At 43.4% G+C, this 72089-nt stretch overlaps 3 protein-coding genes across 3 annotated transcripts; 1 reads left to right on the top strand and 2 right to left on the bottom strand.

The window, feature by feature from the left end:
- Positions 1 to 33417: 33417 nt before the first annotated feature.
- Positions 33418 to 37933, bottom strand: LOC310999740 (cyclin-Y-like protein 1). Its single transcript, XM_083990295.1, has 10 exons — positions 36866 to 37933; positions 36707 to 36781; positions 36566 to 36600; positions 36268 to 36368; positions 35903 to 35938; positions 35355 to 35406; positions 35116 to 35235; positions 34851 to 35017; positions 34263 to 34425; positions 33418 to 34144 (listed from the first exon to the last, which is right to left on the bottom strand). Exons 1-10 carry the CDS (start codon positions 37023 to 37025, stop codon positions 34028 to 34030), a joined length of 1026 nt encoding a protein of 341 aa, XP_083846421.1. The 5' UTR covers positions 37026 to 37933; the 3' UTR covers positions 33418 to 34027.
- A 460-nt stretch (positions 37934 to 38393) lies between these two features.
- Positions 38394 to 39746, top strand: mettl21a (methyltransferase 21A, HSPA lysine). Its single transcript, XM_083985195.1, has 3 exons — positions 38394 to 38554; positions 38632 to 38743; positions 39344 to 39746. The coding sequence occupies exons 1-3, from the start codon at positions 38408 to 38410 to the stop codon at positions 39739 to 39741; spliced, it is 657 nt and encodes a 218-aa protein (XP_083841321.1). The 5' UTR covers positions 38394 to 38407; the 3' UTR covers positions 39742 to 39746.
- Positions 39747 to 39873: 127 nt separating this feature from the next.
- LOC310999163 (cyclic AMP-responsive element-binding protein 1-like) lies at positions 39874 to 45370 on the bottom strand. The gene is made up of 8 exons (XM_083989487.1): positions 45222 to 45370; positions 44141 to 44231; positions 43837 to 43983; positions 43526 to 43626; positions 43183 to 43322; positions 42777 to 42959; positions 42529 to 42682; positions 39874 to 42114 (listed from the first exon to the last, which is right to left on the bottom strand). The coding sequence occupies exons 2-8, from the start codon at positions 44222 to 44224 to the stop codon at positions 41970 to 41972; spliced, it is 954 nt and encodes a 317-aa protein (XP_083845613.1). The 5' UTR covers positions 44225 to 44231; positions 45222 to 45370; the 3' UTR covers positions 39874 to 41969.
- Positions 45371 to 72089: the final 26719 nt, after the last annotated feature.

Below are 72089 nucleotides of genomic sequence, written 5' to 3'. Positions count from 1 at the left end.
CAAACGGCTGGAATTAGCGGGGTAGGGCTAAGACGAAGCCTGCGATTTTGATTCCGATGGAGCTGCGCTGCCAGATCGCGTTTGTTTCACCCGCTTTACTAGTCGGCACAGAAATCAGAGGCATCTTCAAATTCTACACGTCAAAGACCCTCTAAATTAACAGCTCTTAGCCATGACTCCCAGGCTGATGAGGTTCTGTCCTATGGCCCTCCATTTATGAACAGTTTTTACAGTGGATGAGAAAATAACAGAGGGGAGAGTGAAAGCTCTCATCAGGACAGTCATTGTTCTGGTTATAACCCCCAAGGGGCCTTCTTCGCTGTGATTATGGGCACATCATGATTGGCAGAGAGGAAGCACCCATGATCATAGGAAAGCATGTCGAGCAGGCTGTAACTGTATAGTCCACAGGCACACTCTCTTTCGGTGGAGGTATATACATTTGGGAATTCACAAACAGCACAAATCAAGAAATATATGTAGCACATCAATCTGAATTTTTACAGCTTTACGGCGCTGATATAACACACGTCTTTCCCTTTCTACATCTATACATCATGGGAGTATGGATCAGTCTACAAGAACATATATATGAGCTCAGGATGTTTTATTTATGACAGTGAATACAGCCGATCCCAGTGGTCCGACAGTGTGGGCCGGTTGCCAGATTGTAGTAGATTCCTCCTCCGAGCATCAGCAAACTCAGAAATGCTGCAAGTTCCATGTGTGTTTGATGCATCAAATCTACCTGCAAACATGTACACTTCTGTGTGTGTGTACGTGAGGACGCAGCTGTTATACTGTTTGCGCTAACGTGCGATATGATCAATACCAGATGCCGACTGAGAGACACAAAGATCAATGAGCTGTGATCATGAAGTCTAGGCCGCTTATGATCATTAGTCGACTGCTAATGAACTTAGAATGCCGCGTTTGCGAACGAGCTCCCCTCTCTTTGAGTTAATGTCAGAGATAAGAGGACAAAAACAACACATACTGTAAGTGTTAACACAACAGACACGCAGCTTTGAAATGTGTATATATATAGCCTACATATCAACAGTTAGCAAATTTCTGCTTATTCTGCTGATTTGCACACTGTTGTGTAATTTTAATTAAAGGCCCCATGGCATGAAAAATGTGATTTTGGTTATTTTTTCGTGCTTGGGGAGGTCTCTGGGCCACGTATATACTGCCCCATGCATCAAATTGGTCATAAACGGAGAGACACACACCGCCCATTTGTAGGAACATTCTCTTTAAGACGAGCAGATAGCACTTCCTCCTTTCTGTGATGTCACACACAAGGTAACTCCGCCCACCGTGACCAGTTGTTTTTTTTCAATTTGTATGAATGCAGCTTAGGTTTCAGTTACTTGCCTGTGATTGGCCCGACCACATGCCACTCTAAAACAGTCAGCCAATCAGAGGAGAGGTTCTCATTCTCTCTTCTGATTGGCCAAATGACCTGTGCCTGTTAGAACTCCAGAAAGAGGCAACAGAAAGGGGCAGTATTAACGATATTAAGCAGATCACAGGTACTCAAAACCAATGATACATTTTGTTAGGGATATCAGCAGGTAAATAAACCCAGAGAAAAGTGCACAGCATGGGGCCTTTAACTGCAGTGTTATAGCGATTATTTCAAGTGCTTCTACATTCTTGTTTCCAATAGTCTGCAGACAGATCTAGTCTGCAGCATCCTAGCCAACATCTACTAAACTACATGGGCAGAGATCCAGGCCCGGGTATGAAAAGTGAGGGAAGAGCTAGTGCCCAGGGGAAGTGCGCTGAAGCTGGGTCACGGGCCGGCTGGTGGTGGCCTGGGGGGGCCCGCAGGGACGCATCCGGTCACATCGCATATAAATCACCTGTTCAGACATATACACAGAGCATTGTTAAGCTGCAGCGATGGGGACACTCTCCAGAGGACGGTCCAGGTTTCTCCAAGATACAGCGCCACGCAGCACAGCACGCGCGCACTGGTTAGAAGAAGAAGGACGGAGCTCCAGAGAGCTGGAGGGATCTCTAACAGCGGACAGCCAGCCTGTGTGGCAGCTGAAGAGGACATGAGGTCCCTTTGGAGGCTGTAAACTAAAACTAGGTCTGAGTGCAGTTTCATGTCACATGGAGGTGGACATCATCATCATCACAGCCACAAATATCATCACCGTTTTTATTTCCATGCTGGAAAAAATGAACTTTTTTTTCCCTGTAAAGTACTTTTTTCCCCCCTTAACCACATCAACAACTCTCAGTTCAAAGTATAAAGTAATAAAACAGAGCAATAAAGTTTGGACAGTACTTATTCCAGAGGGTCAAATTCTCATAATCAGCATATCCCTGATGAAGATGAGATAATTTCAAAAATAGCCCATTAATTGGATTTATACTCAAGTTGAGGATGTCCTCTTTTCATGTTTTTATTTGTTTCCAACATTTAGACTCAAACTATCCAAATTACCTGGAGATACACTGTTATGTTTTTAATATGTACAGTAAAAGTATTGATGCTGTTACAGATACAGCACATAGAGACGCAGGGACAGACTCATTACTCAGATGAATCTCCTCACTCAGCGCCAGCTAATCACCAGGTATGTCCTGACATACACTCTTGTTAGCGGCGGGGGAAACGGCATTCCTAATGCACACATGGGCCACACACATACGAGCGTGCACACAGGAGACACACTCATACAGAGGTGACACATACACACACAGAGGCGTGGCGGGCAGTAACAGTCCAATCAAAGCCTGATTGATTTTCAGAGCTCTCGGGGGATTCTGTCCAGTCAATAAGGGACTCTGTTAGACAACTGAAGACATGATGGATCTGCCATACGTCTTGGCTTTCAGTGTACGGCTGCCTTCTACTGGACTATGACATAGAAGTGGTCTGTGAGCTGCCTCTAACAGATTTGTTATATCGGAAAGTGTGTGTGTTTTATCATTCTATATAAGAATTAAAGGGATAGTTCAACATTTTGGCAAATTGGCCTATTGCCAGGAATGTTACGAGACAGAGTTGTTTTCGAGGCAAATGCAGAGACTGCTTGCCAAAAAACTGACCATGAGGGGAACGCACAACAGTGGTTTTGCATGAATTTACATCAAAAACAACTCTGTCTTGTAACGTTGCATTATTATCTCATAGCGTGGTGAATGTGCAGGTCACAACTTGTCCACGAGAGTGTTTTGGAGTTGTTGGATTGTGTATTTGAGGAGTGAAACCAAGAAATCCCATTAGCCTCTGTAGTGTAGCTCTGAGCAGCTCGCCGCTCTGCTCCGCCATTCTAAAAATAGCTTGCACTGACAATTAAACATAATGATACTCCTAAAACTACAGGGACTATGGCAATGGGCCAATTTGCCAAAATGTTGAACTATACCTTTAACAACAACAGCCATTTAGCGTCAAATAAACCACAAGAAAGCTAAAAAAAATCAAGGAAAACCACCAACAACATTAACAAGAAGTTAGTTATTTTATAGACATGTGATTCTTTAACCTCCTCCACCAAAGTGAGAGTTGTTTTTTTATTTTAGCCATAAAAGAGTTGGGGGGAGTGCATATACTTGAGAGCGACACTGGATGTTTAATGTAATTAAGTGGAGCTATTTTGAGAGGCACATCCAATTGAGGTTATTTTAACTGACTTCCGTGTTTCTGTTGGAGTACTCAATCATAGAGAAACAGCTAGTGCTGAGGTCAAAGTGCCTGTTGGCTACATGTGGTAATATTCTTGCTCTTGGGGAGAAAGAGAGAGTCACTCCTGCCTGCACAGATGGGATTAACCGTGATTTATTGTTTGCTTGAGCAGAAGTTCCATCCATCTCATGCAAACAAAGCTTCCCAACCTTCTTTACCATGCAGTCAATCACTCATGGAAGTCAGAATCAGAGTTTTAAGAGGGAAGAGTCGTGCTTTCTGTTTTGATACAGCAGAAAAGTGGTTGGCATGAAGAAAAAAAAGAAGGGATGTCTTTATCCTGACACTGGAACGTAATCCCTGGTTTTAATGGAGAGCCATGGCTGCACTGGGGAAAATAGCAGGGAACTCTTCAGCGAATTATGTTAAAAAAAAAAAAAATCATATCGTCGATGTTGTGTTGTTGTTACACACTCATGGCGGGGCTGCTTAGCATATTGTAGGGCTGTAATGAGCTCGCAGAAGTGTTTGGCCAGAGCTGGAGGAGCTAGCCTGCATTTGTGGCTGTTTCCGTCAGCGTGTCAAATCTAATATTCTCTCTCTGTGCATGGGGCTGATAAATTATTAATAGCATGTATTTGAGGAGCTTTCTTAGAACCCACTCCTCGCACGTCACTCAGCCTCTGCTCGTTACTCTTCCTCCTCCTCTGTGCTGATGTCACTCATCAAGACTTCCCCTCTCTCTGTCCTCCCCGGTTGTCTCTCTGTTGTTGACGTGCAGGGCGATAACGTTGCATGTGGACAACCCCGGTGTCTCACTTTGCGTATGAACTGCGTGAGAGCTTTTCCCTCCGCCCCTGCCTCCTTCCCCCCTTCCATCTAAATGGCTCACTCCTCCACTGCGAGCTACAGAAAAGTAGGACAGATGCTTCATTTAACACTTGGGTGTGATCATTACGCACTGTGTATACATTATAAAGCAAAAGAAGCAATAAATCAACACTGCTTCGGTGCAGCCGAGAGGAAAGACCCTGTGTTTTATGTGGCTGAGGAGCATCTTCACACATAAAGCAAGTCCTCAACAGTGACTTTATGTGAATACACAGGAAGAAAGCTGCTCCATATTCAGTTTCCCAATGCCAAACACAACTTTGTGCCTGTCCAGGGGGTGTGCTGGGCTGGCATGCCTGACTTTTTTCCTTCTTACTATTAACCGAGATGCTGTGTGGAAAGCCCCCCTTGTTCCTGACACACTCAGTCAGTCCCAGATAGAAGGAGAAGCGAGCAGCAGCAGATTAAATTATACAGGAGAAACCAGAAATAGCTCCAGAGCCGAGGCCGCGTGGACTCAACGCAAGAACACACACCGATGCGAGTCGCCACAGAGCAAGTCAACTAGATTAGTCCTCCCCGGATCACGGAACTCGGCCGACTACTGTAGATTTGCTCATCGAGCTAGTCCGTGCAGGGTGGGACGAATGAGAAAGGACCACTTGACCTTTAGAGAGCGAAATATCCTTTGAATAAAACTCCAACTTTAAGCCAAACATCGAACACATGCAAGACTTGGAGGCCACTTCTGATTTCAGAGGAGACCTGTTTAGATGGTTATTTAGAAACCTCTGAGGAGAGAAACCATCAGGTGGATCATTCACGTGACTAATGCAGGTACCCACTCTCATGCATGTAAATACTGATTCTCCACAGAATCTTTTTTCCATGATGATGCTGACCTTTTTGCTCATCACTGACCCACATACAAGCTTGCATACAGTACATCCCCGGCAATGCTTTTCTTACCCAAAACATGCAGGAGAGGCAAACCCAGGTCCTGGCCCTCCCTGCCAGAGCAGAGGGCATAGACAGAGACACAGAGGGCATTCTGGAAAAAGAAAAAAAAAAAAGGAAGTGCCACCCCGAGGGCTCTCCAGGCTCACGGCAGAAATCCACAATATTCCCAGAAATTCCCGGCGGTTTCACGTCGTCTCTGGCGACACAGATCCATGCCAGACGTGCGAGGTGCACACGGGGTGGGAAAGGGAATGCTGCTCTCGTTTTGTCTCTCTGATGGCCTTAGTCAGTCTCTCTCATCTGAGCTCCCTCCCTCTCTCGCTTGCTCTACCTCCTCCAGTGCTGCTCCTTCACTCTCTCTCTTGTTCTCTCACTCGCGTCTGCCTTCCTCTCCGTCCTTCTTGAAGTGTGGTAACTTTATTCCATGAAGGAAAGGGGGGAGGTGAATCCTGGCCTTTATTTTTCTCCCTGCCAGAACTCCCCTCTCCTCAAATGATCCTTGTTAGTCCCTCCTTTCTCCTTTTCCCCTTACACACACACACACACATACACACACACACTCCATTCATTGACCCCCCTCCACCCCGTTTGGCTTTCCTTGCATTGCATACCTCACCTCTCTTTCCCTCCACCTCTCTTCTGCAAGCATGCTCGCTCATGTCTGTGCTAATGTCACTTCAATTTTTCATCGGCAACCCCTTCCTGTTTCCAGATCTCCTCTCCTCCTTCAAAATATCTGGAGCGCTCGCCAGCAGCTGCCGGGATGCAGCCGAGTGGTCAGACAAACAGATATTGTATACACAGGTGTACATGGAGGCACATACCTCTCCTGCTGAACACTGGTGTTACCACTTAAGTTTAAAAAAATGTTTATATTGAACGGCAGAGTACGTACAATGCAGCTTTTCAGTCTTTAAGCTGCCTAAAAACTGATAAAGGATCAGTTTGTCATGAGATATGAGCCAATACTGGTAGCACAATGTTAAATCAAGATTCACACATTTCTATTGATTAGAATTACCTGTTATTGTATTGTTGAATATACTTTTTGTATGCATATAAGTCATACAGGTCAATGCTTGCAGATCCTGTGAGCAAACTTAACATGCACACAATGCATGCATGCATTTCTGAGCACATGTGCGAGGGATTACTATATGCATGTGTACATCTATATAAAGTACAGCACTGAATCAACATTATATCAGCAGTGCGGACACATTACATCACTCCACAGTCAGATCCATAAAGGGCTAAGAGCCAATTCATTTTGAGAAAACACCCTCTATTGATCCCTGCTGCACTCCATCACTTCCACTGTAACAGTTACCTCGATCCATAGGCTAACCTGACACATAATCTGTGTGTGTGTGTTTGTATGTGCATGTGTGCCTCTGTGTGAACTCTATTAACATAAAGTAAGCAAGGAGCACAGTGTGGACATGTTATAAAGAAATGCTGGATGTGCAAAGGCACGTCATGTTAGCTCCTGAGCTGGTTTTCCAATGGATTTGGTGCCAGTGTTTGATGCACGACAGTCAGTGTTTCCCTGCAGCCAGCTGGTCTAAACTGGGTTGCTAGCAGCCTCTAGTGGCCTCCAACCAACCCTCAGACACTCTGCAGATGCTAAGCGGTGCTTGTGCTCGTCTGCATACACAGCTTAAGCATGCAGTTTGTTTTTTCCATCTCTGGATGCAGCCAGAATAGCCATTTAAGTGATATTTACTACCTGCAAAAAGCATTGATTTTGGGGCTGCTATTGGGAGGGGTGTGTTTTCTCAGTACAACATTTTTGCACAGTGAGGTCAGGTTCTTATTCCCTTATTCCCAATGCAACATGCCGGAGCTCACTGAAAACACACAGGCAGGCAGACAGGCACACACACACTTACACATTCACTTTGTCCTCCCTCCACAGAATTGTCCTCATGGAAAAAGGGATTTAGACCATCATGGGACAGTAAAACTCTCCATTAAAGCCCAGACTAACGACATTAACAGCCTGCTGTAGCTATTTAAAGGTTGGGGGGAACTTTAATACACAAGTACATGTGCTGACAAATGCACATAGAAAGCGATATTTGATCACCAGCTCCACCAATGCAAACACACCCCCAGACAAGATGTTCAAATATTTTGGTTGTATTAGAGAGAAGAGAAGAGAAGAGAAGAGAAGAGAAGAGAAGAGAAGAGAAGAGAAGAGAAGAGAAGAGAAGAGAAGAGAAGAGAAGAGAAGAGAAGAGAAGAGAAGAGAAGAGAAGAGAAGAGAAGAGAAGAGAAGAAAAAAAGAAAAAGCAGTGGATGGGTTGAAGTGAAGTATTCCACATTGACTCTGCAGTCTCCTCTTCTGTCACTGGAGAATCCATCACATTAAAGCTTTAATGCTAGAATAACAAAGCATCCATCATGCTGAACGCCAGCCCAGAATACACTGAGCCATTCAGTGGAAGTCTGCAATTCTCTGGGCACCGTACCTGCACAGCAACTCGCCACGGCCGGGCCAATATTTCTCAGTGTGAAAGGTAAGCTGGGAGCATGTGATAAATACAACGAGCAATGAATGAGGTTTTCATGCATATGCTGGAGAGGCAATCTAGGGGGAGAGAATAAGGAGCCATTCAGTGGACAGGTTTCCCATCACCCTCCTCTCTTTTGGCTGTCTGCAGTACTGCCTGATGTGAATTTACTGCCCGGGGGGACATTAGTTAAATGAATAGGGAAGCAAGTAAACACCAAATACAGAAGAGATGGGAGGAAACAAGGAGAGGAAGGAGGAATCAGATGCAACAGATGTAAAGAAAAACAGAGAGGATAGGAGACATGAGGGGATGAAAAGGATGAAAGGAAAGGAAACAGAAAGAGATGATTCAAGGGAAGAAACAGAAAGGAAGATAAATTGGAGCGACAAGGAGATAGGATGTGAGGAGACGGTTCTACCCCTCCATAGTACCACAATAGTGTCTCCATAGTAACACACATGGAGAAAGCCTTTACGCATCATCATGCCGCTGCCTCCCTCCCTCTGTTGCCACATCTCTTCCCTATATACAAAAGCCTCAGCCATTCACAGTCAACCACACGCCACGCCGACAACGTTCTCAGCACCATCTCCTGTAGTAACCCGGCCCTATCGTGCGGGAACTGCCGCGTGAGCCCCGTTGCCATGGAAACTGAAACACCTCAGGGCGGTCCTCGGAGGGGGAAGACACAGAGCCTTACCTCTCCACTTTCACCTCCCCAGTCGGTCACGTGACCATGCTCTCGGTGCTGCAGCTGGAGCGACAGCGCAGCAACAGTCTGAATGGTCGTTGTGGTGGTGGTGCGCACTGTGAAAAAGTGACTGAAAAATGCCATTTGGAGACATGGATCTCATTTAATTAGTTGAATCAAACAAGATGAGGGATGCAGCGTACGTCTAAGCGGAGTTCAGCTGCCTGATGGCCTGATACTGCTGCTGAGTGTTGCGGTAACAAGGAAAACAGTCTGTGTGCTGGATGAAATATCAAAGTTGATCATAGATCGGGGGAAAACTGAAGTTTTGATAAGTGCAATAGAACTTTTTTCCCCACAATATTCTAGATTACTGGAAAGGAGAAAGAATAAAGAAGGCTGCAACACTGGTATTAAGATAAATAACTAGGATACGTTGAAATATTCTTGTAAGCTACTGCAAAGGGTCAAATACAGACAAAAAATAGATGTATATGAATGTTCCCAGTGTATAAGAACCAAGGGTAAAGATGTGGGCCATGCCTAAAGGCTACATGTCTATATCTATATCTTAGAGGTGGAGCAAGTGGAGCATCTGTCCCATTTTACAGTACAGGTGCATATATACGTAGGTGGAAGATGTTGCAGATGTCCTCTCTCTATAAAAAGGCTGGGGTCAGTTGGTGAATAAGCCTCCATGTACCACACTGATTTATGGATGGTTTGCATACGAGTGTTTCTGGGGGTGATAACATTTCAAACAAAGGAGAAAAATCGTCTTTTGTGACTGAAAGGAGCAAAAGCTGTGACCGAATGTACATAATAGGTTGTGGTTTCATTGCATGGAGTCGAAGAGTGTGTATGTGCACTAACAAGCTCCACACACATACAAGAGAGTGCGACAGGGGGGGGGGGGGGAGTGTAGTTGGATAGAGCGCGGGTGTAGAGATAAGGAGCTGCGGCAATGGGGTGGGGAGGGGTGGTGGTGGTGGTTGCTGCTGGTGTTGGTGTTGGTGCTGATGGGAGGGTGTTGGGGGGGGCTGGAGGAGACGGGCGGCTGCAGCACTGCATGCCACGGCGTCACCATGAACCAAATTCCCATCATCATCATCATCATCATCATCATCATCACCGGACTTTATAACAGCACACGGCTGCCCGAGCAGTTCTCATACGCAACAGCAGAGCGCTGGCAGTGGAGGGAGAGTTACAGCACTGCAACACTCAAGTTTCCACCGAGATCCATGTCCAGGATTAAAGCTTTAGCCAAAGTTGGGGATTAAAACGTAGAATATAAGGGGCACATGAAAAGCCCCATTACTTTATGGTAATATTCTCACTCAGGGGCCGATCATCTTTAAAGAAAAAACTGCTGAGGGTGCAATGCATTATGCCGTTTGGTCACTGTTTGCAATGCATTACGCCGTTTGGTCACTGTTTCCAGGCGTAGGACCATTACACACACACAAAAAAAGGTGTCTTTGATTGAGAAATGTTTGTGCAGAGAACATTAAAAAAAAATCCAACCCATCACCATTCATCAGAGGATCACCTCAGGCACTGTTTTTGGTGTCCTCACATGTGTGTAAGTGCGCATGTAGGAGTGTGAGAAGAGGAAATAGTGCAATTTAGACATACCGGAGTTGTAACACATGATTGATTATCTGCTAAAGGGAAGCAAAAAGGCAAAGATTGCAGTGCAGGTTTTGCAAAAAAAAAACAAAAAACGTTGGTTTCAAGGGGAAGCAGACCAAAAAAAAAAAAAAAAAAGCCAGAGTGTGCATTGAGCTGATACCATTCAATGAACTCAGATTGGCCTTTCTCGCTCATACACATGTGCAAAAACGACCGTCGGAATATGGCGCAGGGGATGAAAGACTCACAACCCCCTCATCAAAAACCAGCAAATACAGCATGACGTGCAATGGAAGGAGATGAATGGGGGGGTGAAGCGGGAGCTCTTTCTTGGGAATACGCAAACCCCCCCAATAATGGTGCATTACAATTCTGCAGATGTGAAAGCAAGGTGACCCTATGTATCAGGAGAAGGGGAATCATTTTTGCTCCTTGGTGGCTGTTGCAAAAAAAAGTGGCAAAATCCAAATTTTGATCCCACGATCTTTATCTGGAGCAGCTGCCTGGAGATCACTTGGAGATGTAACACTGACCTTGAGTCAGCACTTAGGAGGGACAACCAACCAGCCAGCCTTCCAGAAGCCCATGGTCCATGGACCAGCTCGTTTTCACAGCTACGTCATTTGGTGGTTTAGGGTAAAGCCGACTGTACGCATGTAACGGCTGAGTGGTATGACCGAGAACAAGGCCCATCCTGATGTATATTTCATGCAGGATGAGAATCCCAGATGTTTGATGGCATTTTATTGTCAAAGCAAGTCACCTGGATGGGTTGAAGTGAGGCATGAAAGACGACACGTGCAAGGAAGTCGTCCTGTAAGTCCAACTGAATTGCACCCCCTTTTCCTCCACGAAGCCTTACCTTGTCTCGCTTGGCCCCCCGCAGAGGAAAGAAGCAGGCGAAGAGGAACTTGCCCCAGCTGATGACGGCAGCCAGGCACCAGTTGAGGCGAGCCATGCCTGCGTCTGTCCCGTCTCGTCTGCCAGCCTCTTATCTCCCACCCCCCACTCGTCTCCGGGGTTAGGATCCTGCTACCCCCCCTCTAAAAAGAAGGATGTCAAGCGGGGGGGGGGGAGAAAAAGCAGGAGACCCTCTTGTCCTAGTCCGTGGCGCTGAATTGAACTGAAAAGCTTCCTTCAAGTCAGACGATGCGACGACTGGGGGATTTATTTTCCTTTCAGTGGTTTTTCTTTTTCTTTTTTTTGTGTGCAAATTTTGGCTATACCTGTCTGGATGTGTGTCTGCAATCCCAATTTGTTGGGGGGGGGAACAAGGAGAGGAGGGGAGGAAGGGGTGGCCAGTGAGAAGCTGCTGGAGTCCCACAAACAGACTAGACCCTTGGACGGTCTTGAGGGACCAAGAGCATCGAGAGCCTAAAACTGTCCTCCTGTCTTTCCATCCATCTGTCTCTTCTTCCGTCTCCACAGCTCTGGATGAGTCAGTCTTCAAAGTGTGATGAGCACCGTCGGCTGCATAATGCGAAGAGCCTGTCGCTGATCGACGACACAGTTACACATAACACACGCGCACGCTGGCATGCCCCGCACTCACTGTCTCTCACGCACGCGCGCACACACATTCATGCACAAAAAAAAAGAAGAAAAAGAAAAAGAAAGGAAGGAAAAAAAAGCTGTCCTGGCACATACATCCACCGGTAGAAGAGCCCCCCTCTCTCATCACACGGCTCCCCTCCAAGCTCAGGATCCCCGGTGCTTCACGCTCACACACTCCGCTTACACACACTCCTCTCGCTCTCTTCCTCTCTCTCTCACACTCTCTCTTTCTCGCTCTGTTCCGCTCTCTCTCTCTCTCACACACACACATACACACATACACTGATGCTGCAGCACTTACTCAGCCAGCGCGGGAGGAGGGGAGCAAAAGAGTGAGGAGGAGGAGGAGGAGGAGGAGGAGGATGGGGAGGAGGAGGAGGGGGGAAAGGGAGAAATGATTGGGAACAGAACGGTTGAAAGAGAAAGGGAGAGAGAAAAAAAAGACAGAAAACAGAAGGGGCTTCTATTGAGAACGACTGGTTCAGTGTATTCAATCTGTGTTGATATTTCAGAGTGTCACTGGAGAGAAGACAGGAAAAGAAAGTGTGCATCAAGTAGTGACAGAGAGAGGACTGAAAGAGTGAATGGAGGAGTCAAAATGGACGGATGAGAGACATCAGGAGGGGAATGACAAAAAGGGGGGAAGGCGAATAGGCGAATGGCAGGAGAAAGGAAGAGGCAGGAGGGGAGAATGTGTTGGAGAATATTGAGCAGAGACACACACCAGCCTGCGCAATACACTCACAACACAAAAAAAAAAAAAACACGGACGCACAGCAGCCATCGCGGTGCACGGCTGATACAAGGCAGATGATTGTGGAGTGTGTGGAGAATTGGGTCGAAGGGAGGAGAGGGAGAAAGGATAGAGGATGGCAGGAAAGGAGAGGAGCAGGGTGTTGAATCATTGTGTCTTGGGTGATTATTTCCCCTCTCTCCCTCTCTCTCCTAGATACACACACACACACACACACACACACACACACACACACACACACACACAGAGACGACTGCAGGTGGTGCACAGGCTCGTTCACTGTGCTGCAGTCTCTCTACGCTTCAGTGGGAGCACATTTTCACTGCAGAACGCTTTTCTCTGCTACAACCACCACCACCACCACCGACCCCCCCTTCCCCTCTCCCAACGCACACCACCACACCACCACCACCCCCACCCCCACCCCCCCTCCCACCCTGCGCACAGCCGCCACACCGACACAATCACAACACATCAAAGCAATGAGCGAGGGAGATAAAGTGTAGAGAGGAACGCTGTTCTGTCAACCAAAGCTAGCTTAGCCTGCAAGGGGAGGGGGCATGGGGGGAGGAGGGGTGTGTGGGGGGGTAGTAGGGTACATAACACAAATTGTTGGCCATATGGAAAAGCACTGGCTATAAAAAATACAAATCTTTCCAATGATGACAGAGAACTGCTCCCATCAGACCTACTCTTCATGTTACTGTGTAGTGAAATCTGCTCTGCAGCAGACACACACACACACACACACACACACACACACACACACACACACACACACACACACACACACACACACACACACACACACACACACACACACACACACACACACACAGTAAATCATGCATCCATATACGTTTCTATATGAACAGTATCTTGTCTCCATGACAATGTGTATGATGTAATTTATGAATCTGCTATCTGCTCATATGCAGCGACCACGGAACGAATGAAAACGTGTCATTTAGGGTTTTATGGCATAAACAAATAAAAAGCAGGTTGAAAAAAGAGATGCCTTTGAGCAAGGCACTGCAACACTAGTGACTAGTGATACAGCAGAATGCAAAGAGGAGACATAAACACTATATAATGGTATGTAGCCCAGTTAGTAAGATAACACATGCGTTTGGAGAGTCATAATCTGCCTTTGAGATGGATATCTCATTGCGTATATTCACCACATGGGTGATGGAACAGCGGCGACCCTTGGGGAGGCGACTGAAAGAGCAGCGGCAGGCAAACAACATCAGCTGTTTGCAAACAACAGGCCACGACTGGTCACAGCATCCACTGTGAGCAGCTGTCGGCCAGCGGAAGATGATGGAGGGGGCCGACGGAGACCACAACCACCTGTTATCACATGATGACCCCCCATCTAAAATGCTGGGCCTTAGGAATACTAAGGGGCAATGACACTAGAGCAATTCATGTACGAGAATGTCTTTGAATATCCTAAAAATAATAAGTTTGAACTTGTTGCTTTCATTTATCGATGAGAATATGTGTTTAGCCAGCCGACGGTTTTCGAAGGCACGCGGTGTCGCATTGCATTTCGTTCTACTGAGGTTCCAGTTGGAGGAACAACACAAACATCTCCCTTAACTGCAGCGGTCAATGGACGATGTCACGATGATGCTGATGTAAAATGGCAGCTCTACAGAAAGCAGCTCCTCACTGCCTCACGCCGACGGACCGACGGCCGGCGGATCCTGACAGCCGACAATCCTGAGACGTTTAAGACCTGGCTGCGCCGCATCTCGTCTGCAGGAATGAGAAGAAATGTGCCACCAAAAAAAAAGCAAACGGGCACACGAATGCAAAGCAGGCAGTGTTTTTCCATTAGCGCAACGTTATTGATGATATTTTGTGGACCTGCTCCTTTTCCACTGAACTAGTCCAGATTTATTTTGTAAAGGCTGCGACACATCTATATATATATAAAACCATTTAGATACGAAGCAGGCAGCGTTTTATGTAGAATAAAAAATGAACATATTTTAAGAGGAGATTTTACTTTCCGCAGAGCAGATGAATGAGGACTGTGTTTTTGTCCTGCACAGTATCCTACAGCAGTGTGTGCTGTACATCTCAGTGTGAGACTGGGCATGTGTCCCACTCTCTTGGCAATGCGCTGACCTTTCTCATTAGGCATAAGCAACTTGCATAATCACTGCTGACTTCTATTGACTGGCCTGTCACACTGCCTATCCGTTTGACTGGAAACCCTGTGAAAAAGAGCAGCCTGCCAAAAAAACTTCTCCCTCAATGACTTTCCCCTGTCATCTGCAGCACGATCGGAATCTATCATTTTTCACCAACTGCACAAAAAAGCAGGGGCTTTACAGCGTTAGCTGCAATTTATCCTCTGTTGCACCGGTGGTTTTCAAGTAATGTTTATCAATATTTATCAACTGGTGGTTATTAATGCTCACTTTCATATTCATAGAGTAAAGCCTTGTCCTTTAATGCTCCAGGTGTAAAGCCTCACCTGCATGCTCACATCCTCTGTGTTTCTTTTGTTCACTGCAAGGTTCATGTAAATTTTTCATCACATTCAAACAAAATCTGAGTCAGTCTAATATGAGGTAATGCTTTCCACAACAAAGGTTGTCATGAATGTTTTATATGTACAGGGCATCTTTTCTATTGAGACCCCTTGTTGATTCAAAGGTCTAATCATAGATTAATGGAGTTACACAGAATTGTTGCCACTGATGAGATTAGAGACTTTCATGAGAAGACTAAAAGCACTGGTGGCAGGCTAACTTAGCTTAGCAGCGAAACACATGTAGGTTTTCATGGCATTTCATGCATTTCCCATTCTGCCTTGCGATGCTGCGATTTTATTCGCTCTGCAAGTCAGCCTGGAAACCATGGACCCAATTTTACGAGGGAGCCAATCACAGAACGGGGGAGGGGGCCGCAAGACGATGACGCGACTTTAGCTTGTCGATCCAACATGGCGGCAGACGCTTTACCTTTCGATGCAGCGTTAGAAAGTGTTTTAAATAGTTTAGACCGCAAGTTTATTTTGAAAAAAGAGCAACGTTTCTTTCCTCATCGGATTTCTGTCGCTCTACATACGTCATCGGGTGTGATTAATACGATTGGCTAGATGCATTCGTAGCACCCAATAAACCGCTCTAGGCTTTCGTAAACCACGCCTCAAATACGAAAAAATTAACGGGTGCTTCCCAGACCAAATCTCACTCTACATTGAGATGAGGTCTGGTATTAGCCAGGCTAGCATGCAGCTGATATACAGGATAATTTACAACACAAAGCATGATGGGATGCTTTGGTTTTTGCCTAAGGACAATTTCACACAGCAGGTTGGAAATGTGACCCCCCCAGCTGTGAGAAAAGTCTATGCCATCCAAGCACATAATCAAAAATAATTAGTAAAAGCAGCTCACCGCCAGAGTTTGCAGGCGTGCAGGGGCGTCATATGGGGGCCCATGCTGGAGAGGGGACAGCCGACGGGTGTGTTGGGTGTGACAGGCAGCGGGTAGAGCCGGGTGCACGGGCTGCAAGAGAAACAGGAGAGAGTCGGAGGTGCAGAGTTTAGTTTTCTGCACCGGCATCCCATTCGCATTCAGCGCACAGAGCGTGCACTGTACTGAGCAGACAGCAGATTAGGTCCCATCACACACCTCATCATTCACTAACACACAGTTTCATCTGCCTTCCATTTCTCTCCCTGTATTCCCTCTTTTCCACTTTCACCTCTCCTCCATTTTAAGTTAACTCTCCCTTTTTTTTGCCGTTTTCTCTTTTTGCTTTGGCTCCCTCTCGCCTTTTAAGACAAATACATACATTACATGTGTTTTTATCCTCTTCCTCTTCTTCCTTTCCTCCAGTGCTTGTGTAAAACCTGCCCAGAGCAGGACTTAACAAGTTCAGTTAAGAATTACTTAACATTTCCCCCTCTTTAATTTAAGAATAATGTGAAACTCTAAAACACACATGAGATAGAATAAAGCCTCCCTTTCCTTTGCACTGCAGGCGTGCCAGTTCTGACTCCCAGGTGTAGGGTGCCATACATAATACATAATAATACATAATAATGACAACACCTCGTTGTATCAGAAACGTCCCTTTTCATCACATCTAATCCAAGAGAAAGCACCGCAGAGACAGAGGTGACCTCTATGGCCTGTGATCAATGGCTCAGTCTATTAAGTGAAGGTGCTTTGATCAGTAGTTCTCAATGACACTGGATCATAGCACCTCAGTGATCTCCCAGCCATTCAGTATTTTTAACCAGCTGACTGAGGCTGAATTTGATCTTTCACAAAGTAATAATTATAATCATGGCCATTTCTAAGGAGAAAAAAAAGGGTAAGGATGGAGCTTCTTTTGTTCTGCGCTCAGGTGGATCATGGGGTATGGAGTCCATCTCCGCTCCAGGTGACAGGTTCATCTTTAGCGGGAGCAAATTATGCGCGGGGACGCGGGGGGGAAGCACTTGGGTGCGCTTAGAGTGGAGGTCTATGAACGGTGACACTTCGGGGGCATGCTGCCAAGGAAAACTCAGTTATCCGGCGACGTCTAGTCCCCCTCCCCCCGGTACACACAAACACACACACACACACACACACAAAGCGACTCCCAACCTTTCCTTTTGAGACCCCAAGGGAGTGGAGAAGACGGGAGGGAAGGCGTGATGTCCAGGCTATTGACAGAGAAGTGGATAAGCTCTCTCATTTGATGTCGGTCAGTACCTATGTATATAAAGATGTTTTATGTTATTTTATTTTTTTTAAGTATCTTTGGGGCTTTTTGCCTTTAATTGAATGACATGCAGCAAAGGACCACCAGATTCGGAATTGTATATGTATATGGGGCGCCTGCTCAACCCACTGAGCTATATGGCGCCCCATGTTTTTAATATATTATTATACATTGAATTCACACTGTATTTTGCAGATCCAAATAGATTCAACATCTGCTTTGTAATAATTGTCATGATCAAGAATTCCATATGGACTTTTTTTTTTGTCAGATTTACTGTTGTACAGTCTGGACAAGGACAGCTGATCGAGGTTCAGCCGCAACAGACAGAAGGTAATCAGTGATGTAAATGCCCCTGATAAGATGCAATCAGGTATCAGGCAGGCGACAGCAGCGTAATGCAACTCAACAGCACCATTATCGTCGCAATCAGCTGAAGTCCCAGGCCAAATTAGAATCGACCCCTGACTCTCCACTTTATTCCTTAAATCATGCGCTGTGCAGCTTTCACTGTAATGAGCCTTCAGGAAGTGGGAAAGGCCCATTCTGGTTTGGCTTTTTTAGAACTGATAAATAGAATCAGCCCAGGAGGATTATAACTGTCACTGAAATGCATTTCAGAGATAGAGCACAAAAATAAGTCCTATATTTTGTCAAATTATTCTTCTCTATGCATATTATTAATCATAATAGTTTGGATCATGCCATGCAATTACCACTGCCACTTATACTTGGTCAGCTATGAAAGGTTACTCCAAGGAAACAGGACACAACGAGCGATGTAATGAACATAAAATGGCAAATGAAATAAACAATCAATGCCATTTTCTCAATGAATTGTTTCTAATATAGGAAACGAAAAGAACATAGCACTGTGTTTATAAAATCTCCTTGTAGTCATCACAGGTTGTGAGACTGGAACACAGCAGCAGGACACTGTATTGTGGCTATTTCATTTGGAGCAAGAAAAGCCTGAGGGAAGTTATCCAACCCCCCCTTCCCCCTCCCTCCCCCCCACTTATATCTGAACATCCAACTCATAGCTCACACCCGCTGCTGACTTGGCTTTTCCTGGCGTTGCTGTTAGCCCCACTAATGTAGCTACCTATGTAGGTTAAAGACCCCCTTGTGGTCAACAAACACACCAGTGCCAGGGGAGACATCTCAAGGTGAACACTGTGTTCAGATCTCACACACACACACATCCCTTTTGGTGGCAACAGTAAATAGGACAGGAACAACAATGTCAGACAAATGTTTCATCTGAATGGCACAGGACAAAGACGACATTTGGCGATGATAAATCGACAGAGGAAGGGTGGGGTTTCTCTTTCGGCTATCAGTAGATGAATATTTGGTAACAAGCATGATTGAAGAAGTCAACTTTGGCTCCCTTAAGGATGAGACCCTCTCCATTTCATCCCCCTCATCCTTTAGGATTTTGCAGACCTCTTAATTCCCTAAATGAGCCAATCAATCAATAGGAAAGACTACAAGACCCATACTCAGTCTAATTACACACATTTATCACCGATCACAGCCTTAGTTTTGACTAGTGACTGCTAGGGGCCGTTGTGCTGTAAGGCAATGTGACAGTCCAGCGCCATCCAGTTCATCCGTACAGCAGTGCGATATCGGGATAGGGGCAATTTGCAGAGCAGGGGATAAAGATGAGAGAAAATAACCATGAAACCAGAGGGAGGGAACATGAAGTAAAGACTCAATGTCTTCTGGGTAATCACACAACATGCATTTCAGATTGTATGAGAGAAAGGCGGGAGTCGAAGAGCGCAGCCTTTACATGCTCGTAGTGGCGCGCAAAGAAAATGCTGTAATCCCAGCAATTACTGGGCAGCGGGGAGATACAGAGACCTGTCTGGACCAATCTGGAGAAGACTTACTGGGCTTTGAGATGGAAATCAACAAGCCCACTCCATGTCCGAGGCAAGAGTTTGTGCTAATACCTAGTTGCTATTATGTAAACCTTGACAAGTGCAGACATTTCATTTCAGAGCCCCAATTGGTGATTTCCTATTGCTATAGATTTATATACTGTAGCTACATATGGTCATGATCACTTCTGGGTAAAGATATTTAGGTAAATGGCTTTTTTCTATACAAAATGATATCAAAAGCCAATGTGCTTCTTTGTGTCCCCTGTGCAGACACACCTACACAAGTTGAATTTGATTCATTGAATGCCCAGTGGCCTTGAAGGAGACGTGAGAAAAAAGAGGACATCCTGGATCTGGCTAATGCTAAACTGTCGCAGTAAGTGACATAAAATTTACATAGTGACACAGAGGTCTGTCTGCTTCTTAGGGAAATAAGAACGTTCGGGAAAATGATGGACAAAAAAATGAGTAAAGGCAAAATACTTCCCACCCGTAAGGCACCGGAGCAGCTCCCCCCTTCCTTCTAAATCTCCTTATCTTGGCTGAAAGGCAGAGAGAAGAAGGAAAAGGACAAATGGGAAAGGACAGAGCAAAGCAGACAGAAAACACACAAAGAGAGGAGGGAGGGAGTCAAATTAACAGAAGAGACTGAAGGTGGATGTAGACGGACGTTTACAAGGAAAGAGGAGCTGCTGAAATGGTTAGCTGAAGGGGAAAAGGCGTTAAAGGTCCGATTAAAAGAGGGAAAGACCTCTTCCATGTTGTTATTTTCCATCTTTTCACATCACCTATCCCGATAACAGACCATTATACTGTACCACAACACGAGATGTACATTCGGCACAGAACCATGCAGGTCATGTAAGAAAGCTCTGGCAAACCAGACTGCTTTCGTGGACAAAGAAATGTCGACTCGATACGAGCAGAAGCGTTTCGAGGAAAACAGCGAGAGACACAGAGACCTCTACTCTCCTTCAGAGCCGAAGCCATGAGAGGCAGTGAGCAATGTGTCTCTCCTGGGGGAATTATGGGAAATGAACCGTTCTAAAGGCCTAGTATATCCAACGGGACACAACTTCAGGCGTCGCTGACAAACTGTCACAACACTGGCAGGGCCACAACACATTGTGGCGCACAAACACAGAGACGCTGCACAGAAGCCATACAAACAAACAAAGAGGATTTCAGCTGCAGTCTTTTGGCTTTGTGTTCAAACACTGCAGATGAAATAACACAATTTGCATACATGTTACAAACATAAATGCTCTGTAGAACTGAAATATTATTGTAATGCTCATTAGCTGACTAAAGGCGGGGCTAAGACGGACACACTTTGCATGCACAAGAAACACATGGCTGTAAACACCATGCATCAAGCCAGCTGACACTCAGCTGACCAGAGCGACGATGATGTCTTCCGGTGACGGCTCCTTCTCCCTGCCTTTGCCTGGCGCCAGTGCACTGTTGCCATGGGAGATGTTTATGTAAGCCATGCCTAATCCTGTTAACTGTTACTGCGGCTGCTGAGCAGTATAAGTGTTCGGCAATGCTGCACTGCAAAAAATGTCTAGCTTATAAGTCCTTTTGTAGAGTGTAAGTTTTTTTTTTTTTTTGAAACAAGTGAAAAGGGGAAATGGGAAAATGTGGTTTTGGGCTTTGATTGAGGAGAAGAGAAGAGAAGAGAAGAGAAGAGAAGAGAAGAGAAGAGAAGAGAAGAGAAGAGAAGAGAAGAGAAGAGAAGAGAAGAGAAGCATCAGTGAGGTGGGGGCCTAAACATTTGCATTGCAGAGCTAAATTGATGTATATTGTCATATTGTCTATCTGCATTTTCCGACTTGCTATGATTAAAACATATAGCTTATTGTAATTTCACACAAAAAAACAAATTCTTGTTGCACCAGTCCCTAATTTGAGCACGGACACCATATGTTTGCTGCATGTTTTCAGAATCAGATTTTGTTGTCCTCGAGCGAGACATTTTTGCACAATTCGTAAATGACGGATATCCCAGTCATTTCTAAAACTATTGACCCGCTGTGCTAATGACTGAGGATCATCTTTTGTGTCAGGAGGAGGAGAGACAATGAGAAGAGACAAGGCAGAAGTCATGCAAAGCTGAGCAGGAAACCTGCGATGCAGCCTCGCACCATCGTTTTATTTCCTGCTGCAGAGCGGAGCACCGTCACTGAAATGGATTTTGTTCTGGACATTCTGAGGCATCATGGACCATAAACCCCAACCTCACTGGCTTATCTTCAACCTTCACCACTGTCATAAAAATATAACCTTTAATTCATTTTTTAGATGATTATCCTTCAATAATAGGACCATTATTTTGCGCACACATTCCACCATCTTATGTAGGCAAGGAGTGGCATGGGAGAAGTCTAAGCCTAATTATCCTGATTAAAAAGCAGAGAGTATGAACGAGTCATACAAAAGAGGATTATACAGACATGAAAGAAGGGAGAGTGGGAGAGGAACAGAAGAACGAAGAAGTGAAGGAGCTCATGTAAAGGCGGACGTGGATGATGACATGTCACATACATATAGCATACACCTCAGAGGGGATTGGACAGGGAACCTATATGCATGGCCGTCTCCTGGCCTCCTCCCCCCATTCTCTCTATTTTCTTTTGCTCCATTAGCTTTATTACAGTCCCTTGGCTGAGGAATCAGGCTATTGTACAGTTACCTGATCGTGAAGGTCAACATTATAGTACACCCACTGTGGCTTTGATACTGCGCTGCAGTCGGTTTTTGGGGGTTTTCCCGAAGCCACTGGAGCTCCTGTCTGATATCTAATACAATAACTGTGTCTTAAAGGTCCAGTGTGTAAAATGAGGGGAAAACAGTGACATCTAGCATTCTATTATTTATCTATTAAATAATTCTATTGTTTATTTATGAATATGAAACTCTTGAAAACGTGGCCTCTGGTTGGCTGGATTTTCCATTCTGTATAAACATGGCGGCGCAAGATGGCGACACTCTCTAAGCAAGACCCTTACTATATGTATATATATATAAAAGAAGAGTTATAAAGCTATGAAGATCAAATGGATTTTATTTTATAGCAATTATAAACTTATACAAAGATTTTGCCAAAACCTTGACAAATATTACACACTGGATCTTTAATGTTGTTCAACGAATATTGAACGGATTGCCGTGTGGTCCCAAAAGTATTAATCCTACAGCAAGGCACAATTGTTCAATAGTGTCCATTGTAAAACTAACGTTCAATTTGCCTTACTTGCAAATGTGTACATATTAATACACTAAATTCAATGTCAAATATGATATATGTGGTCGAAAACGTTTGTGCTGAATAAATCACTGTGACCTCCTGTAAGAGTGTGCGGGCAACCCTCTCTTTTTCTACGTTACTTTTTATTGCCCTGCACCTCAATAGCCTACAGCATGATGTGCGTATAAAAACCTCCTTTTTCCAGAAATATGATATATGTGTCATTAGAATGTTAAAGTTAACATTCGGTTTAAAACATTACTATCCCTAAAAGAATAATGGATAAAACTAAACTCCAAAAACACTGGACTCTAATATAGAAAAAACCCTCCATGCATTGAAAACACACATTTCTTATATACTGTACATGTAACGAAAATAAAAATGCACACAAACACACACGCACGCTTCACCCTCTGCCTCCACTCTGTGCCAGCACTGCACAGCAGCCGGGCCGTTAGCCCATTAAACACAGTTTTGTTCCACTCAGCGCGTCATCATCATTCTAATGCATCTGCTGATCACAGCGCGCAGAGGAACATTAAAACTCAGGCTCCGCCAGTTGCCAGGTGACCACAGGGCCTCAGCTGCATCTCAAAGCCCCCCCCCCCCTCCTAACTCCCTGTTCACACCTCCTGTCCAGTTGGTGCTGCAATAAGAAAGAAGCAAGGATCTCTAAAGGTATTTGATGTGGGTCGTCATGAAGATTATAGATGAACAGGGCAGTTGTTCCACCTCATACTCACAGAACCAGATTTTTCTAAAGGCAAAGTTATACTCTTACTGCTGGTTATAATTCTGACAGGACCTTTGTGACTGTCAGGGCAAATGAACATCTAGTATGAAATGGTACAGGACACGGCAAGACAATTTACAATTTTGGACATTATTCTTGCAAATGTAAAACCATGCAAAGACATCCGTGTTACATCGGCAATGAAAGAAGAGTCACATCTAACAATGACGACGATTACTAATGGTTTCACAGTAATAAAAACAATTAGCGGACAGTATCGTGGTAACACCCACGTAGGTGAGAGAATACAATATACAACTCGCAGGAAGACAAATCGTTCAGTGAAGCCAAGATTTTCTCATTTGCTGCTGTGCAAATGAAAACACGGATATGGATAAGCACTTTTGTGCACTTTATGGGAGATACAGTGAAAAGGACCGACGACTCTAACCAGCCAGCACAGCACAGCGGCTCAGTCATGTACAACGTTTCCAATCATAGAGGCGCATGTAACATCACAACTACATGCACTGTAATTCACCCTGTGTCCTTTATCTACTTTCTAGATTGTAAAAAAGGGGAAGGGGAAGTATTCCCTTTTGCATTCTCATTAAAAGTCAAAGTGTATTTGGCCTTTCTTTGGACCAAACTGACTGTTGGCATCTGACTAATGGGGGTTTAACACAGACAAAGTTTCTCCCTGATGCCAGAGGCCAGGGGAGCAAAACAAGGTTTAAATCGTACAGCATGTTCGCTGGAAGAGGGACGAAGCAGCAGTCGAGCACCGCTTTTGTGCCAGCTCAGTGGTGACAACAGTGGGGCGGCAAAGTTGTGATGGAAGCTGTTCCATGAGACGCAGGAGCTTGGATTAGAGACGCAGACATGCGAACACACAGATGCAAACACACAGGCGGTCTTTATTTATTTTTTAATTAGCTATTAAGATGATAAAGCTGATAGTGAGTTTGGCTGGATCCATTCGCCACACTAATGCAGACTGTGACCCGCAGCAAGAGAACAGAACCCGAGCTAGACTCAATTAAACTCTTAGGGAAGAATCCATATTGGATGATTCTGCACCTTACAATTTATGACCAGTGCCACTGCACGAAGCAGAACCTCTTTTATGTGGCAAGTCCTGAGGACAGTGCTGGCTGGACATCACTGATTACAGGGATTCATGCCCGCACCGCACTATGAACTGACACCAGATCAGAGGGACATGTTGCGCAATGGTACGCTTTCTGCACAATATAAATCACCTAATAGCAGTTTATTCACGTCTTTCAAGACAGAGCAGTCTATTTACACCATGACACAGGAAGAGACAATCTCTGAGATTCTTGGGGAAAGACTGGCTAATGAGTCAGAGCTGCATGGAAGCCAAACGTGTTACATCCTCCCAGGCTTGTCTAATTAAAAGTCCCATTTAGTTTACCATTCATCTTCAACACAGGGGAAACTACTTTTCTGTTTGCAGAAGCTTTTGCGGTGGTCTCCTCTGTGCAATAGTGCTCTGAAGATGAAGGAAAAACAGTAGCCATAGCAGTCCAAAGCTGCGAAAATGTTCCCTTCATTGTTGTGGACCAAGGTGACGCATGATTTAAGGGAAAGGAAAATATAATCTATGTTGTGCTAACTCTGATGCATTTAGTGTGAATCTCATCCATGTGTGAGATATTTATAGCAGTATGTTTTGTAATGTAATCAGTGTATGTGCTTTCCTATGCATTATTGAGGGGAGATGAATATTTATGAAACAGTTGTGGGACAGTTTTGCCTTTTTCTACTTGAAGAAATCATGCAATGCATCCAGGGTGACCCACATACTGCTGGAAAAGTCTCACTGTCTAATCTCACCTTCTACCACTCTTCATGCATGGACAAACACAGATATGCACACACAAATATGCACAACACACACATTCTGTGTAGATCAGCACTAGCAGTATTTGAGTTTTTGTGTGTGTGTGTGTTATTTTCAGGCCTTCTCAAAGGTTTGACATTGTATAGTTGAAGAGTATGTGATATGAGGAGTGACCTGAGTGTGTGGAGGGTAAACGGAGTGACTCCCCAGGGGGCAGCTTGTTCTCTCTAGCCCTCTTTTAGAGTTCAGACAAGTCCCATGATGCTGAGAGATTAATGAAGCTGCACTGGCACTGTGATCCCTACAGGACGCACACACACACACTGTCACCGGCACATGTGCACACACATTATTCATTTCAGATTATCAGAGTTTTCATGTACCTACACTGATCTGAGCTGAACAGGATGCGGGTAATTATTACACTGAGGGTGGTGCATACTTTGTGCAGAAGTTAAAAGCCCTCACAAACAAATCTGTATGTAAACAGATTAAGACGACACAGTTACGTCTGCATTACTGTACATGTAGAGTAGAGCCAATTGCAGATACGACACTTCAAGTGGATTGTCTAATTTAAATCAATAAATCTTTCCATCGTGTCTTTTCTCCCATCAGAGTCGTTATATATAGCCTTAAGTGGAATATTTTAAGAAAGATCATATCTATGTTGCATTTTAATGACAATCCTCCCTATTGGTCGTTACTACAAATTCAGCATTACATCATCAAAAACACAGCGCAGTCAAACATCTGCAAGTCGTCACTGCTGAGATGAAAGTGGCCTGACTGAGTCTATCTGCTGCTATGATGATACAAGCAAGCTGCACCAGAGCTTGGGAGAGTTGAGAGGATGTCGCATTAACACAGGGGCTAATCTCACACCTGCAGTCTGGCCAGTTACCTTAACAGTGCAACACTGCCCCTCTGTGGTTACGAACACATACTACACTTCTGAAAGCAACCAACCACCAGCTTGGAGGAATTATTGAGAGCCATTGGTGCTGTCTTTCTTCATTCCAGGAAAAAAAAGCACCAATCCACTTCATAGATGTTGATATTTCACGGTTTAATTATGACATTTAAAAGAAAAATCTGGTAAAACATTAAAATACTCCACTAGTAATAATAAGAAAATCATGGCAATCCATCCATTACCTGGTGAAGGTTCAATTATTTTACTTTTAAACTTTTGCTTCCTGGTACTTCGAAACACCACTGAGAGACACAGCATCAGTCTTAATATATGATATCTTAATAAATGCGTTTGCTTGTCTTTGCTATTTGTATTTGTCTGGGTTTTTGATTTGTGTGTAATACTGTTATGTATAAATATTTCATTTCATTTCATTTCATTTCATTTCATTTCATTTCATTTCATAACCTTTATTTAAACTCGGAGATATATTGAGGAGTAATCTCATTTACAATATAGCCGAGATGAAACACAAAACACACAAGGACAGAAGACAAGACATTTGAAACATACAAAAACAGTTAGAGGTAGAATAAGATGTAGTTATGGCTTTAAATTGTCCCATTGATAAAAGTGAGGTAAGTTTCAAATGATTCTGCAGAGTGTTCCAGGTTGTAGGTGCACAGTAAGAGAAGCTGGTCTTTCCAAGTTCGGTGTTAACAGAGGGAACCTGCAGTGTGAGCCAGTCTTTTGAGCGTGTGCGAGACCTGCATTGAAAGATACTAGTGAGTTAATATAAGATGGTAAGAGACCAGTAAGAGCTTTAAAAATAAATAAAATCCAGTGTCGATCACGCCTGTTAGATAGTGAGGGCCATCCAACTTTGGAATACAGGTCACAGTGATGAGTGTTGTAGCTGTCGCCAGTAATGAACCTCAGGGCTGAATGATAAACGGTGTCAAGTGGATGTAAAGTTGTGGCTGATGCATGCCTGTATACGATGTCTCCATAATCTAAAACTGACATAAAAGTTGCTTCAATAAGTTTCTTCCTGCAATGAAAAGGAAAGGATGATTTGTTTCTGTAAAAAAAGCCTATTTTTTGTCTTAGTTTAATGACCAGATTAGATACATTATGTTTGAAGGTGATTTTGTCGTCGATCCAAAGTCCAAGATATTTGTATTCAGAAACTCTTTCAATAGCTGTACCATTAATTGTGGAGATGATTTGTATATTGTAAGTGATATTTTTTGATTTAGTGAAGAGCATAAATTTTGTTTTACCTGCATTAAGAACCAGTTTGTGATTATTGAGAGCAACTTGTAAGTCAGTGAAACAGTGCTGAAGAGCTTGAATAGCAGAGTGTACAGAGTCAGAAATGCAATACAAAATAGCGTCATCCGCGTAAAGATGAGTGTTACAGTCAGTTACAGTAGTTATAATGTCATTAATATACAGTGAAAATAAAACAGGGCCAAGGATTGAACCTTGGGGTACACCTTTTGTGATATTTAAAAAGTTTGATTTGACATTACCGAAGGTCACACATTGCTATCTGTCTGTGAGGTAACTTTGGAACCATTTAAAAGTAATGCTATCAAGTCCGATATTGAGAAGTTTGGTAAAGAGGATATTAATATTAAAACTATGGATAAAAAAAATAAGGTTTCAGCTTGAGTTGTGTGTTCAAGCAGACTTCACACAAGTAACTGAAGGGAGGTGATGGCACTTCCACTCCTTTAACCTATCACATCTTATCTAATTGGCAAATAATCCTTGAGTTGCCATAGCAATGTTGCTTTTAACGAGGGGGAGGCAACCATATCATATCATATCAGATCATATCATGAAATACCATTGGCATGTACCTGTGGAGCTGTCAAGACTGGATTCAAAGCTCAAGCACATAATTCAAAACTGCCTACTCCCTTTAATCCCAATAGTTCATCCATCCCTTTAGCCACCTGTATTTGTACGTTCTGTATGTTTATTACTTGTACATTTATTTTGCTAATTGTATATTTTTTTTATTTGTATAATTTGGTACTGTACAGTTCTAATGTTTTCTGTTATCTATGTATAAGGCAACCCTGAGTGCCTAGAAAGGGGCTAAAAAATTAAATGCATTATAATTATAATTATTATTATGATTATTTACCTTTACAACAAAGATGAACTGGCTGATTCTGATAACCTTCAAAAACCTATGGCAAGCTCATCAGTAAAGTGGTGAATATTTTTATCTATCAAAGTTGTCACAAAAAAGGACAGATATTCACACTACTTTAAAGTAGATCCAACAAATATGTTTAGTTACAAACAAGTAAGTGAGGAAATACATATTAGATTTAAATAAGCACCAAACCGTGTGTAACCAAAGCTGTGCAAAAGAGTTTCAGTTACCCAGCCAACAAGATGAACACATAAACTAAAGGTACTAACATTACATTAATTATATACACATATTTGTTTCATTTATATCACAAATATTGTAATATCACAATACCCACAACCTACTTGCCATATTAAATTACTGAGTTGAAGATAGATAGATAGATAGATAGATAGATAGATAGATAGATAGATAGATAGATAGATAGATAGATAGATAGATAGATAGATAGATAGATAGATAGATAGATAGATAGATAGATAGATAGATAGATAGATAGATAGATAGATAGATAGATAGATAGATAGATACTTTATTGTCCCCCTGGGGGGAAATTTGGCTTGGGCACAATGCCACTAGACCCATCAACCACATACTGTACACAAATACACGTAAAAACGCCATAGAGAGCGCACAATAAGAATGAACAAATTCAAGTTACTAAATAAGCAATGTGCAATGAATGTTACGGAAAGAATAATAACAATATCAATTAAAAATAAATAAATTAGTGGCATTGGAAAAAGACCCATACTCTACACATAGTCCTCAGAATCAGAAGAGAAAACTCTGCCAGGTAAAGGAGGAGGAAAAGTTGGTAAGTTCTCCCTCTGTGCCTGCCAATTCTCTTCAATCTGATTCACACGCTCTTCTCTACTCAGATGGCGCACCTCGGTGCTGGCTCTAAACTGACATTTCAGGCAACATGAAGCCAAGACTTGCTTAATCTGCGGATTCCAGATGAGAAGGAAAACTGCATTGATGCATGAGGGTATTATCATTAGAAGTAGCCTCAGTATGTGGGTAGTCATCCTACAGGAAGGTTTTTCTGCTGTCAGTGTTAGAATGACAAAAACTATATTTGGTACCAACTGCAGCAAAAACAATAAAATGTAGAGTCCCACAGTGCGGCTGGCTTGGTAGTTTCCACATTTAAGAGCCTTGCACACCCTGAGCGCTGCATGATATATGCTCCCGTAGCAGCAGCAGATGGTCAATATGCAAAAAGTTGTAATGACATAAGGGGGCCCAAAAGCTAACATGTCCTCTTCCCAGGAAAAATTGACATGTTCCTTGATGGTAACAGCATTGCACAGGAGTCCACTGATTGGTTGCTGGCCAGACTGAATCTGGCTCAGCATAAACCCTCCATGAATGCTCACCACCACACTGACCAGCCAAAGGACTCCCAAACTGATGAGAACATTGCAGGTATTGATCATCCTGAGGTAGTGGATACCATGACAGATGAAAATGTAGCGTTCTACAGCCATGAAAGCCAAAGTCATCTGGGACATCAGGAAAAAACAGCGCAATATACAGAACTGTAAGATGCACCTGAATCTGTAGATCTGAGTCTGCTTCTGCACTATGGCAGATAATACAAATAAAACAGAAATAAAGGTCATCCCAAAACCGCACACTGATATATTCTTTAGGAGAAAGTACTGTGCTTGCCACAATATTCGCCTATACCTTAAGATCACAAAAAGGAGCAATCCATTTGCTGTGGTTGAAAAAAGAGAACAGCCAAGAAATGCAAGAAAAAGTGCAAGAGAAGTTTTCTCTGAAAAAGAAAAGTCCCAACTTGTAGAGGTAATGTTAGATGGGCCGGAGAAAGAGCAGTCTGAAGAATTCTGTGGCAGCATCTTCATGAGAAAGGGGAGATGACTGTTCATCCAAAGAATCTGAACGAAATGATGTATGTAGAGGAGGGGCAGGAGGAAAGATCGAGAGGTGGAGATGTGAACTGGATTAGAAAATAATATAATGTATTACTGCTCTTGATATTTTGCTTCACAGTCCCGCAAAAAAAAAAAAAAAAATGAAACAGATTAATCTAAATCTTGTTTTTTTTTTTTAAATACATACAGACATCAGCAGTTGATTATTCAAGTAATTAAATCATCAGCAACAGCTGTCCTCTGAGGTCAGTTACATGATCAATAAAAAATAAATAAATACCCATTGGGAGCTTGGCAACTGTAACCTATAGATAAATAAATGTCTTCATGACGTGATGCAGCCCCGTGTCCAGTGATTTTTATGAAAAAATACCAGTTACACACTGGTATTTTTTCATAAAAATCTTGACTTTATACAGGACAATAAATCTGGAGTCAAATAAATAAATGTAATTCACTTTTGCAATGTTTCTTTAACATACTGTAATTGCCACACATTTAGAAAAAAAGCAGCATTATTAGGACATGTCCTGCCCACTGTTGCTCAAATGCATTAAAATTTAAACATAGAAATACAGCAATCTATTTCATTTTCAATATAATGTTTTCAGAATAAAGTAAAAAATATATACAACTTCATTTTAGTTCAGTGCATAAGTACCACTTGTGGAGTCTGATTACTTTGTCCATTTTCTGATGGTTAAAAGGTTGTCAGTAGAAAAAAGAAAAAGAAGAACGCTGCACACTCGGCTCCAGTTGCAGAGAGTTAATAAAAGTTAAATAAAACTCTCTGCAACTGGAGCTGAGTGTGCACGGCGTTCTTCTTTTTCTTTCTTTTTTCAACTTTATCCATCGCCAGCACCTCTACAACCTACGGTGTGCGTTGTTTCTCATCTTAACATAAAAGGTTGTCAGTGACAGAAATCACAGAACACCTGTAATCACCTCCTTCATATCCCCTGAATTTCAGAGGGCTAACCTTTAGCTATTACGACCTGTCTGCTTGCCATTTAACATAAATATCGTTCCGTCTGTTAATACTGCACCAATAAGAAGAAGCCTCTATAGGCCTGATTTCACATGTGCTGTGTAGTTACTCCAAAACATGCCTGCAAATAACTTCTATTTAGCAATATTGAAAATGTTAATTCTCACTGAGCACCACTGTTCTGCAAAGACCAGGTTACACAGCATCGTGCAGCGGGTGAAAATGTGCATGCAACTTTATGTAGGGTGCACAAAGTGTAGTCATACAAACCTGTGTTTCGCTAACCACTGGAGACGTCTTGGCTGATTTTTCTTCCGAATCACAAGATTAGCCATCTTTTGAACCATTAGCACAGATAAGAATGGATGTACAGCTTATAATGTAGGCCTGTGTCAGTGCATCTGATGGATAGACCCAATGAAATTAATGTCTCAATTAGTCTAAGCGCAGAATAATCAATTAGAATTGCATTTTACAATACACCCTTTGTACTAAAAAAACAGTCTCTGTACTTCCACCTTCACTGCCCTCATCCTGTTTCTCACTCTCCTTCTAATCAATCTCACTTTCTCCTGACAAGTATTCATGTAGCTCGTCATCTTCATCACTAATTAATTCAAATTCATCTTCACTTTGTTATACTTTAAGTGTGATTGCTGCCCTCTACTTCTCCCTTAAAGGGTCATAGGGTGATTCCTTCTGTAAATGGAGGAAAATGTGTTGAAATTAGAAGCAATAAGACAGGCAAAGATCACTACTATGGCCTGAAGTTTACTTAACTGCAACCAACATCAAATTTATCTTTGTTAAATGGCAAAGATCAAAATAAAATTATAATGGATGGTATGCTGTGGAACATACCTAAACACACACTACCAAATTCTCAAGCTGCCATGGTAATTCCATTATGGATATGCATACATATGCAATTTTCTACAATGATACGTTGTAGAACCCGATAATGTAATAAAACCTGATAATGTAATAACTTCCCAATAATGTAATAAAGTGCATTTCCCAATAATGTAATACACTCTTAACCAATAATGTAATAAAGTATTACATTAACAGGAGGTTATTACATTATCAGGTTAGCCTTCCATTTCAAGGGACCTGATAATATAATAATACTCCAATAATGTAATAATTTAACAGGAGATCACCCATTACTTGGTTTCAAGTGGTGTGTTCAAGGTTATATTTCTGTGTAAGCAACACAAGCTCCAGAGCGCCACCAACAGGTCAAAGTTGGACATGCATACATTATTGGGAAATGCACTTTATTACATTATTGGGACGTTATTACATTATCAGGTTTTATTACATTTTCAATCCACTCAAGTGAAATTTTTTATTACATTATTGGGGTTATTACATTATCGGGTTCTACATACGTTGTTGCCTCAAGGCAACAGGTGCTTTTTAACAAATTTCCATTATGTACACTAAGCACACTAATTTCATGGAACTATCAAAAATTAAACTTTACGAACCTATTAGTGTCAATATTCTTTTTTCCAAGATGGAAAAGGGCCAGGGAAGTATGTTTTCAGACCCTTTTTGTGGAGCAAAATGGCAAAGCTGTTTCATTTGAAAAAGTCTGCAAAAAGGGTTTATATGGCTTCCTGAACGTCATGTGACAAATTAAAGCATTGTTATTGGCTTATGCTCTTCCCTCTTTTTTAAAGTATTGCACCATTCAAAGAGATGCATTGTGGAGGGGAGGCAAAAATTGGTTTGTTGTCAGAGGGCAACATGGTACCATCAAGGGTTAAAATAACAGATTACACATGTGCCAGGGTCTAATTTTATTGATTACTTTCTTTGGAGGTGCACTGATCTGATTCCACAAATCCACATGGAAATGCAGTTTCTTTGTCAGTGTTGCTAATAAATTTTGTATTTCTGCACTGACTAAGTTCTACCATTTTAAACTTTGCAGAAAATGAGAGGGAATGGACATTTTTAGAAACTTTGAATTGAGATCTACGGATTAATATTAATATTTTCTGGATACTGATAAATTCAATAATCATTCCTGCACTGTGATGTAGGAATAAGCTGGTGATTTCTTAAGTCAGAAACCTAACCCTTAATTGAATATAAAGTCAGTAGAGACATTACAGCAGAACTAGTTTTTAAAAATTCACCTTCAGTGTATAATGCCATGGTAAATATGCAATGTCTTACCAGTATTATAGAAGAAGCTTGCTGTCATATCATAGTAAGAGTGACTGCAATGGCCATTGTTTTTCCAGCTATCACCAGATGTCAGAAAGACCTTTCAAACCCACAAAAAAAAACAACCACACAGTTTCCCACCTAAGCAGCCTCAACTTTAAACAGCGACTGGAATTTATTTTTGAATTAAATAAAGTGTTGTACATTTCACAGCTATAGGGGCCTACATAGTAAGCAAAACAAAGTCTACTCTTTGTCCATGTGCAGAACTACACCACAGGGTAGCTCAAGACAAGTTTGTCACCATCCGCATGAAGGAGAGAGGGGGAACAGCTGGTGGAGAGAAGAGAGCCGAAGCCAGAGAAAACACTCCCCAAAAGACAGAGTGATGAAAGAAAAGATGGTGTCCTCGATTTGTGCGGCATCAGGAAACATTCTCGTGCCAAATCCATCCAATGGTAGACGTCCACAATTTCAAATAAAAACGTGACAGTCTGCAAAATATTTCACCAAGTTACCATGCTTTAAAGGCAGATACCTGAAGTTCTTTGTCATGAACACATAAGAGACTGAATTCATTATATTTTAGAGATACTGTATGGTAAACTTCTGTTTTGTTTTTTCTTTTGCTCCTTCGCAAAGTCGACATTCAACATTTTGTGATAGAACTTCATAGTTACTGATATTAACATAATCTATTATGGAAATGTCTCTTGATAACCTTCTTGAGCGTGGCATCATGTCCAGTAGCTTCACTCTAAACCCGTTATTCCAGATCCAAGACTTAAGAGAGCACAGCCTGGGAGTTCTTGATGCCAACCAGGTTGTCTGCGCTGACAGACCTCCTCATAGCAGATTTACTGAGGTCCTTGTATTTGTCCTCGCACAGCCTGGAGATGGCCTAGACAACACCATATACAGACGAGTGTTAGATAGCCAGAGCAATAGAATAAGGAGAAATAGCAGGGTGCAACACATGGATATTGGAGGCTTTCATCTGCAGGGATGGATCTACTCACCTCCAGTTTTTGGGCCCGCTTGTTACTGAGCGGCTCAAGCGGGAAGCTGAGGTTGTTGTCGTCAGCAAGCGAGCGCAGGTCAAAGTAATACTTGGCGTAGACGCTGGCTGGGACATTGATGTTGAACTGGAGCAGCTCCAGGAAGTGACGCTCCATCTCATTCCTGCATGAAATCAAGTGACGCATAGTTGGTCAGAGAGGTCAGGATTTTTATTTAGAAAAAAAAAAAGGTAACACTTTACAATAAGGGTCCCTTAATTAACGTTAGTTAGTACATTATTAAGCATTAATATATAAACTAATGTGTTAATTAATGCTGAGTAATGCATACATAATGATAACTAATTACATTATTCAACTTTTAAATGTATTAACTAACTTTGAGTAGTAAACGTTAATTAACTGCTTACTAATAGGCTACATTAATTAATATGTTTCCTAATCCTAAGTAATACATAATAATGATTGTTAATATATCTGTAAACAGTTAATTAATGCTTAATAATGTACTAACTAACGTTAATTAAGGGACCCTTATTGTAAAGTGTTACCAAAAAAAAACCCCGCAATAAAGTGGGTCACACGCACATGTCCTCCACGGTGATATCTTTGAGGATCTGGCAGTAGTCCACATTCCACACCGCCTGGTCGTCCCAGACCTTGGAGGCCAGCAGGATGGCACCGAGAACGATGCGCTTCCAGTTGCAAGGGCAGATGTCCATCTCCGCATAAGTCAGCAGCCTTTCAAGGTAAACCTAACACAGCAGCACAATCATTCACTTACACAGGCAGTGCACACACACAAACACACGTAGTACAGTAGGTTGTGGTTAATCCGGTGTTGTGAACTTACCAGAGTGACGATGGCACACTCAGCAGTGAGCTGTGCGGAGCTGAAGAGCGTCCTTATGAAGCGGTAGATGAGTTTGTGTTCCGGGTCTACCACAGAGTAGTCGTCTGGGATCTTTTCTCGCTGTCAGGCAGAGGGGCCACCATCATCATCATCATCATCATCATCATCATCATCATCATCATCATCATCACAGAGCGAATAAACACTGCAGATTACTGTGATCAAACATCTCAATTTACCGAAAGAGGGTGCTTCTTCTCGTCAAATATGTCAAGGGTTCGGTTTGAATCTCTGCAGGAGAAGATAACATTACATATTACTTCATTTTCATCCCATATAAAAGTAAGAGTAAAAAAATCATTAAAGGGATTCTTCACCAATTTTCTCTCAACCCTTTGTTGGCATGACGGTGAGGAGAAAATTGGTGAATTATCAATTTTGGGTGAAGTATCCCTTTAACCATCTTCTCTCCAGTCTGCTCTTATATGGAGTTTCTATGTTACTGACAAATTACTAATTAACTACTTACTTTCATTTACTTTCTTTCTTTCTATCTATCTATCTATCTATCTATCTATCTATCTATCTATCTATCTATCTATCTATCTATCTATCTATCTATCTATCTATCTACTAACTAACTACTCTGCTGCTACAGTTTGATAAACCAAACCTATTTCATTATCACTTCAATTGCTAACCGAATACCTACAGACATGACAGAAGCAGAACAGTGGAACAACACCTGAGAGGTGGTATCTATGACAACAGATAAAACTTTTCCTACCTGTTCTTTATGTGATAGTATATGGCCAATGCAACGCTGGAACAGAGAGAAATCGACACAAACAAACAATGAACCACTGGGTGGGATTTCATTCTGTTTTTTACACCAAACAGGAGGTCCGATGGTGCATTTGTACTTCCTGTCTTCTTCCTGTCTCTGCAGTTTTACCGACTGTGGTGAAGAAGATCAAGTCTGTCGCAACTAGCATTCAAGAGCGTCTTGATATTTTGTCTGCAGTTCGGAGAAGTCGCGCAAAAGTTAAGGATAAATGCCTCAACTCTTCCCTCATCACATGGCCTCTGATACGCTACATATACAAACTATGGCTGTCAAGGTGTTAAGAAGACCGAGGTGAAGTCACTCACCATTTGATCGTGCTCTTGAGGTTGGGCTGGCTGACTGTGCTGTCATCGATGAATATTGTTGAGCAGGAACTGTACTTTTTTGTCAGGAGCCCTGGGGACATCTGGAACAGAAAGCAAAGATGCATTTGAGAGGGAATGAGTGGAAGAATTTGGAAAAATCCAAATAACTGGAGCAATGCCAGTTAATATTCCAGATGCTGTTGCGTTAAAATTGAGGAAAAAGAGCCAATTAACTTTGTTGCACCCAACAATGAGAAAAAAAAAGATCATAATAAGCACATATAGATCAGTAACTCACATGGTTCAAATAGTTGCTTTTCCTCTTCTCACGCACTGAAATGCAGAAGAAAAGAGGTGTGTTAGACCGTGGGACCAAGGGATGGATTTAAAAACCAAAATCAACAAATGACATCTTTAACAGAGAAATAAATAAAAATACCATCTGTCTGGGACTTGTTCAGGAAGAGTGTGCTGGCTCTGGGGTGGTCAGATGGGTTGGCCTCTTGGGCCAGTTCTGTAAGATGCAAGCATGATTCAGTACTATTCAACGCAACAACTAACTTTTAAAATAAAACCACACATATACAAGTAAACCCACCGTCCGGGAGCTCCCTGTCGCTGATATGCTGCAGGTAGGTCCCAGTATCTTCACTCACGTCCTCTGTGGTGGTGATGGGACACTCCTCCAGCTCCACCTCTCTCCTGTGGATCTTGGGACTCTCTCGGGGAGAGATGCAGCAAGACACCGAACCTCCCATCGTTGACCTACAACAGTCCTGCTACAGCCAGCACCGTTTCCCATACAACTGCGGAGGGATTACCTACTAGTCTAACTTAACGCCGTCTGGGCTGCAGCAGGGAGTCTGCAAGTTACGCAAAGTGTAATCTAAATCTTTAAAGTGGCAGCCGATAAATGTAAAATCAATGGAGATCTGAAAACAGCTAGGTTTTAACTCTCGATTGGAGGGGACGGGTTTCGCATAAAAGCTTAAATTGAACATCCAAAACGGTCTGATTTGAGTTTAAATGTAATCGGGACCAGTCGAGCCTATTATGTGTTTGGCTGCGGAATGAAAAAAAACGAGCTTCTGAGTAGGATGGGCTCAATGCAATGACAGCCAACCGGGTATCTGCGGTATGTGCAGGACAGCTGACATATTCGTAACGTGTGCGCAGCATAGCACTGGCGCACATTAATAAGATTTACATGCGTGCACTGAATAGATTCGGACGGCGAGTGACTTATATCGACTCATTTTACGGAACCAACGTTACAAAGTCACAAGCTCCTCTATCTCCCTCCATGGCTAGCCGGGCTAACGCTAGCTTCCGCAGCTCAATCCATTCCTGGCTCCTTCAGCAGCATGGATAAATCCATTTTCGCAGCCGTTGAGGTCTCTGTCACGGTTAAAAACTTCCCTGCCCGAGTAAAACACTAACCGTGGGAAAACGCTGTAGATAATTAAGGAAGCGGAAAGGCAGCTGGAGCTGTAGTTTTAAAAAGGTAGCCTACGTTAGCTTTCATCTCGTCGCATTTGCAGGAGACATGTCTTGGATGTCAAATCCACCGACACCGTTAGTTCAGGGGTAACTTCCGGTTGTTACCTTTCGATATAAAAGTCCTTGTCGACGTCCACCAAGTCAGTTCATTCCACCGCTTTTATTTTGAGCGCAGGAACGCAAATAAAACGGAAATCACGTCGCTTCGGCTCATAGCTAACTTATGCTAACTTCACAGATCCACTGGGATTCATCCGCAGCCCCGCCCCCTTTGGTTGAAATCACAGCCGCTGAGAAACGCCCCCCGCCACAAAACCAGGCTCTGTGATTGGTCGCTTTTAGCAGAGGCGTTGCATGATTGGTTCGAATTGTTCACTGATGAGTAGGATTGGAAACATTTCATAAAATATAATATGAGTTGATTCTAAAATGATTAAGTAGAAAACAAGTTTGATATCTATATTTTATGTAGCTATATTGGAAGGGACTATTAGCATGTTTAATATGGGATGCACAGCCACCCCTTGCCTCTAGAGGGCAGCATTACACTTTTCAGTGTGCAGCCAGCCTTCTCAGGAATGAATTAGAAGAACAAGAAAAAGAAGAACTCAACTGCGCATGTGTATGTTTATTTCACGGCATGGCTCTCGTTCCGTATGAAGAGAATCCCTTACCTGTGCTTTCCAAACTTCACAACTCATCAGCACAGTTTCATTTTGCCAACCACGACATCCGTCTTTCCCAGGACTGGAAAAAGCTCGGGGTAGCAGCAGTTGTGTGGGATGCAGTAAGTGATCCACTTTATTACTGTTCACCATTCATTACTACGTATTGAATTAAATGCATATTATGTATGTTTTCCAGGCTGTGGTCATGTGCATGTACCTGGAGCTGGGGCAGGTGGAGTTAAAGGGGAAGGTGGCAATAGAACTCGGGGCTGGAACTGGACTGGTTGGGATTGTAGCAGCCCTGCTGGGTGAGTATCAACCATTCATTGCATTTTATACCATCAAACTGATTAATCCAGGTGTGTCTGACCTCACAACAATGGTCAGACACACCTGGATTAATCAGTGTGTCCAATAATGTAAGACAGGAAACAAAGGAGCTGGCTGAAGTTCAGGTAGTGCAGCTGTGCATAAAGCCAATTGGAAAATGCATTTTAAAGGGATAGTAGCATTTTTTAAAAGTGGGGTTGTATGATCTACAAATAGCCCCTAAGTACTAGGTCCAAATAAAAACTGCGTTTTTCCTGCACTTTGAAGGGCTGGAAAAAATTATATTATAGCTAACAATGGAACTGTGTATTTTTTTTCACGTAAAACCTCTTTTAGGCCGCAAAAATAGGCTGTTTCTTTGGGTCCATTCACAACAATGTATGTTGTAAATCTCTGGGCAGGGTTATGGGCTGGCGTTGCTAACGGGAGGAGTGCAGAGAGTCTTCTACTGCAATTAAAGTACTTAGGGGCTATTTGTAGATCATACAACCCCACTTTAAAAAAAATGCTACTATCCCTTTAAGGTGTTAAATGTGCATTTAAAAAAGAATATTTCCTGTTATTTTCCTCTCGCCTAGGTGCCAAAGTCACCATCACTGACAGAGAGCCTGCCCTGGACTTCCTCTCTGCTAATGTGAAGGCCAACCTGCCCCCAGATTCTCAGGGATCAGTGACTGTGTCTGAGCTGACCTGGGGCGAAGGCCTTGAACTGTACCCAGCTGGGGCATTTGATCTGGTGCTTGGAGCTGACATCGTGTACTTGGAGGACACGTTTGTACAGCTGCTGCAGACCATGGAGCATCTGTGTTCAGACACCACGGTGGTGTTACTCTCCTGCAAGATCCGCTACGAGCGAGATACAAACTTTTTGAGCATGCTCAAGCAGAAGTTCGGAGTGGAAGAGGTCTACTATGAGAAACAAAGAGACATCCATATATATAAAGCTTGGAAACTGCCACTCAGGAGGGACTTGTGACAGCTGAGTGTTCTTACTACTTTGTCTGTCTTCTTTTTTTGTAATACTGTACTGATTTTGAACAAGATTTTAAATAAAACATCTCATCATCAAAGATTACCAGAAACACATTTATTACCAGCTGCCAAAAATGTAATATTTGAATAGCTCTGACATAATGCACTGAATTATACGAGTTGGTGCTGACATTTATAAATTGTGAATACAAAATTCATGAAAAGCAACATAAAAAAAGCATACTATGTCATGGCTATACATAATACCTAAAAAGAATACAGTATGACATTCCATTATTATGAAAATATCCATTTTGTTCACTGTGTTTTCTGATTTGGTCGCACTTTGCAATCCTTTTGCAGGGTTTGTGATAGGTGCAATCGGGTTGGTGAGGTTTAACTAAGGACGCCTGATCATGATCAACGTGTGATGATGCCTTAATAATTAATGAGCAACAAAACTCTCAGACACTTTGTGATTAATTACTGGTTAGTCTTACTTCCAAGTAAAACCTTAGAGGCATCATACCTTGCAGCAGCCGGCTTTGCCCTATTAGTGCTGCAAAAGATTCTCCTGTTAAAACATGTGAAATGTACTAGGATTGTATATGCAAGGAAAGTGCGCATGCCACTTTGTAATCTTGTAAACAGAATTTGGAGACGGCCTCTTGCTGATGCCTGAACAGCCATGGGCGCCACTTCATAGAAGCGACCTGGTATCTCAAGATTCTTTGCAGTTGCCAACCCTGAACTGCAGGATAGTTTTCTCTCCTCACCTGTACAGACCTTATGTGGGCTTTCCCGATAAAAAACGGTGGAGATATTACATGTTCAAAGACAATAAAACACAGACACATACCAGGCAATTCCTGATTCCAGATAAAGGGCCATGTCTCCAAAATTTGTTTATAAATATGCAGATATTATTCCATTGCATAACACGTAAGGCTCGTCGTTTTTTGGTTTTGCAGGAATTCATAAAACAAACCTTTAAAAAAAATGAAGTGACAAAATACAAAAATATGGGTGAAACCAAATAAAAAAAGTTTAAAAACACAAACAGGTTTAGCCCAAATACTACAGGTTAACCTTCCTTTGTTTGTATTTCAGACTCTGGTGCATGAGCAACAGTTGATTTCAGTCTCACTTTTTTTCAAATGACTGGAGGCATATTATTCCTCAGTAGGAACTCCTACCGCAAATCTGTTTTTCTGACTCTGGGGTTGTTTTTGTCAAGACAGGACAAAAACAAACTAATGAACCTCAGTAATGGGATTGGGAATAAGCATCACAGAGCCCAAAACATTTGATGAGTTTTCAAATCAAATGTTCCATTTGTGGGACTTTTCTCTGGAGGTCTTTGTTGCTGTGCCTTTAAAGCTCAAAATAAAGCTTTTACAAAGACTATGTTTTAAAATTATTAACGCCCATAGTTTCCAAATTCATCAGTCTCGTCACAATTTTTTAAAGCTGCAATTACCATAAACGCATTTTACAACCTGGTTTAACAGTTATCTTTTTTTTTTTTTGTTCACGTCGTATCAAGGCAAGGTAAATAAAAGTTAACAAAAAGTAAATGGCATTTTCAGAGCAGATAATCTAGTACATTAACCGAAACACAGTTCAAAGATAAAATATCCATGACACAGCCCATCTATAGTTCAAAGCATTAGTAAGTAACAGATGTTAATGCAAGAGCTCAGTTACGATAACAAACGTTGCACACAAAGGTAACCTCTCAAGATGATCCGAGCGTCTCAGGGAAATTAATCTGTAAAAAGTTCCGTCGTTAGTGGTGATGGTAACGGAGCAGTTCCCCGTTGCTGGTGATGTTGCCCAGTTTGTCCCAGGCACCAGTGACTGGAATGCTTCCCTTTGGTGGCGCAAAACGAAAAAAAAAAACAGCCTCATTGTCTGTTCTACCACTTCACCACAAGGACCCTGTATCGTTGCAAACTCCACCACATCCGTTCTTCACGCTGCCTCACCATTTTATGGGAAACTTGATGGGAACAGAATTTGGATGTAAAATCGGTGAAGTGGGAGGGGGAGTGTTTTTATTCTATTCCTGGAGAGTCACTTTACAGATTTTCAGCAGTCTTTAAAAAGAAAGCAGAGTAGAAAAAGGGGAGGGGGGGAGTAGAATCCAGATGCATGGCTCTGTGCTGAGTCTCTGTACAAGGGGACAGGCGGCCACCATGCCGAGCCCCTGGCAGACGTTTCCAGACATTTCTACTCGGATTTGTGGCAGTACAAGTCTTTCAGGGCTTTGAGTTCCTCAATGAGGGTTTTGTTCTGGTTTTCCAGCACGGCCACGCGGTTCTCCAAACATTTGACGTACTCCTTCTTCTTCCTGCGACATTCACGGGCTGCCTCTCTGTGTGACATGAAAAACCAGGTGTTAAAATAAAATGATGTCAGTGAGAATAATTTGGACCTAAACACCACCACAGTGTCACACACGCCCCCGAATTCCATTGTTTATTTTGAAGGGATAGTTCAACATTTTGGCAAATTGGCCCGTTGCCATATCCCTATAGTCTTAGCAGTAGGTTCGTTACCTTTAATTGTCGGTGCAAGCTATTTTTTAGAACGGCGGAGCAGAGCCGCGAGCTAAGCCATTCTAAAAATAGCCTGCACTGACAATTAAAGGTAACAAACCTACTCCTAAAATTATAGGGATTATGGCAATGGGCCAGTTTGCCAAGATGTTGAACTATCCCTTTAAGGATTGATTAATATTAACTGGTATCGGTGCTACAGGAATCAGACACACCACAAGGGACCTCACCTGTTTTTCATAAGCCGGACCTCCCTTTTACGTGTGACCTCCTCTGTGCCTCCTCCTGAGCCCAGTGCAGGCGAAGTAGCCATGACGACGCCTGGAGTGATGGTGCTGGTGGGGGCTGTGCGGATCTGATACGCTTGGACATCCCCAGAGGCAGCTGACAGAGAAAGAGGGAGTTATTTTTGTTACAATACTAATAATAAAAGTATTTATTTACTCATGATTATCATCGTCTTTAATAATTCTCCAACCTTGTACAACCACTTGGTTGCTGGGCACCAGGATTTGCTGCCCGTCGCTGGTCTGAGCGTACTGCAGGATCGTGGCACCAGGCTGGGCCGCAGCAGCGTTGGCCATGGTCAGTGTCTGCAGGCCCTGTACTCCATCTGTGCCGTTATTGGCCAGCTGGATGGCCCCACCCTGGGTAATGGCAACTACAGAGGGACATCGACATGTGTTAAAATTTACTGCATATGCTCGCCATATCCAATAAACAAATAAGATAAATAAAAATAAGAAATTACGATTTGGTCATATCTGATGATGCAGATTTTGTCAATTAAATCAACCTTGCCCCAAAATACATCATATTGGTAAAGGTAAGATGATGCCACAGGAAATCCTTCACATTCCCAGTATCACAATCAAAGCACTCACTGTACTGGCCACTGCTGGTCTGATAGATGGGAGTGGGCATGGTTACTGTGGTGATAGCAGGGGCTGAGTCATCCTCTGATTTCTCTTCCTCAATCCGAGCCACCGCTGGAGCATCTGATGACAAGTCGTTCAGAATCTTCCTACAAAGGGGAACAGTTGTGGAAACATCTCAGCAAACGCTCTTCTTATAAAAAAAAAGAAAACTTGGCTTTCACCATGGAAACAGCTGGAACAACAATAGTTTCTCAAGAACAATAGTTTATACAAGTGGAAGGAAGCGTCAGTCATTCTCATCCAAACATAAAGCTGATTTACATCTTTGCTGATAAGACGCCACACAGACCTGTAAGAGGGTCGCCTGGATAGGATCTCTCTCCTCTTCTGAGAATCAGTCACGCTGTCAACAGACTCCTGAGAGTCCTCGCTCTCAGCGACAGTCGAGATCTGCAAGTTTACAAAAAACACGACACTGTGATTGCAAAGAAACAAAGAGCTGGCAACAAAAATAACTAAGATGCATCAGTACCTTGACAATTTACATGTAAGAAACAATTTAATATATTTAAAAAACAAAATCAGTCTTAAGTTAATGTATGATATCATCTGCTTCCATTAAACAATAGTAAACTAGGAAGCATTTCTTCTTCCTCTCACCTGTACTGTCTGGACTTGTGGGGACTGGATGACAGAGGGCTGTGCAGCTTGGATCACTCCGTGCACTTGGACTGTCTGACCGTTGGGTAACTGCACGAGGGTGACTGTGGGACTACTGGACGTCACCTGGCCCGCAGCTATGGTCGCCTGCAACCACATTCATACACCTCTTACACTGAGATCTGAAAAGTTACAAAGAGTTCTGAGCAGATCCACTGTTCTTTGGTTCTGCAGTTTTCATGTAGTAATAATGCAACATGTGTTGTAACATGTACATTTAAAGTGAGGGTAAAGTGATGTGTACCTGGGCCAGGGTGATCTGCTGGGCCTCAGACTCTGAGACAACCGTTTCACCACTTTGCTGTGTGTCACCAGCCTCCATGGTCATTTAAAATCTGCAAAAAGTAAGACGTCTCTTATTATCACGTTTAAAACAGGAGCGGTTGGCGGGAACTGTGAGAAAGTGGTCTGATCTACACAGTCGACACCGGTAATTATCCTATCCACAACTTTACAGCTTGTTGATGTCGTGAAAGGAGGGTGTGGCTTAGCCTAACATGCTAGCATACAGTCCAAATACAGAAGCGTAAACGAGTGTCGTTGTAGAATCAAGCGGGATTATTTTTAAACAAATATCTTAAAGCATGTACAAGATGCAAAACAAAAGTCCAAACAGTATGACGTTGATGCACAAACACAAAATAACTTGTTAGGTGATTTTTAAAAGCCAAATGCTAAAGCTAACTCCATAGTATTTCTGACTATTACCAACTTGAAGTTAGCATGTAGCATGCTAACAAGCTAATAGCGCTATTCTAAATATTAGCACAACTAGCAACGGCATTTATTAAAACTGTATTTAAGACCACCAGTTTTATATAACAATGTTTAACAGCTCGTATCACCAACTGGTGCTGTGTTTTTAAGGTTTCAACTGTGTGCCCATGCTAATGTAGCATTAGCCACCGCTAACAACGGTGGGATGCTAACGGTGAGCCTTTATGGAGGGAAACGTCTGCATGCATTGTATGCCAGTTTGTTTGAAACTAGGGCACCCCACTTTCACTAGCGAGTTTGTTGCCTCAATTACAGTTCAACACAATGTTAACACACATTAAATGCACGTGGCTGATTGCCTCTTTAACTTTAATCGAGATTGTTAATTAAAAGAAGGAAAAAAAAGATTCAAGCCCCCTCCCAAATTAATACCTATGTCTCAGCTGTGTTGAGAGCCAGCGAGCCTTGCAGAGACTGACTCATTTTGTGAGCCTCTGCAACACCGCCGCCATGATCTCTTTGTTGGCTTTGTGCGGATATTAGGCGCAAATAACTTCTCTGGGCAGCCATCTATCTGTTTAGCAAACATCGGATGCGTATCCTCTTACCAACACAGACTCGCTTCGTCACTCCCGGGTCTACGGAGCTCCACTTTTATTCAGACCGACACGTAAGAGACCGCGTCAGGCTACACCTCCGTCGCGTCACCGAGAACAACAACACTGAGAGGAGGACGAGGGAGACGACGACAGAGAAAATCAGCTCTATCGACAGGAGCCGAGCGGTGACGGAGAGGGCCGGAAAGTGACGAAGCCTGGCGAGGAGACGAGGTAAGACCACGAACGCAGCCGAGAAAGAATGCGTGATGCTTTAAAATTTACCTGAGCATGCGCCGAGTTATGTAATCAAAAAATATCTATCTATCTATCTATCTATCTATCTATCTATCTATCTATCTATCTATCTATCTATCTATCTATCTATCTATCTATCTATCTATCTATCTATTATTATTATTTATAACTAAAATTTAAATTAATTTTACTCTATTTATTCTACATCAGATCATAGTTTTGCCTCGTAATCCATTGACTCTTTCAGTAGAAATCATGCACATTGCTGAGATTATCATTGAATTGAATGGGCTGCATGGCTTATGTTGTCCACATGGTGGCAGCAAAATCCTTCTTTACTTCTTCCCACTGTGACAGTCAGCACTGACACTGTCCCACCATGGTTTGTGCAGGCACATGTTTCTTTTATTCCTGCTTGATATGATCAGTTGCCTGTGAATTTGATTAGATGTAAGAACTGTGGTACTGGCTATCTACTGGTGAACCAGATTGTGATTTCAGCCTGGGCTCTGGCTGCTTATTACATGTTGTGTACTATTCATAGTCCTCGTGATTCACATAACATTTTCCTCTCCTTGGTTGTTGACTCCATAGCCATAAAAATGTGCTCATTAACTCTGTCACTCAGCGTGTGCGGACTGGTGCAGTAGGAGTGAAATGGGTTCAAGCTGTGGCAGCTGGTCAAAATCCTGCAGGGAAAATGAGACTTCAGACCAATTTATGACCATCATCTCTATGTGCGAGGTCATTTCAGAGGCCTCTTAATACACGCGCGTATACACACACAGACGTCAAACATACCCATCTTCACCTATTGAGTGATTGACTGCACCAGCGAGGCAAACATATTCACTGCTGACCCAACCAATCTCGTGTCCTTTACTATAAAATCTGGCTGAATAGTAGCCTGCAACAAAAGTCCTATTTTGTCCTTCTCTATTCAAAGTGAAGCACCAATAATGAACTGTGCCTCCACCTATTCTTCCTCTGAAACCCTAATAGCGATATAATAAATATTTGTCACGGAGCAGCCTTTGTATTTGCTCCTCAGTCCATGTCAATGACTTGATTCATTGATTTCCCTTAATAATGATCACTAGCTAGGGTAGCCTTGCCATAATTAGCCTGCCTCCCTACATGAGAGGAGAGATTTCATCAGTTGTCATTGAATGCTTCGCTTAGCAAGCTGTGCACGTTCCGATTATTTAGTCTTTCTGTGAAAATTAGTCTACAATTTGTATGTCTGCTGTTCATATTTTGTCAGTTTCTCATTGTTTTGCACATAAATAAACCAAATATACTGGAGGGAAAAAGTTATGTGCTTATTGTTCCTATTCCCCAGGCATATTAATATCAGGCTTGTGCACAATAATATGCTTTTCATTATTGCAATAGACTAAATAACCAGCATGTTTACAGTGTTTTCTTTTTTCTTTTCTTATTAAAATTATTATTATAGGTCAATTAATTTTCCCGATTTCTTTTTGTCACTGAAATATTATGTTGAAAACACATAACCCCCAAATTCAGTCAGACTGTCTTTAGACCGTCTGCATTGTTCCCTTCTTGTATTTTCTCAAAATCCTGTTTTTTTCCGAGTGTACAGCACCTTGGTCAGTGTGCACGCCACAGTGATTAAAGCCAGCTAATGCCGGCGAGTTCTTGTGCAGAATGTCTGATTGCAGAGCGCTCTGCAGCGAAGCCCACCACCACCACCACCACCACCACCACCACGGCAGCAAAACCCTGTCTGCAAATCACTGCTGAAACACCCACAAACAGGCACAGCAGAGAGAAACGATGCCACAGACGTCCAAAACGGTGTAGGAGGAGGAGGATAGCAGTTTAATCTTCAGAATATGAAGGAAAGACCTGACTCCAATCCATAGCCCTTTCCTCTCTCCCTAAACCCAGCTGTCAAAGCCCCTGGCTTAACACAAGCCTCCAAAACCCCATCGACAGCAAACCCTATGACACTTTCTATTTCCCCAATTTTTTGTGTCTCCCTTTTTTTCCCCCTGTCTCCTGACTTTATTTATCCTGTTTTCCTCTTTTTTTTGGGGGGGGGGATAGGTGTCTGTGTGTGTGTTTTAATTGACACAGCTGTATGAAAAATCATGACCCTATCCAAATCACAGCCTGAGGCGGTGTATGTAACAAGCACACCTCGGTGTCAGGCATGTCTTATCCGCGTGGCGCCGCAATATTGAGTGCATTAATAACATGCCTGATATATTCTGTCAAGTTTGTCGTCGCCTTTTTAAACGTAGTCCTCAATCAACCCGAGTGGAAATATCATACCTGCCAGTCAAGCAGGGCATTGTGGGGGATATCTGCTCGCGTGGTCATGCAGAAGGCCATGTGGCGCCATCCAGAGAGAAGGAGAGTGAATATGAATACAGAGGGGTGGAGGGGAGGGGGCAGAACATGCAGTGAATTTGAATACCACTGACCTTATATGCATGCTTTTCATCGTAGGTTGAATTACCTGAATCGCATATGAACCAATGCACCTGGCTGGGGTTGCCATGGATACAGGGCCCCACAGTCAGTCTGTCTCCCTCCCTCCCTCTCTCTCTGTCTCTCTCTCTATCGTGCACACACATAGAAGCCAGGTTCTCAAATCTGAAGATGTTAGTTTCAGAGATATCCAGTGAAATTTTTTTTTTTTTTTGCCGTCGCGTCGCAGTATCAAGCCGCAGCTGCAAGGCAGGAATGTTATCTAACACACAGATTGTGCTGACCCAGACCTCGTGCTAATCCGGGCTGCAGGCAACACCGTGTATTGGGCGATTTCAATCAATCCGTCAAGGTGTCAGCTCCTCCCTCCTTCTCTATCTTTTCCCTTCCTGCAAGGATTTGTTTGACCACCTTCCCCTCCTCCCTGCTGATTCTCTCTGTCTTTAAGGTCACTGATTTTTTTTTCAAGTGTAATCTTAATACAGTACTCATATGCAAGTGCCAGGACAGCATGCCGCATATTTCAATGCACTAGCCATCAGCTGTGATGGGAATTCACATTAAATCCAGTCTCTTTGATCGTGTCATTACAGAAATCAATAGTTTTGACTACATTCATTCAGGCACCATGAAAGAAGAAACAGTTCCTTTTGGTTCAGTGCAGTGATGAAAAAGCTGAAATCCTGTTCTGAGGCATCAGAGTCTGTGTCTGGAGGAATAAAACAGTAGATAGGTGCATTTTCTCATTAGAAGCCCTCAAAACATTTGCCTTCAGATTTTTCTTCAAACTTTGCAGGAAGTTTTATACGAGTAGGTAGAAAGACACCAAAAAAAAGAAATAAACCTCAGTTTTACAGGTGAAGCTGTGATCCTACAGGGCGCATCCTTGTATATTTCATACTTTTCAATCCTCATATTGCTTGATGTGACCACTGGGCTTCCTTTCCGACAAATATCGGAGACAGCTAACAAATACAAATAACATCACATTCAGTAAAGCCGTACTGATACTACAAACATGGCACTGAAGGTTTCCAATTTCAGTTTTTCATTTTAAGCACCACCTTGTTGCACTCTGTTCAGTTTTTTTTATGCCACTGCAGCATCTGTAATTTTCTTCTTTGATTGCCGTGAGTGTTGAAGCCGGTCTCCGGTGTTCCTTTATCGCCGCGTGTTTGGCTTCACACAGCTAGACGAGCTCTTTCCACCACCACGCCGTGTTTGTCGAAGCAATTTGATTTCCAGCTCCTGCCATCTCATCCCCGTGAATAAACCAGAGCTATAGCGGGCCCGATACCAGATGCTCCGTCCTCGATTTAAGGTCCTGCGGAGGGAGAGATAGCTGCTTGTTTGGGTATTCATGCCTGAGGTGAAACACGAGGTCCTCACCCTGTAAGAATGATGTGATTGACGTGGAGGTTCTGCCCCGATGAGCAGAACATTTTCATTGAACACTGTTTGATTTTGCACAGTGAAGAAAATCATGTTAAAATACCTCTAGAAGTTGTTCTGAAGTGATATCAGACTGGAATCTTGTATCATTTTCATGTATCTTAAAATATTTGATTCAAAAAATATATTTCTATATATAAAAAAAAAAACATCCAGGCACTTAAAATACAGAAGTGCATTTTTCATATTCTAGCTTTTGATCTTTTTCAGCTTCTCAGCTGAAAATCGACACTCAATCCCCCCTGTTGTGTTTTTTCTTTTAGTGATTCGGTAGGAGGGCAAGACAGACATGCACGCACACACATACACGCACAGATGATGGGCTATGTGCTGTGTGTGTGTGTGTTTGTGTGTGTGTGTGTGGACTTGCCGCAGTGCTAGATCCCGTCATAACATGTCATTCTGGACACTATTACTCCCAACAGAGGCAGACACCGCGGCTCAGTGACTCAGAGCGTAAGGTCATCTGTCAAACAGAGAAGGCAAGCATGTGTTTGTGTGTGTCTATGCAGAATGTGTGTGTGTGTGCATCTCCGTCTAGGCTTGACTTGTGAGTGCATATGGTGTGTGTTTTTTTTGCAACTTGAATATGATTCTAATTGAGCCTGTGTCTTGACTTGAGAAAGATTTATACAAAGAGCATGGGAAGCTGTCATTCACACAGGCAGATCACCATTACCTTACAAACCCCGGCTCTCATCCCTCACCTCCTCTTGCTGCCGAGTTCAAAGGTTGCCATGGCTACCGGCATCCCAGTGGGAACACAGCGCGCTCTTGCCCCGGAGCCATCGGAGCAAGCGCGCTCGGCGGGCGGGGAGGATACGTTGACCTCTGACCCCTCAAGGTCTTATATGGCAGGAGCAGGGAGGAGGGGTGGGGTTTAGAGGAGCGAGGGCTGCGCCGGGTTGTAAATTCAACTGATCCTCACCGAGCGGAGGCACAGGGGGCGGTGGGCGGAGTGGCCTTATAGCTTCTGAGCCCAGCGACTCGTGCCGGCTGCCTCCTGGATTTCAGAGGGCCCTGGGCGAGAGAGATAGCCGCCCTCTAATCCTCGGAGTCTCTCTTACCTTGCCTCCTCCGTGTTTCTCAGATAGTGCATCTTTTGTGTCAGATCTTTGCAGCTGTCACCGCCACCGCTTGTAAGGATGATGCTGGCTTTGTGTGTGTCTGTGTGTGTATGTGTAAATGTGAGACAGAGGCACAGGAAAGCGAGCAGATGTGCGAGTTGCCTTTATAAACCACACCCCAAAAAATGAGAGTCAGGCACCACTGGGGTCACATGTCACAGATATTATATTTATTTTAAAGAGGAACTAAGCAGGATTTTTCCCATGGCTATGCTACATTTTTACCTTGATTAAAAAGCTCTGCAGTAAAGGGATAGTTCAACATTTTGGCAAATTGGCCCATTGCCATAATCCCTATAGTGTTAGGAGTAGGTTTGTTACCTTTAATTGTCGGTGCAAGCTGTTTTAAGAACGGCGGAGCAGAGCTGTGAGCTGCTCAGAGCTACGCTACAGAAGCTAATGGGATTTCTTGGTTTCCCTCATCTCATATATGAGTGGAATATTCAAAAAAATGTTTTCTTGGAATGTATCTCAGGGCCGCTGGAGCATGTAGACATTGTTTATACAGCGCTGTTCATTTTCACTCTGCAGATCTTGTGATGTTGAGATGAGCTTGACATCAATTATACAAGTGATAGTGTTTAATATTGAGCCTTCAAGTCGTGTTCTCTTCAAAAGTAGACCAAGATTAATTTCTCACATAATAGCATTTGTTTCCAGTGCAAAATGCTGTTTTTTTCCTCATGTCATATTTGCAGAAATCTTAGGACTTGATGTTAGAAAATATTACATTTTCTGCTGTGTGTTTATAACTTAACATGAGAGGAACTGTTTGACTTTAAACTTTTTACCCTCTCGACAGTTGAAACTTTCTAATCATCAAGCGCATTTTAATGCTTAAATCTTAACAGAGAGCTTGTCAAAATATGCAGCAATATTTTTGTAGAGAAAGAGCAGCCAGAATGTGTGTGTAAGTGTGTGTGTGTTTCTCTGCCTGCGTATGCATAAGGGAATAGGAGGGGACAGTCAGGAGAAGGGTTATTTACTGCACGGCCCAGGCGACCTGTCCGTCCTCACGTCCAGCCCCAGCAGATTAAGATGCAGCCGCTGGCGGCTGCCAGAGCAGGCTGAGATTGATGGGGAACACGGGGGCCACAGAGGCCCTGCAGAATTCTGAACAGAGCCTGTGGGTACGAGCCAGCCATGCTGCTCCGAGACAGCAGCGCCTCTCCTTCCCACTCCCTCTCTCTCTCTCTTGTCACACTTTTTTCTATCTTTTTTCTGACTTTTCTTCATCGCTCTGTTGCTCTTCCAGGCGTTTTTTCTCTCTCTCTGTCACTCTGCCCTTTCTGCATCCCTGTTTTTCTGTCACTCTATCGCCCCACTGAGCCCCCCAACCAGTCTCACAGCCCCCCCCCCCTCTTGAATACGCTGTCTCAGCAGCTTCGGCACATTTGGATGTCATGAAACTGCAGGTGTGTCAGCATCATGTGTGTGTGTGTGTGTGTGTGTGTGTGTTTGGAGGAGAGAGGGTAAAAGTGAGGGGGAATATGCACTCAATAAATAATTCTCTAGTTAAGATGGGTAGCAGGAAAGTTAACGTGAGATGGATGTCTGTTGTGTGTGTGTGTGTGTGTGTGTGTGTGTGTGTGTGTGTGTGTGTGTGTGTGTGTGTGTGTGTGTGTGTGTGTGTGTGTTGGATCAATTGCAGCCTCTGAGCCGTCTGCACAGCTGAACAATTTTAGCTGAAGGAAAAAAAAATAGCAATTATCCCAGCGTGTCAACATCTGCATGTGTGTTTGTATTGGGATGGTTTTCAGCACAATAATCCTGATGCAGCAGTGATGGAAGCAGGAAAAGATGAGCATGGAAGATGGATGTTTGTATGTGTGTGTGTGTGGGCACGAGTGACCGTGTGTATGCTGAACAAACTGCACTGGCAGGGTTTTTGTTGGAGTCCCCAGGGCAGAAGACACATGAGTCAGCGGCCAGTAGGATTTATAGCCAATTGATTAAATTAGCATTTGTTCTGCTACTGGAGCAGCAGCCTGTCAGTATACAAACATGCACTGACACACACTCCAAACACACACCTGTCCCGCGTGCACCCCACTGCAGAGGAAGAGAAACCAGACAATGAGAAAAGAAAAGAAGGAGAAAAAAAAAAAGAAAATCCACCGAGAAGCGGCGCACAATTAGCAACGATGTCAATAAGTCAACATGATTAACATCAGGATCACTGGGATGTAAATACTGGAAGAAACAAACACAGCACTCCTGCGAGCCTCCTTCCTGAGCAGCTCCTTCATGTGATACAGCCAGTGAGCAAGGGGGTCGCACACACTGGGCTTGCTGACAAGCCTTTTTTATGACATTCATCAAAGCCATCTGCCATTTTCCGCTCAATTAATTTGTTATGGGAAGTGGGATCAATTAAGTGCGCACCGTAATGGCTTTATATCCTTGTTTCCCTTTTATAGCCCAATATTTTCTGTGCTCCACTCTGGCATGAAAAGGCGAAATCGATATCCCCGGCTATTTTCCTCTCCCGTGGACTAATTTGTTTTTGCCACTCTCTTCCTGGCATGATAAACTGGCTGTAATGAGGGGTTAGGGCGAGGGGGGACAGACTAAACATAAACCTGCTCTCCAGCCAACAAGCAAAAAAAACCCGGAGGGGCCACCGAAACCAAGAAGCCGCCGACTCTACAGTAATCTACCCAGATCTCATTTGGATGATTTCCCCCCCCCCACACTTAACTAAAGACCAAGTAGTATCAAGAGGGATTGACCTTCGGCCTCGCGATCATCCAACGACGCTGGTCACCCGCGGAGAGAGTGAGTGGCTTAGGCGAAAGGTGGACACGGTGATGATAAGGACAATGGCCGGCTCGTTCGGGGGACAGCTAGTTTGACAGTGGAGTGGCGTCGGCGCCATTAGTACGAGTGTCACGAGCCGCCCGGTGCGTTCACCTCGACCCCTTGCGACGTATCGATCCCTTCCCCATTAAGCCTGCTGATGGGCCTGATGATATGATGAAGAAGCGGGGGTGGAGCGATGTAGGCGTGTTTAAGCGCGTGCATGTGGTTGAGGAACCCATCATTACTCCTGGAGCAGGCCTGATGACATTGCCATATTGATTTTGACATCATCTGGTCGGGAAGCGCTTCAGAGGCTGGGCCTTAAACCAAGGCGGCCGGAATGTCACCTTGTTGGTGTCAGCAGGGCCACGAGGTCCCTGAGCTTCAACACCGCCGAGCCTTATACAAGATATGACTTTTAAAAGGCTCTTATTATCACAGATAAAATGAAATTCCATTCCTGAAAATACCGCCGTTGCTCCGCAGAGTCGACACTTTTCGTGGGGACTTTTTTCCTTTTTCAGAAGAAGTGCTGAGATCCCGCAACACGACGGTGACAACAAGACTCAGAATCACTGTGCCAGCTGCTGCACGTCAGGAAACAGATACAGCATGCAAGATACAGCTTGTTGCATTTGCGTTTCGGTTTAAACCTACAAGATGACAAGTTAATTAGTAAGATTTTGGAGCAGCAGGAAAGCTTGTTACAATTTTTTCGAGCAATTCTCTCTGGCGCTGAATATTAATGCGTAAATAAGCAACAATCCGAGAAGCAGGCTCTGCAAAAGTAATGATGTTGTGTTTGTGCACGGCTTTTCAAACCTGGAAGCTGGTTGGACTTTCCCTTCAGCATCTTCAGAGGTCACAGCCCCCCCCATTGTTTTCAAAAGTGCATTAAAGCGGTTGTTGCTGCACCAGTGGACATAATTCATCACTTGATGGATGATGACCCTTTTAATTTTACCAAACGTGGCTCTGTAGCTCCATAAAGTCACAATCATTTCATTTGTATTGAAAGTAGCTCCACTCTACCGGAACTCAAAGTGAAGAAATCAATGCACGTCTCCACCTAAATTTGCCCGCCACTCCGTCTTAAGTTTGTGTTTTGACACTTCATTGCAGGCCAGAAGAAGTATGTAACAGTGCACTGTAATAGAAAAAATGAAAACAGTGGCTATTAATGGATTTTTTTTTCTTTTTTTTTTTTTGAAAACAATGGGTGGCTGTGAGGCGAGCTCTGGGAGGTGAGACAAACCTGCAGAGGAACACACAGTAGCTCCAGACAAGCAGGCTTTATTTCGTGTGGGCAAGAGAACATAAATCAAAGCAATATTATCTATTTAAATATCAATAAATCATTACATTGCATTGATTCATTTACATTTTAGTTTAATTACCGTAAAAAAGGATGAGACAAATGAACTTCCTCTGCAATGCATTCAAAGTAACACCTCCACATGCATGACCTCAACATACTGAGAATCACAATGAAAGAGGTAAAATAGTGTAGAGTATGTGAAACATTTAAAACAGCGTAAGCTCATTTTTCCAGCCACTTGGGGGCAATGCAGTAAATTGTAAATTCAACTGTGACACTAGACATTTGACATGACTAATGTGCTATCAAACTGTGGTCTATTCATTCATTAATAAAAGTACAGATGTTATTTATAATTCTCTCTGGATGTGCAACCGTTTGCACTCCAGTCATCAGACCAATCCCACAAACAGCAGCTCCAAAAATGTTGTGTGTTTGCATTTTTGCGTGTGTGTGTAGCAGATTTAACACGGGCCGGCCACCGGAGATAAAGGGTCAACCCGCTCGCCACAAGTTTCATTCATAATCAGGCCGCCAAGCGCAGCAGTGGGCGGGAGGGGCGAGCGAGACTTGGCTGCCTGTCAAGACCGGCCGCAGATTAAAACCCCATCGATCCGGCTGTAATTTATTTATCAATTCAACTAAAAATTAAACATTGACCTCGTTCTTTGAAAAATCCCCCCTTTTAATCTTGTTGTAGGCCTACGTGGCGACTTGAATACCAAGCGAGCGGTCAAATGTGAGGCCTTTTCCTCCCAAAAGGAAAAAAAAAAAAGTTAAACAAGTTGCAGCGAAACAGCATCTTTCTCCTGCTTTGGAGTTCAAAAGAAAGACTATTAAAAGCTCTTCACTCCAACTCCTGCTTTGCTGAATCTCCCGAACCCTTAGGACTTCTACTTCTGACAATAAACAACTCGCACATTTCTCTCTGCCACGCCGAGACATCAGTTCCCCTCTCCACCATCCGTATTCTCGTCACTCCTCCTGCTCTTCTGATCTTTTCCTTCCCTCTCTGGCTATCACCGGGTGCTGTCTTTTCTTCGCCGCTCTTCTTTTACTCACAAATGCCAAAAACGTGCCAACGTGCCGTAACATTCATATCGGGCCCCATCAAAGCCCTGTCTCCTCTCTGTGCCAACCTGCCATCCCTGCCCTTCTCTGCCCCCCCCTGCTCCCATCAGGTGCAGATGTGCATAGTTTCTCTTAAAACACGAATCCTGCTGACTGCAAAAAAACAAACACTCATCACATCATTAGAAAATCTCCTCTCTCCCTCTGTCCCCTCCATCCTTCCTTCCCCTGCTCCTGCCCCCCCCCCTCCCGCCTGGACAGAATAATAACGCCACCTCGCTCCCACTAATGTCAAACATCTTTTTCCTCCCTCATCTCCTCACCTCGCTCCCCGCTCTCTGTCGCCCTCCTCACCCCACCCTGAACCCTCCCCACGACCGGCCCTGTAATCCAATTAAAAGCACATTAGGGCCAAATGAATAGCAGTAGATTTAATTAGCTGCTGACGAAGGTTGGCTGAGTGGCTGGCTGGCAGTTGGGTGGGTGGACGGGGGGCACAGAGGCTCGGGAGGGGGGAGACGAGCGATGTTCGCCTCTAACTCGCTGATGTCGGAAGAGGCTGGCAGGTTTTGCATGTGCTGCTGCTGCTGCTGCTGTGTGTGAAATGAAGTCATTTACCATTTTTGAGAGTATGGGATTATAGTAAAACCGCTCTTAAAGGAACATGAACAGAGTCAAACAGGCCTGAAGGGTGGTCTGAAAGGTTGTTAAAGGGATATTTTAACATTTTGGCAAATTGGTCCATTGCCATAATCTCTATAGTTTTAGCAGTAGGTTCGTTACCTTTAATTGTCGGTGCAAGCTATTTTTAGAACAGCAGAGCAGAGCCGGGAGCTGCTCAGAGCTACGCTACAGAGGCTAATGGGATTTCATGGTTTCCCTCATCAAAAACACAATCCAACAACTCCACAACGCTCTGGTGGACAAGTTGTGACCTGCACATTCACCACGCTATGAGATAATAACGGAACGTTACAAGACAGAGTTGTTTTCAAGGTAAATTCATGTAAAACAGCTGATGCACGTTCCCGTTGGGTGCAGTTTTTCGGCAAACAGTCTCTGCATTTGTCTCAAAAACAACTCAAACAACTCAACATTCCGTTATTATCTCATAGCGTGGTGAATGTGCAGGTCACAACTTGTCCACCAGAGCGTTTTGGAGTTGTTGGATTGTGTATTTGATGAGTTTGATGAGGGAAACCAAGAAATCCCATTAGCCTCCGTAGCGTAGCTCTGAGCAGCTCACACCTCTGCTCCGCCGTTCTAAAAATAGCTTGCACCAACAATTAAAGGTAACGAACCTACTCGGCAATGGGCCAATTTGCCAAAATGTTGAACTATCCCTTTAACATGTCAGTGGACATTTTGTGTTTCTATGTTTTATATGATATTTAATGAGATGTGAGATTTTGGTAACTACCACATTGTAGCTGCACAGCATGTTTCTGTGCCTGTGACAGCTCAAATCACTCTCTCTTCTTTCTTCTTCCGTCTGTAGTAAAACATTGCAACTTGCACAGATGTGCCTCCTCACTTTGGGATAAAAATATCTGTTTGTGTTGTCTTGCATTCCTCTGTTGTTGCTATCTGCAATCAGACTGTCTCACAATTGTCTTTGTGGTGGCTTTAGTCTGAAGACTCTGTTGCTAAGGTATTTAACTCTTCCTGCCATTAGTCATTCCTGGCAGCAGTTTCTATAGATGCTTTGATACCTTGACTGTAATTTTTGTGACCAGGGCAAAAGCTGCAGCTGATTTCAAGCCAACAATGGGCCAATGTTTAATATTTAATACTTTGAAAATAAAAAGAGCGAACAAGACATTAAAAACTCACGGCTCATTAAGCGCTGTAAAAACTTTTAGTTGTTGTTGTCGTGCCATCAAATCATACACAGCGCATCTCCTTTCTGCTTCTTCGCTTCCTCTTCTCTCATCCTCCCCTTGCTCTTAGAAACTGGATGCAACCTTTTCCTGCTGCAGCCTCCCAATGTGCACAGTCAGCAGAGTAGTCAGTGTAACCCACTGTGGCATTTGCATCATGCCCCTCTGAGTGTGTGTGTGCGTGTGTGTGTGTGTGTTCAGATCCTAATGAAGAGAGACAGTCTCTGCTGGGGTCCATTTTTGCAAGCCACCAGGGCTCTCAGGTACAGTAGGTGGACAGTTGGTGTGCACTCGAATGCCTGACTATGTGTTTGTTCATAATGCTCATGTGTGTGTGACAGTTTTTTATTTTTTTAATGTTTGCATGCACGCAAGCCTGCTTTTGAGCATGTGTGCAAACGTGTGTGTGCAGTGCATCCATCCAAGTATGTGTGTGTGTGAAATGAGATCCAGGTCCTGGCCTCTCCATTTCTCTCTGCAGGTAATAAAAATATAGAGTGCCCTCCAGATCCCTTTATAGAGAGAGAGTTGAGACCGCAGCGAAATCTAGGACAGGCTCCATTGATTTGGAGGCTACAGTATTACTAGCCATCACAGCCAAGGCAATATGAGAGGCCTTTTTTAAATCACACGGCCACCCCGAGCCCAGAGGGACAGAGAGAAGGCACAAAGAGAGAGAGGGCGGCTGGATAATTGGGAAAACTATCTTTATTTTGTTTCCTCTCCCTGCCACCCTTCGCCTCGTTGCACTGATTTTATCACTGAGAGAAATAACATTTCACATTTCCCCTCACATTTATTCCTGAGCGATGTCTTCCCGTTCCGCAGCGCCGACCGATCACATCTCCACGTCTGTAAGAGGACACAGAAGATGTAAAGTGAGCGCCGCGTCGCTCTCGGCGTCCCGGTCCCTCGGTATTCACGTCTTTATATATATATCATGTGTTCTCTGTGTTATTTGTGTTGAGCCTGCCGGGGTGTGTTGTATCACTCCTGGGTCCATTAAACCTGTTAAAAGCCCATTGTATGAAATCCCCAATCATAAGAGGAGAAAAAAAAGGGCTTTCTGCCTCTGAATTTGGTTTTCATCCAACAGCAGTGGAAACCTGAGGTTTTCTCACTTCAAAGGTGTGGACAAATGGAGGGGGAAAAAAAGTGTTGTCATAGTGTCTATACCTCTCCTGGATTGGGCTCTTCCAGATCTCAGGAGAGCGGTGGAGTGTTCTGGGTCAGGCTGGGGAACCGACCCCCTCTGTCTGGCTAAATAAGATAAGACCCTGTCATTGTATCCCTCCACTGCACAGCCCTGACCACATCAAATATTCATGGGCCACAGCAGACTCTTAAGTAAACTGGCCAATTTGTTGCGGAAGACGTGCATTAAGATTGGCTGGGCCGATATGCGACCAGCCCCTCTGGGATCGGGCCAGACAGTTGCAGGCAGCTGCCATTTTGGCTCTCCTGTCTCTATTGTTGCCACCCGTCAGAGCGGTGAGGGACGGGAAGCAGCACGCGGCGCAGAGCGGCGGGCCTGTCTGACGGTAATGGGCTGGGTGGGTGTGAATGGAGGGAAAGGGTGGGGGGGAGGCGGGGCGGGAAGGCAGGGGATGGATGGAGGTCACAAGCTGTCTTTCACCCGGACGCATGTTAAGAGAGAGTTAAGGCTCGCAATAAAGGATAGAAGGGGGGGGGGGGGGGGGTCATGTTTGTATGACAATAGACATGAAGTGGTTGGCTGAGGGGCTTTGAGTTGGAATTAGAAAGGGCAGATTGGCGCGGCCGCCGATAGTCATCATGTGATCACCGTCGTGCGATAGCTGCCGACAGCACACGGATGAATTGATGCAGTGCACACATGAATGGTAACAACTTAATAGATCATATCGCAGGGACAAACAAACACAAGGCGCGTGTGTAGCAAGCGCACACACCAAACGCAATCATGACGGCAAGTGTTTGCGGCACACTTTTTGAACGATGACTCGCACGGCGTCTCCAAAAACAATAGATTCCAAGGATAACCCATCTCCTACATTATATCTCCTCAAGGACAGGAGTTGACAAATCACTAAAGCACATTTTTATTTTGCTTTATAGGCGCGGGAGTTGAGCGGCAGCCTGGGGTAGACACAACTTTACGCTCGGCGATTCCCCGTAGGGCATCCAATGGAAATGAGCTGGGAAAGTTGTCTGCAGAAACGTCTGCTATGGGAAAAAAATGGAAGAAGGAGGACAAAATAAGTAGATGATGCTCATAAAAGCAGAACTCGTAAAACTGTTGAGCGGCTCTGAGAAGTGAGGATTCCTTGAGGCGGGAGGAGAAGGCGAAGAGGGAGGAGGAGGAGGAGGAGGGGGAGGGGGGAGGACGCCGTAATCCTCAACGGCAGCGGGGGCGAGATCACGATCTGTGGCGGCCGAGCGGGCGGCGGGGACAGAGACGGCGGGGCCTGGCACAGTTATTAGGTCACTTCCGCAGAGGGCCGGCGGGGTGTTTGGAGAGCGACCGGGTTGCCGGGTGACCCCTGACAGCCTGCTCGTCATCTGGCACCAAGGGAACTCTGGGGGATTGGGCGGAGGAGCTTGTTGTGAATATTAAATGTGACATTCTGCCTTTCAGAGAAGAAAAGGCAGAGAGAGAAAGAGAGAGGGAATGATAATTCGAGGTGAAAATGGCGAACATTTCTTTTCCAGCCCGAGACGATATCATCGCCCCGCGTATAGCGTTCAATTCCTCCTCCCTGAATCGTTGCCGAGACGGGCGGCACTTGAAACCTGCATTCACAGTGTGGATGCAGCTCATTCCTCACATCTTTCCGAGAGGGTTCGGTTAGTGCCTCAATTGGCTACATAGTGAATGAGGCCATTTACATGCTAATAGCCACGCTGGGCAATTTTCTTATCATGTATGTAAATGAACACATTTGCTGTATCTGTGTTGGCCAAATACAAACACTAAACAATATGCTGACTTCATGTCAACGTTTCACTTTATTTATTCGTATGGTAATTAAACACTGCCGACACACATGATTCCTGGTTGATGGCTCGTTAGCATTAATTAGCGCTAATTAGGAAAAAGGACCAATCCAACACACCTGTGGTTTCTTATGTGTCCTGAGGATTGGGAGCATCCAGCATCCGAATGTATGAGCATCTGCACTTACATATGGAAAACATATAATATTCACATGTGTGGGCGTTTGTATACAGGATTGGTTATTAAAGTAGGAGTAGAATATATATGAGAGGGAAAAAAAAGGTATAAGTGAAGCCAGTGTGTGTGGGTGTGAATGAGGATTATTCTGAGCTCTGCCATCTGTAAACAGGCAGACAGGTTTGTGTTCAGAATGATGAGACGGAGCAAGCAAAGCAGCACAAATAAGCAGTTAAAGTCAGGAGAAAGCATGCTTTAGATGACAATAATGGCTCTTTAGTTGTAAGTTGTAGGTTTGTATACAAGGAGGGAATGACAGTCTTTTCTATTTGTGTGTGAGAGAGTGAGAAGGATTGTTTTTTGCCCCAGGAACTTCAGCATAAATGTATACAATATGTGGTTATACCCCACTGGCCCTGTGCAAGCTTGGCACGCACATCTGCAATGCAATGCAGCTTTCATACATGTACACTTCCTAGTGCTATATTGTGATAAAACATTAGAACAAAGGGACCACACAGCGTGTTTTCTTTGCAGCTTGCAAACACATATTTAAGGCCCAGACAGCAGCATTATTCCCGCCTAAAACACCACTATGGACAGCTTTCAAGTTTTTTAATCCAGCCTATTCCATACTGTCTGAAGACTTTTCTTTTATCAGCCTTTTCCAGCTCTTTGTAGAAGCTGAATGGCATTTGCTAAATGTAAAGACTGCACAGTTCCTGAAAATGGAAAATAAAGGGATGTATCACTTTATGAGTTGTCATAGAAAACAAACCTAAAAGCTGTGGCACCTGAACTACCCACACAGCGAGGCTTCTATTCTTCACCATGCACATAAACAGTGGTTAGCTCCTTAACAGTGGTTGCATTCTTGCCTATCCTCACTTTCTTATATATATATATAAGAGAATGACTTTAATCAAAAAGGCACTTAAGCACTCAGCCTAATAATTATTCACTCATGTGAACTTGATTATAATGATGATAATGAAGTTTGCAGACCTGAGATCTATTTGGTAGTCAAATAAAAACCTTTATAGTGAATTTCAATCAAGAGAAAAGTGTATTTTCACACATTCTGAATATTCGTCTACACCTGAATGAGTGTGTTTAATTATGTGTGTGTGTGTGTGTAGTCTGTGACCGACTCAGAGGTCATTCTCATAAAAAAAGTAGAGGGGACATTTTGAGTGGGAGAGGAAATCCAATTAGGACCCCGGTGCGGTCGTAGTGGCATTTAACAAATAACTCTCCCCTCAGTCTCTCTGCAGCGGCGGGGCGAGCGAGCCCCGGCACTATAGTAATAACGCACTCGTTCTAAGTTATAGTCTTATACTGTATTATGTCTCCTATATGTCCGATAAGAGCTACGCTTCCATTCGCACCCATGATGAAAGCATTAGTCAACACCTACTGTAACGACCAATCATCTGCGGGTTTTATCCATCATGCGTTTATGCATGTGCACACACACACACACACACACACATAGGCCCATCCATTCCCTGAAATACTGGTATTATCCCAAGGTGGATAAGAAAATCAATGAAAAGCAATATTCCTATTGGATTTAGTTTATGCCATCGACCTATTTCCTGGAGTCAGTGCGTAGATCATCTGTGCGGCGGTGAGTGGATGACCTGCTAACCTCCATCCAGGGTCACCGCCGAAATAGACAGATCGCATCTCGTCCATGCGAGAGCTCAACACACAGCACCGCAGACAGCGACGGAGCCTCAAGCTTCAGCATCTCCTGGCAAAATAATAAAGTAATTAAAGTGGTAAATCAGTTTAACAGCATTTGATAGTGCAGCTTGTGACATATTTATTGCTTTATGTCACTAAAAAGCTTAAATAAGCCGTGTCAAGTTGATATAACTTGTTGTTTTTAAGGGCTTTTATTCACAAGAGTTAACCTATTACAAGGCTAACTGTTGTTTTGCAGTGTTAGTGGCATTTTGGAAGTGGCCCAACTAATGCATCATGAAACCCTCCACAGACACAGCATGTTTGCCCCATAGACCCTAACCAGGCCCCTTGTGTGGACCGTTGCCTTGTCTTTCTGTCTCCTCCCGCCAAAGTGTCTCCACAACCTATATATTTGAACCCGATGTCACAAAGTGATGCGGTGGCAGGAGACCGACCTGGCGACTCATGGCACTGCTCGTCTGGGAAGATAATGAGTTCCCATAGGCCAGAGATGGGGCGCCGACTGTGTGTGCGTGTGTGTGTTGAATGAAGGTGTGTACGTGCGAGCCTCTCCTTGTTATTAAAGTACAGAGAGATAGCGGGCGGAAAGAGACAGGGGAAATTCTTTAAACTTTAAACTTCAGATCGGCCCAGTTTGGTCAACCCCCAGCAGGATTTGGCTGTAATGAGGACTGGTTATGCTCTCTCTGTCTGCCGCCCTCTGTCAGTTTCCCCTCGTTCTCTCTTTCTCTTTCTGTCTCGGCTCTCCACAGTTGATGGTACAGACAACAGATCGCTCCCATGAGACCTAGCCCTAAAACATTATCCATCATGTTGACAGCAGCACAGCTCAAGACTCTTAAAGTGAAGAAAATATCATGTACTACACATAGATAAACTCCTCCTCGAGCGCTTTTGCAGTGCTGCTTTTTTTCTGTTCTCTTGCACCGCATCATTTTCACTTTTCCTGCCTGAGCAGGTGCTGAAAAAAAAAGCAATGTCTTGTCACTGAAAGGTTACCAGATTATTAAAAAAGTCGCCGTTTTCATGATCAAGTGGCACCTTAAATCCATATTTATCTGACAGATACTGGAGCACCACCACTCTGGCCAACAACAGCAGGAATACTGTGATACAAGTCAACCAGCAATTGCTGGCAGTTTGTCATCCTGCCTGTATATGTCCTTGTAAAAAATAAAACCGTAAATATACAAGTGTGGACAAGAGGGATGGGGTAATATATGACGAAGAAAAGAAGGAGACAGGACAGAAGGGAGGAAGGGAGTAAGAGGATAAAGACCTAGATAAAAATGATGCTCTCGCAGTGAAGTCCTGTCCTCATCCCGCAGTGCATACTAATACTGTAATATATAGTTCTGCATTTGACTTTTAAAGGTGTAAAAGTTATCCAAGATCTCAATTCTGCAGGTTTTGGCACCACCCTCGTGTTCTTTCTGCACTGCATTTTTATTTTCAGTCTGTTTTATTTGTATGACCTCCAGGCTTGTGAGACATTCTCCAGACTCGTTGTATTGTCAGAGAAATTCACGGCTGTGGTTCTGGAAAAAAAAAAAGTTTTCATGTGGCACGGAATCAGGAGGCTGAAATTTCCCCCCAACAAGTCTGAGAGAGCATGTTTGGTTGTATCGCAGGACGAGTCATGAAAAAGAGGACTCGAGCGCAACTTATGCTTTTTCTTCAGGTGCATTCAATTTCAACTTTCCCAAGGTCTGGTCGGGCTGAATGAAGCCGAAGGTAAAGAGGAGAGATGGAGAAGGGGGGGATGAACGTGTTGAAGTGTGTGACGACTCTGTAAGAAATGATAAAGAGACAGAAAGAAAAGAGAATGCTTCTTTTTACTGCACCAAGGCCGACATGCCTGGATTTATGGACACGGGGGGGGCGTGTGTGTGTGTGTGTGTGTGTGTGTGTGTGTGAGCGTGTGTGTGGAAAGACCAGCGTCCTAACTTCACTCCCGACCTTGTGTCTGGATTCGTTCAGTGCAATAGTACTTGCCATTTCCAGTGGGTTCATTAAGTGAGGAGCAATACACAGACATTTGAAGAGGGTGTTAAAGGACAGATCTGCTCTCAGACTCTGTTACACTGCAGTAAATCATAAATCTGTGATCTTCAAACCATGCATGAGTTATTTTGTGATTAAACGCCTCAGCCTAAATTCTTTGATGCGTCCGACTTCTCTCTCTCTGCTAAGAATTTCTTGCTGCAGAGGTGTTATTGGTGAAAATGACATTTTGATGAATTATATTTGAGACATTTAAGTCATTGTTTCCAATTTTATTTTGATATACTCACCTCTACTCTTCACTTCCTGCCTCCGTGTGTGTGTGAGAGTGTGTGCGAGTGTTTGCACCTGTCCCTCATTATCCTTCTCTCCCTTGTGTATTTAGTCTGTGTGCTCCCTGCTCACAGTGCCAGTTCCTCTTTGTTCCCAGTGTCAGTTGTGCTTCGGGGCCGAGTCAACAAGTTCACAGATATCTAACAATAATCCAGTATGGGGGGAAAAAATCGCAGCAGCTGAGGGAAACGAGTGTGACTGCTATAAGCACTGATGCTGATTGGCACGGCCACTCCGCCACTATCTGAAAATAACCGCCATCACAGTGAGACAAGAACTTATGCATTAAAGGCACACAGTGGAGTTTTTTTTTCATATCTCAGTGATTTGAGGAAATGTTTTTGCACATGATTGGAGGCCACTTTGTTTGTTAGCGTACAAGCAAATAGTCAATGATTTGATGTTATTTTGTAAGCCGGTGCAACTGATTGGCCAGTTTTAGCGATTTGTTGCTGCGTAGCTGGACTCTATAGAGCGGGAAAGCAACTCTTGCACAAGGGGATAGTTCAACATTTTGGCAAATTGGCCCATTGCCGCTATGAGATAATAACGGAACAGTATGAGACAGTAGAGAGTTGTTTTCGAGGTAAGTTCATGCAAAACCACTGATGCGTGTTCCCGTCGCGGGCAGTCTCTGCATTTGCCTCGAAAACAACTCTGTATCATGACATTCCGTTATTATCTCATAGCGTGGTGAATGTGCAGGTCACAACTTGTCCATGAGAGTGTTTTGGAGTTGTTGGATTGTGTATTTGATGAGGGAAACTAAGAAATCCCATTAGCCTCCGTAGCATAGCTCTTAGCAGCTCGCGGCTCTGCTCCGCCGTTCTAAAAATAGCTTGCACTGACAATTAAAGGTAACGAACCTACTTCTAAGACTATAGGGATTATGGCAATGGGCCAGTTTGACAAAATGGTGAACTATCCCTTTAATTTGAGGTCAGTGTTGAGCACTCTGAAATATGAGCTGATAAACACATTAATGAGAAATGTTTACAATGGCTGCAGTAATTATTTAAAATGCAAAACCATAAAAGCAATGCATCAGAAAAGTGGCGCATACGTGTCAGAAGAGGCATATTAATAGTCAGGGTAGTATAAAGCTGCAGGAGGTGATACAAATCAAGGGAAATCACATTAAATATGCAAATGTATGTACATTTTATGAAACAATTACGTGTAGATTGATATACGACGGCGTGCAGTAAGTATTTTCCGAGTTATGTGGGCAAAGAGAAGAGAGTGAAGATGACTGTGTGTGTGATTGCTGCTAACAGCACAGAAGTGGAGGACTGTCTTATGTGCACTCACGAAACACGGAGAATACTGTATATAAAGTGACTTCATGGCTCCATCACCAAGGCCTGATTTGAGTATAATGATCAGCTTACAGTGAAGTCAGTGAGGGGGAGGTGAATACTCTATTCAGAGAGAGAGAGGGAAGAAAAAAAAAAAGAGAAACGAATACTCGGAATGTGACAGCGGAGCAGCAACCTTGAAACCTTAGGTGGGCGAAGAGAGGAGCCTGAGGGGGCTTTATGTTAGCGAGCGAGAGAGCGCGGGAGATCATAGGCCTATTGCAGCACAATGACAAGAGCCTCCACACGGGGACAAGGACACATGCGACTTCAATTCTTCCCCCTGCTCTACAGTCAGCGAAGGGGACGCGGCCCGCATGTCGTTACCCCTCCATGCCGCGCAAAAAAAAAGAACACGGCAGAGCATGGAAATGAGGTTCATTACTGCACACACAGCCTACATACTTATCGCCAAAAAGGTGACACATATGCATGCACATGCACACACACACATGCACATGCAATTTTCTTCTGTGATGTTTCCCCACGCAGATAATGTCAGTTTTTGGCATTTTTAACTTAAAACAGTTTGTGAGTTGCGAGGAGAATACAGTATGTGGCATAAAGTGTCATCATTTGACCTCTTTCATGTAACGATTGCATATGTGGGGGTCTAATAAAGATTGACTTGTTGTATTTTTGCAGCCGGCATACAATGGGACTAATTGTAAGCTTCTCATTTAGCTTAACCTTGACTGAACGCCTTGAGATGCTGCTGAAAGCTCAGACGCCTGTGCAGCAGATACACTGTTTCTAAAGGTTTGGAATTAACACCCCAAGTTTTGGCTGCTTTGAACATTTCATACACCTCTCTGTACTTTTTTTTTTTGCGATTTGGCTGGAGTGCATCACAGAGTGTAATTTTGTGTCATTTTTTCGATGACATTGGCCCACACAGATACGAGCACAAAATATGCACGCAGGCTCACACACACACACACACACACACATGCATCCCCTCTTTCCCTTTAGGATAGCATCCGTTGGATGAAAGGTGCAGTCGCCCACCCCCGCCCCCCTTCCTCCTCTCTCCTCTCTCTCAGTTGTCAAACATCAAAAAGAAGGGTGCTGTCTCCAGAAAGTCTCACCCAGGGCTCACAGGGGGAGGGATTTTTTTCTCTCTCTCTCTTTTTTGGGGAGGGTGATCGGTAGAAAAAGGAAAAAAAAAAAAAAAAGAGAGGGAACATGGCTGACGTGGCTGTGCCTGAATCAGTCCTCTTGTATGTTGGGTGAAGACAGGGCTCCACTGATTAGTTCGGGAATCTTCTAAAGAAAGCGAGAAGGTGGCGAGCGGCCGCCTGTAGCAAAGTTACACAGAAGGAGAGGAGTGTGTTGTGAATGTGTGTGTGTGTGTGTGTGTGTGTGTGAGCGAGAGGGGGTGAGAGACATAGCGAGATTGTGGACTGGTGCAATGATTAAGTCATTTCTTATACTCGCCTTTGAGTGTCTTGTCTTTGATGCTGTGTAAAAAAAAAGAAAGAAAGAAAGAAAAGAAAGAAAACGAGCCCCTCCCACACATGCATCATTAAGGAACAGAGGGATTGTCTCTCAAGTTGGATGAGGAGGATGAGGAGTGTGGTGGGGCGCGATGAAGAGTGAAAGGGGGTGTCAGAGAAGTCATCCACAGAGAAACAACACTGCCGATTTGTACGGCAGTCTTAGCATTTTGCAGCCTTTGTTCTGTTGCACCAACACGTTTGCTTAGCTAACGGCTCCGCTGCGTTACTGAAGGCTAATTTAACAACATGGCATCATCTCCCAAATCACTTCCTCAAGCATATTTTTTTTTTACATAACTGTTAGCTTCTGCTGGTTTTCTTCTCGTTGCACCCCACAGTAATCATCATCACAGTGGCAGACGCCGCAGCAGCAGCAGCAGTGGTAGCTAAATTAGTGCATTGTAGTAGTGAGTGGCACAACCAGTCTTTCACCGTTTTGTCAATGCAATGTGTAGCCTACAATTTGTACTTTTCAAATGAAAAAGCATAGAATGGAAGAAAAAGGTGATAATAGGCCCAGAGTTATGAAATAGCACACAGGCATTTATGATAAGCTATAAGGATTAACTTTTGCATGACCTTTATTCTAGTTTTGAAATATTACTTTTTAGGCCAAAGATATACAAAACATATGCACATTTTGAGAAGATGTTTCAATAGCCCTTTAATTTACAGGCTGCTAATTATGTGATAATGTCAAGAAATATAAGAAATAACAAGTAATTGCATCACATAGCCTGGAAATAACGGTCAATTTCATTGTAATGTCGAGAAATATAGACAAGAAATTGATTGTGTAGAAATAGCCCAGCTTTTTAATATGACATTACTATGAAATTGACCATTATTTCTGGGCTATTTCTTGACATTACGACGCAATTACTTGTTATTTCTTATATTTCTTGACATTATCACATAAATAGCGGCCTGTTAATTAAAGGGTTATTGAAACATCTTCTTAAAATGTGCATATGTTTTGTATATTTGGCCTCACAGAAGTAATATTTAAAAAGTAGAATAAAGGTCATGCAAAAGTTCATCCTTATAGCTTATCATAAATGCCTGTGTGATATTTCGTAACTCTGGGCCTATTATTGCAGGAGCTATTGACTTTTTAGTACGGAGATACAATGGTCGTATTCACAGCAGCAATAGTGTAGGTAGAGATAGAGGTGGCAGTGATGGTTGTGGTCATAGCAACGACTGCAGCAACAGGAGTCATAGTGTTGGCATCAGGACACGGGGCTCGTCTCATCCAGCAGATACACATCTGTCAGCGTGTGAGCCTCGTGCCATCACCCTCACTGATCCTGTGTTTACTTCTCCTCATCTTCAACGCAATATGAAACTATAAAATCTACATTAAGCGCTCGGGGGCACTCGACACAAAGAGCCACGCACTTGATCATGTCGGATAACAGTAGATCGGGGCTTTGATTAATGTGTCAGTCAGGAAGGCCGCGAATAACATTACAGCAGAGCACGTAGGTATAAAGTTCTCCTGAGTGAGCTGAGGTATGTAGCTGCTGAAACACTCCAGAATAGTAGTGTTTATGCAACATGTGTTGAGATAATAGGAGGAATCATTCACTTTTACTGTGGATTATGTGAGGATGGCGATATGATAGTGAATAATGACCACTAAACGCCACTTTAGATGCTAAAACAAGCCAGATAATCCCACTCGATCCAAATTGCAGGTATTTCTGAACTCATATTGTATCTCTATGTGGCTTCTGTATATATATATATTAAAAAAATGGACCATGTGACGCAGAGACGGAGGAGAACATAACTGGTTTGTTTGTCTTCCTTTATCCCCGGCAAGATGAAAAGAACACTGTTAAGTCTGATGTTGTTGGTTCTCTCTGCCGTCAAAATGAAAGGCTCCTCGACTGACAGACACAAAAGGGCTTTTTGAGATTTGTTGCAACTGCAGGAAGCTGCCTCTCCCTCCAAATTTGCCACTTGACAGTGATGGAGTGCCTGTCTAATACAATAATGTGTTAGTCCGCACATGTGCACGCAGAGGCGCACCCGCAAACACAACTGGGAGTGTGTTCAAAGAGTGGAAGGCTGTCTGACAACATCATTAGTGTGCAGTGTTGCCGGTAACGCTCTACTTAGTAACGCGTTACTGTAGTCGGACTACTTTTTTCAGTAACGAGTAGTCTAACGCAACTACTATTCCAAAACTGGTAGTCAGATTAAAGTTACTTTTCTAAAACACCGTGCGTTACTATTTCTGCATTTCGGGGAACGTGGGTTAGGTTAGATCTATATTTAGGCCTAGGTCTACTATGCGGTTACACCCCGCCTTTCCGAAGCCCCGTCTTTCCGACAATAGACTTCCATTCATCGTAATAGCGGGGTTTTCTATTTTTTCTAAAGACCCCGCTACTCCGAAAAGGCTATTGGGGAAACCCCCAGCGCGCAGTGCGCATTGATCCTTTTTTCCTTTTTGGGGTCAAACGGATCATGTGCATAATTAACTGCAAAACAAGCAAATACTTCATGACATATAATGTTCATTCTGCTTCTAGCCTGTCTAGCCTCTACCTGGTCTTTTTACTAAACTTAACCAACTCCTTTCTTCATTGCCCAACCAAAGCATCTCCCTCAGTCAGCTGTCAGCGCGAGCGGCGGCTGCAGCAGCCTCGCGCCCGTGTGAGCTCAAGCCGGCTTCAGCCGCGCTCGAGCGGAGCAGGGGGGGAGAAAAAGAAAAAAAGTGTATTTCTATTACTGTGTCGGGGAGAAAGTGGGACAGATCTGCCCAGTCTCTGAGCAGCACGTTTCACAGACAAGCCACAAAGCAGAATGTAAACAACGTCACGCGGTTCAGCACCTTGGACAGCTGCGGGGGGGAGGAGGGGGTGTCGTATTCATGTTAAATGGAATTCATTTTATTTCTGATTTTTTTTTTCCGGGGGGTGGGGGGGTGGGGTGGTATTAGGCCTATGTATTACGTAAGAGTTTTTAAAAAAATGTTTACGTTAAGTCAAGAAAGACTGTCTTCAATTTATTTTTCATTTAAAAAACAAGTAAGCCTATTTCAAGGACATGTTTGCAAATGTTGGTGTCAATAAAGAGAGTATTGGCAGAACTGGTAGTCATTGTCATGTTATAGGGCCGGGCCAGGTCGGCGGGGGATCTGCTGAAAGTAACTAAAAGTAATCTAATTTAGTTACTTTTAAAAGCAAGTAGTCAGTAACTTAACTAAGTTACTTTTTAAAGAAGTAGTCAGTAGTCAGTAGTCGGATTACTGTTTCAAAGTAACTGTGGCAACACTGTTAGTGTGTCTCTGTCTGTGTGTATTATGTCTCCTTTCTTCTCTCTCTTACCTCTTTCACCCTCTCCCCACGCTTTCTCTCTGTCTGTCTCTCCTGATGGGAATCGCTGGGGTGGGGGGGGGGGGGGGGGGGGACAGGTTGGAAGAGTATTCGCGGAGAACACACATCATACATTCCCTCTGTTATGTCTCAGAAGCAGATCAATGTGGCGAGGTGGAGATACGCGCCGCTACCTGGTGACAACAGGGGGGGAAAGCGCTGCAAAGAAGTCGAATCTAACTCTGCAGCTCAGGTTGTTCAGTCTTCTCCCCAGTAGAGCTCACACTAAAGGTTCATTCCGCCACTGTGAAGCGCTGTCTGCTGCTTTCACACGCGTCTTATTGCCATCTTACATGTAAAGTTGCTAATTTGATGCACAACAACACTCCTTCATCCGCCATAAGTCCAACCCTCTTTTGGATGCAGCCACGATCATTTTTCCAGACATGTTTAATAGAATTGTTTTGTGTGTTTGTGTGGTTTTTCAGCAAAGATGACAAGTTGTGGCATTTGATTTGCTGCCGATGAGCACAGTCTTGGCTTCCCGACAATTCATACACTGCAAAAACTCAAAATCTTTCCAAGAATATTTGTCTTATTTCTTGGCAAAATGTCTAATTTCTAGTCAAAACTAATCTCTTTCCACTTAAAATAAGACTCATCACCTAAAAATGAACTTGTTTTGAGATAATTTTCACTTGTTTCAAACTAATTTTCACTTGAAATAAGTAGAAAAATCTGCCAATGAAAGCAAGTTTTTTGTGCTTGTAATAAGAAAGAAAAACTTGTTCCACTATCAGATTTTTCTACTTATTTCAAGTGAAAATCTGCTTGAAAGAAGTAAAAAGTGTCTAAAAACAAGCTACTTTTTAATGTGACGAGTCTTATTTTAAGTATAATTAGATTTGTTTTGACTAGAAATGACATTTTGACTAGAAATAAGACAAATATTCTTGGTAAGATTTTGAATTTTTGCAGTGTAAATAAGGAAATGATCAGCTAAAGTGAGTGAACTTCCAGTAACAACATGTGTTTGCATGCTCCTCGCACACCGCAGTAAGCTCCCGTCCTTTGCACAAACACGAGAGCAAGAAAAACACTGTTAAAGAGAGGATTATACAA

This window comes from Trachurus trachurus (assembly GCF_905171665.1).
Source record: "Trachurus trachurus genome assembly, chromosome: 2".
In the NCBI taxonomy this organism is placed as follows: domain Eukaryota; kingdom Metazoa; phylum Chordata; class Actinopteri; order Carangiformes; family Carangidae; genus Trachurus; species Trachurus trachurus.
This window is presented reverse-complemented; position numbering and strand designations above follow the sequence as displayed.

Coding starts and splice junctions, on each gene's coding strand:
- LOC310999740 (XM_083990295.1), bottom strand. CDS start 37,025: ATGGGAGGTTCGGTGTCTTGCTGCATCTCTCCCCGAGAGAGTCCCAAG. Junction 35,407..35,902: donor TACTATCACATAAAGAACAG/GTAGGAAAAGTT, acceptor CTTCTCCTGCAG/AGATTCAAACCGAACCCTTG. Junction 35,018..35,115: donor AGTGTGCCATCGTCACTCTG/GTAAGTTCACAA, acceptor CTGCTGTGTTAG/GTTTACCTTGAAAGGCTGCT.
- mettl21a (XM_083985195.1), top strand. CDS start 38,408: ATGGCTCTCGTTCCGTATGAAGAGAATCCCTTACCTGTGCTTTCCAAA. Junction 38,555..38,631: donor CAGCAGTTGTGTGGGATGCA/GTAAGTGATCCA, acceptor TATGTTTTCCAG/GCTGTGGTCATGTGCATGTA. Junction 38,744..39,343: donor GATTGTAGCAGCCCTGCTGG/GTGAGTATCAAC, acceptor CCTCTCGCCTAG/GTGCCAAAGTCACCATCACT.
- LOC310999163 (XM_083989487.1), bottom strand. CDS start 44,224: ATGACCATGGAGGCTGGTGACACACAGCAAAGTGGTGAAACGGTTGTC. Junction 43,984..44,140: donor AGCAGATCACCCTGGCCCAG/GTACACATCACT, acceptor ATGTGGTTGCAG/GCGACCATAGCTGCGGGCCA. Junction 42,115..42,528: donor GTCCGGCTTATGAAAAACAG/GTGAGGTCCCTT, acceptor CATGTCACACAG/AGAGGCAGCCCGTGAATGTC.